Source organism: Fundulus heteroclitus, chromosome 12 (assembly GCF_011125445.2).
Source record: "Fundulus heteroclitus isolate FHET01 chromosome 12, MU-UCD_Fhet_4.1, whole genome shotgun sequence".
Classification (NCBI taxonomy): Eukaryota; Metazoa; Chordata; class Actinopteri; order Cyprinodontiformes; family Fundulidae; genus Fundulus; species Fundulus heteroclitus.
In genome coordinates, this window is record NC_046372.1 from 43,496,707 (window position 1) to 43,557,654 (window position 60,948).

Below are 60,948 nucleotides of genomic sequence, written 5' to 3' on the forward strand. Positions count from 1 at the left end.
AGTGGCAGTTGTCCAAGGAGACAGACTGGAAAGTGGCCTTTAGAGCCCAGTCGCATGATATGGTTGAGTGGAGACCTGCCATTAGGCTGTCAAGAGAGCTGTTTGAGAGTTGGACCAGTCCTGTATGGTACATCAGCCATCTCATCGCACCTAATCCTCACTCACACAACTCGTCACAACGCCTGTGCAGCTTGTTTGGAATAGCAGTCAAAAATTCAAAGGCCAAAGTTTAAATTATCTTCTCATCATGGGCCCTGACGTGCTGAACAAAATACCTACTGTCCTCCTAAGGTTCCGCCAAGGTGTCCTTGCCGCTCTAGGAGAGATAAAAAAAATATATAATTCTGCCTGGCTTGAGGACTAGTAGGTGCATCTTTACAATATTCTCTGGAGGGACGCCGAAGCAGATGATATTGGTAAATATGCAATAATAAGGGCCAATATTGGTGACAAACCCACTGGCTGCATCGCCCAAGTTGGTATGCATGAGACTGCAAGGTTGCCAAAGTTTTCTCACCTTGTGGAGGAGCGGCGTGCTGGAGGAAGACACGTATGTAGATGACATACTCACCTGTTGCAATGATGAGGATCAGCTAAAGCGTATAACAGCCAACATCAAGCAGATCATAAAGGCAGGTGGATTTCAGCTGAAGCCATGCGTCTACTCTGGCCGAAGTGGGAGGAGCCCTGAAGGCCCCAAGAGGGCTCGTGCTGCAATCTTTGTCCTCTCAAATCAGCTACCAGATGAAGACCATAAAGCACTCGGCATGGGCTTCACCCCAGTAGAGGATGACCTCCATCTTATGGTCTCAGTAAACTTCTCAAAGAAACGGAAGAAGATGAGGTTGGGAGAGAACTTCAATCAAAGAAGGAGGTGAGACACCCGGCACCAAATCCCCTTACCCGAAGAGAGCTTCTGAACCAGGTTTCTGGGCTGTATGATTCTCTTTGGCTCACAACCCTCGATACGCAAAAAGGGACGATTCTGGTTGGGAAGGCTTTTTAAGAAACAAAGAGCAAAGGTAAGTGAGCAGAGGACACATGGGACACAGCGTTGTCTGATGGGCTTCTGGAGGATGCCATTTGCCCACTGGAGAATTTTGCTGAGTTGGTCAAACTGAGTTGTATGACGAGTCAAGTCCAAGGCTAAGTTGACTCCGCTGGACCATGAGGGAGATGCCGTCAAGGCCGAGATTTGTGGAGCAGTCTATACTACGCGTTTAAGGAAGTATTTCCAGAAAAACTGCAATGTTCCTGTGGAGAGGTGGTACCACCTGTTGGATAGCCAAACTGTCTTGGGCGCAGTCCAGCAGGAGAGTTACGGGTACCAGACCTTTTTTGCAAACAGGATTGGATAAATCCAGAGCAGTACCAGTAGCCAGGATTGCTAGTGGGTCCCAGGGACGCTAAATATAGCAGACATCACCTGCTTTAAAGTGCAACAAGACCTAATCCCTGACCTGTGTTCTTGTGTTCATGAACCTCTGAGGAACTACGTACAACCAGCTGGAAAAGACTAACACATCCAATTGATATGGTGGCTTCAGAAAGTACTGAATTTTATTCAGTGGTAGCAGCGTAAAGGGGGCTAATTACAACCACATACCTTAGTATCCCGAAGTTTCTGGTTGTAGCATAAAATGTGAAAAAGTTTGATCGCTGTTTAAGTCAAACCCTAACCTGCAAATCAGGATCATGAGCATGTCCTGGAATCTATCTGTTGTACCCAGTGACACCAGTCTGCTTCATCTCAACAAACAATAAGAAATACCTTTCTAAATATAGCACTTTTAACACAATCAGGATATAAATTGGAAATTTGTGTCCACCCACCTCATATTTTGAAACATCTATATTACATAGTATTAATTCCATGAGGCATTTACTTATTTAACTCATAGCCAAATCATAACCCTGGACCTGTTCACAAGCAACACAAGTGGCCACGGTGCAGCCCCAATGTTTTCCCGTTGGACAGTGTCTGCCACGGCTACCTTCTCCAGCAGATCCTCAGCCTGCTGCTCCAGGTCGTTCAGTTTGCCGGATCTCTCGTCAGCTTTTTTCATGTTGTCGAGCATTATCCCCTTCACCTCCTCCACCTCCTCCTGCTTCTGTTGCAGGCGGCTCTTCCTGTCCTCCTGTAACACATCGCCACCAGAGACACATGGGAATTTATTCTGTCATTCAGAACACTCAGTTTTTTAAGCGAGCAACCATGATGTGTTTTTGGTAGTAATGAGCTCATAGACATGTTGTGACACTCCATAGGTTTTGGAGTAAACAAAGGATCTGGCACCTTCAGTGCCGTCAAAACATTCCCTTTTTGTTTTCTGGGCATTCAGTGCTGTCAGTATTTTTTGGGTTAGGCTTGATACCATCCAGTCTGAGAGTGCTGTCAAACCATCGCACTCTGGTTTGTGTGCTCAGAAAGTTTGGTTCGTTTGGGGAGGTGTGAATGCACAATCAAACTCTGGTGTGGACCAAAGAAGTGAACTTGGGTCTGCCTCAAAACCTAGGTCTTGGCTCGGTTGAACTAAACTCTAGAGCGGTTTGAATACATATGGGAATGCCAAGCGAACCAGAGGCCACTCCAAAAGCAAGCAGGAAGTGGAATACAGCGCAGGGCATTCTGTGTAAGCACTGCACAACCAACACAAACGTGAGTGGCCAGTGGTAATAGTACAGTAATAACGCTAATGAAGCTACTCACATCTTGTAAATATCTTTCTAGACATCTCTATAAAGTGACACATTGGTGCATAGAAGTTGTATGCACCGATACTCCCATGCCACCACCTCATACAGAGCCATCTCACCAGGCTTGTGTAAAATATAACTATTTCCATGGTCCTCTGCCTTGTCTTCCGCTCATGTTGAGACCTCTGTTGAATCGTCCTTTTCTGGCACTCTTGCCAAAGACACCATAGCAATCACACGGGTAAAATCTGTTGCCATTCTGTTTTGTTTACATTTCATTGAAAATGAAGTTGTGCTGTGTTGCTGACCACCCTCTTTACTTCTGTGGTTCCCGGTACAGCATCACTACAGTGCCACTATCAGGGGGTTGAACAGGTTGGTCAATACAAAGCATGAAAGCAAACTGCACCAGCTGAAAATGGTTACAATGTTCCAAGTTTGCTCCCCAGACAAACAAAGTCTATTGGAATATCAGGTGTGAAAACGACCTTAGAGGTCTACAGACACCTATTTTGACTTCATTATTTGGTTTCTGTTTTGATTATGCACTGCCTGCACTGAATGCATCACAAGTGGCCCCTAATCAAGATGCAGGAGTTTGGAACCACCAGGACCCTATCTAGAGCTACCCTTCTAACCTAATAGAGAAAACAGACCTTCTGACCCTTCAGACCACATAATGCTCATTAAGGTAGCTCCATTTAATGTGTCTTAGACTGGGGAAGATGCAGAAGGTCAACTATTGCTCATGCACTCCACCAATCAAGTCTTCATTGTGGAGTGAAGCCGCTCCTCACTAAAAGCCACATGACAACCTGATAGTATTTTGCTAAACGGTTAAAGGTCGTCTGATCAGGACTAAACTAAATACTCAAATTTCTTTTGGCCTGAACTCTCCTCCAGACCTTGCTCTTCACTGAGTTAACATTATTCTTACTCTGAAGCACGTTGATGGCAGCATCATGCTGCAGGGATGGTATTCTGTGGCAGGAACTGGATGACTAGTTTGCATAGGGAGTAGGATGACAATCTACTCCAGAGGGCTCATTGAGGCAAGAATTCACCTTTGAACATGATAATAGCACAAATCTCACAGACAAGATAATAAATAAGTGACTTCAAGACGAGTCTGTGAACATCCCTGAATAACCCGTCCTGGACCCAGACTTTCTATGGCTCTGATACTTATGAACACCTCAGTTCTATTTTACAGATCTATAACAGATCTATAACAGTGCGTAATGTAGAACTTTTTACACAAGTGTCCAGGAACCGGGCTTCTCGTCGTCTGAGTCTTGCCTCGCCCATGTCGGATCTGGTCGCCTGCTGGTTACTGGACCTTTTGCTACGCCCTGACTTTGCTCCCGGATTGTGTTCTGGACATTTCCTGCACATCTAATCGCCTGGCTTGACCCTGGACTGGTTATTTGGTTTACGGACTCTGATTCTGCCTTCAGGCTTCCTGCCTGCTCCTGTCAGCCCGGGGTTTTGAACCACTGCCTGCCTTTAAATAACTTTCTAAAGACGTTATCTGCTTGTCTGGCTGAATTCTGGGTCCTTCGTCTCTGATCGTTACACTTATCAATAGCTTCTAGCTCCTGTTCCTTGACCTTTCACAGGGTCAACAATGGGAGCTTTGGACTGAAGGAGCTTTGGACTGATGTACTGATTTCAGACAGCCTTTAATTCCGACGTCATTATGTGACGGAAACGCACATGAATGATGTGAGTCAAACCCGCGTCTACAGCCTTCTGAAAATGAACTACAAAGTGGGCACTCTCTTCTCTCTGGACATTTTTGTCGATTTCTGTGTGTGTTTTTTTTTTTTTTTGATGATCTCATCTCACAAAGGATTGTGGGATACCTTAAGGCTGCTTAGCGCCAGTAGGGGACATTGCAAGGTTCCTAGGCAAAACTAGCCGTGGGAGGGAGCATACATGTTTCTTTTCCTACCTCCTTCCTTACTGACCACACTGTTTGGACATCCATTATCATGGCAACTGCTGACACACTTCCGCTTTGGCTGAAGAGTCCTTAATCTATAGGGGTATTTGGATTGAGACTTAGCATCTCAGTGGATCATTAAGGTTCACATTTTATGTAACAATAACATTTGGCGAATGAATCTAGTTAAACAGAACTAGTGTGCTTTTCATCAACATCTGCTGCGGAGTGAGGCATGCTCACAATTCAATTCAATTCAATTTTATTTATATAGCGCCAAATCATGAAACATGTCATCTCAAGGCACTTTACAAAGTCAAGTTCAATCATATTATACAGATTGGGTCAGATTATACAGACTGGTCAAAAATGTCCTATATAAGGAAACCAGTTGATTGCATCAAAGTCCCGACAAGCAGCATTCGCTCCTGGAGAAGCGTAGAGCCACAGGAAGAGTCATCTGCATTGTACATGGCTTTGCTGCAATCCCTCATACTGAGCAAGCATGAAGCGACAGTGGGAAGAAAAACCACCCATTAACGGGAAGGAAAAACCTCCGGCAGAACCGGGCTCAGTATGAACGGTCATCTGCCTCGACCGACTGGGGTTAGAGAAGACAGAACAGAGACACAACAAGAGAAACAAAAAAGCACAGAAGCACGCATTGATCTAGTAATCTGTTCTACATTAGATGGTAGTAGCGGGTGAGCCGTCTTCTCTGGATGATGTCACAGCTAACAGAACGCCAGACCAGGTGTACCTACTAGAAACTTCCTATCTCAGTCTGGGCACAGCACAAAGCTGCCAAACAATAATGCATGTTTAACGCTCAACTGGTGGTATCTTATTAAAGGAATTGCTGCCCAGTTGAGTTTCCATTCCTTCCTTCCTTCCCTCACTCCCTCTCTCATGTCTTATAACTGGTATGGCCAGTTTTCGCTTTGTATTTTAAGGATGGAATTATAGCTGTGAGACAGGACAGGCTTAGTAACTAAAGACTTAAACATATAAGCAGACTTCAGTTTCAATTTCTCAGTGACTTCGGATGAAGCCCTCAGTGGGTTGATCATTTTCGTTTTCATCAAATGATTTAGTGTCCTTTTGTTCACAACACATTACCCATTCCATATCAGTGTTGATATCCAGCAGGATTCCTTTCCAATTGAGATCTGAGGTGTTTTTAAAGAGTGCTTTTAATTTTTTTAAACAGTGTAAGTTTATTTTTATTTCTGAAACTTGGTGGGGTTTTTTTTGCAAAAAAAAAAAAAACAAACAAACAAAAAAACTCTTCTGCTGAACATGTAGCTACAGCATTTGAAAGTAAAACAAAATGCAGAGGACTGTATTGTTATTAGGTAGTATTGCTAGCCTAAGCTAACTTGGTCACTGAGCTTATCTGGTAGCAAATTACATTTTCTATTGAACTGAAAAGTTTCCAGGGAATTGGATTCTTCTCAGACCCACATTTTGATTAAGCAAAAATCACTATGCTCGAATGTTTGATATTTTAGACCTCTGCTGCTCTACGTCATGATTATGTTTTTGGCTTGATAAGTTGTTTCAGCTTCGGCTCTGACATCTGGTAGATGAGACTCCCATCTCTGGAACATTCAGGTTGTTTCCATCGACCAGTTCAAAACCACAGCGCCAATTCTTAACAGACTTTGTATATCATTGGCTCCGAATTGTGGAGGAATCACGGAGGAATCAAGAGGTTCCATGGTCGTCCTTCGGCCAGTTGATCTTCTTACTTCTGTCTTGGGTCTTCTTTCTTCTGCTCCGTGTAACATCTCTTCTGTGATGAGAACTGAGCACCCAAATCATCTCACTTTTATGTATTTTGAGAACCGTTAGGAGTTTGCAAAACTCCAAAAAGTCCTCATTCATCTGGCAACAGAGAGCGGTCAGCACAGTCAACATGTCCCTTCCTCTTTTTTCAGCATTATTTGTGACAAAAAACAGGCTACTTTCTCTTTTTTCGGGCAACTACGTGACAACCAGCAGGTTTCCTCCTCTTCAGGTTATCCTTTCCCCCTTCTTTCAACTTTCACTGGTCAAACCCAAGACTGCCACACAGCCTTCACTGAACACTTCTCCTTTCCAGACTAACACATCTACTTTCATTAATTCTGTACATAAGTGCTTGAACCTTTAATAAAATGAAAACAATCAATCAAATCATAGAGTTACAGAGCTTTTATGTTATCTGTTTTTCTTAGTACTTTTAATGTCGAAATGATCTATTAATTTGTGATTTGTGGCAACTTGACAAAAGGTCGCCAACCACTGGCACTTGTACCATTGTTTGTGAACTATGGCTGCAGAATCTATATAAATTTCTATACAAGGGACAATTGTGTTTACTGATTCCAGGTTATCAGTTTAATTCCTGTGCCACTTCTGACATCATCAACTCAAACCCAGGTCCAGGGTCCATGAAACTTTCCAATGGAATTCCATCCTTCATTGGCCAGCCTGTTTTTAGTGTTAGTGCGTTTGTTAGTGAAGCACACTACATGATAGTAGTTTTAAATGAATGGCATTTTATTATTATGAATATTGGTCCTATTAAAAAAAAATCAAATCTATATGTGTTTCATATAAGTTGCAGTTTACCCCTGTAACAAATCAGGTTATGGCATTTAATTAGATAATTGATAAAGTTTACCTAAGCTTGCTCAGGTCTAACAGGTAAGTAGATCTACTCAGCCCACAGACTGTAAAGACTTTGCCCACAGCACAGGAAGAGTTGGAGGACATCCTAAAAAGCATTTAATTAAAACAAACTTTCCTCCCAGTCTTATCTCCTTGGTAAATCCAAGCAGTTTACCCTTTAGCTAAGAAGTCAAACCCCCGGAGGTACTGGCAGGTATTCACTTACCATGTCTGCAGAGTCTCCGGCTGTGTTGTAGACTGAGCTGTCACTGAGTCCTGAGCAACTGAGGTCAACTTTCTAAAAGCAGAATACAAGTTATACTCGCCCTGCGGTTTGAAACTAGCTTAACATATGAAAAAAGTAAGAGAAACACCCTGAAGCCTGGTTTTCATTTGCTTTCCACAAAGAGCGACTTTCGCTTTTGAGCTCGCGCAGTTGCTCTCTGCTGTCTAGCCTTGAGGCGTTCATGGTACACAAAGCGGAATTTAGTTGAACTAAATTCCCCTAAGTGGCAAGTTCTTAGCTTTTCAATTTAAGGAATGAGAAATTATTAAAGGTGCCTAGCCACGTTATTTGACTTTTTTAAAAAACGTGTAAGTCAGTAGCTCACTCTAGTTGCACAAAAAGTTTTTATGAAAGATTATTACATCCTGCTGGCATACTAGTTGTTATTTTTGTGTTTCATGCTTTGTTTATGCTCAATTTGTTAGTAAATAAAGCCCTTCATGTATATGTGTAATAACAACGGAAGTACGACACTGCGCATATGTAGCAGGTGATAAAACAAGGAAGCGGCTAACGGCTATTAGCATCTCCCAGCGAAAAAATGAAGCATGGTCCGAGATCCAGTGAAAAAAAATTAATCCAATAGGGAAAAGACTGGAATGTCGCTGGGAACACAGTATGAACGTTGTTGTTGGTCTTCGATCACGGCGAGCTGCTACTTTACTGTGAGGCATTGCAGTCCTGATCAGTCCAGCATTATTTACAAGTCATTTATTAATGAAGCAAACGGGCAGTATGACAGTTCTGCGATACGGCCGGTAGATGGGGCCATGTCTGTTTATATCTGGTCATTGAGCCCGTGCTAGATTCTATCTAGCCTGACAGTGAACTTAGCAAAAAAAAAAAAAAGAAGAAAAAGTTTAATGTAGGCTATAATTAAAAAACACTAACACAGATTTTTATGTTAATAGAGTGGATTTAAAGCATTATTAACACTGTAATGTAATTATGTTCACTTTGACCAGTTGTTAATTAATTGATCGGGCAGCCGTCACCCTTTGTTCTTTTTCTGAATAATGTGGTGTTTCTATAGTGGACTTCTGTAATAATAAAAAAACTCTTGAAACAGAAACTATATTTTAACATATTTAATCCAAAAGGCAGAGGGATGTTTACAGCTTCAGTACTGGACTCTCATACACAAACAATGCGACGGGTGGATTTCCGGAGAACCCCGTTCATTACTTTTACACCCGTCTCAACTAAGGTGGTACTAAATTGCTTGTTTCTTTAATAAATTGTTGCACTGAATTCACCAAAAGAGGCGTTTCCAGTCTAAACAAGTATTATTTTCAACTAGATTTGGTCTAAACGACAAAACCAGTCCAACTCGTCAAAAAATGCCCAATTAACCCTTTAATTTAAAGGTACATGTTCAGCTATTGCAACTTTACTTACAATGCTTATACTGAGCTCACCATAGGAGCAGTCCTTGACTGACAGGACAATATAAGTACAAGTACATAGTCACACAAACCCCGTTTGGTGCAATTAATTAATGAATTAATGAATTAACTTCCTTCCTTCCTTCCTTCCTTCCTTCCTTCCTTCCTTCCTTCCTTCCTTCCTTCCTTCCTTCCTTCCTTCCTTCCTTCCTTCCTTCCTTCCTTCCTTCCTTCCTTCCTTCCTTCCTTCCTTCCTTCCTTCCTTCCTTCCTTCCTTCCCATTTCTTTTTTGTTTTGTTTCCTTTCCTTTGCCACATGATGCCTCCATGTGATGTGCTAAAAAAACGGCCACTGGCTGCATGTCAAACACGATACTTGACTCTCTTGATCCCAGGGCTGGCGACAAAATGAATCACTGCACAATTTGATAATTTAATTTTCTTTTCAGAAACTAGCAATAAGACAACACAAATCTTTATTGGTATTGTACCGACAGAAATGTTTAGTAGCACAACTAACTATCTGACCCATGGAAGGTGCACAGAGAAAAGCTAGAACAAAAACTGTTTACAAAAACAGTGCATAAATGCTATGGCCAAAAAAACAACAACAAAAAAAAAAACAGAAAATTAAAAGTGCTCTTGTGTATTGCACATGGCTCACCTTAAAGAAGTGAGATACTGATTAGTTATAGTACTATTGTTAAACTTTCCCTTAGCCTGTGTGACTGCAGCACTCTGTACCTGCCTCCCAAGGGCAGCAGCTGAAAAAGCTTCTGATACCTCTTGCTACAAGCTTGTCAAACCCGTCGAGCAGCCATAGAGTGGGACCCAAAGAAACAGCAAAAATACAAAACATTACATTATTCACAAACTAATACCAACTAATAATACCTTAATCAACCAATTGTTATTGTAAGGTCTCCATAAAAGATCCCTTCTTGCTAAAACCACCCCTTCCTTAATCAATTTCTTATATTGCACTGTCCCAGAACTATAATATATTGTGCTGCCAGATTCCTGAAAGCCATCTGGTGAGTAGACCACCCAGCTTTCCATGTTTGCCTGCCTCTTATTGACCAGTTTAAGCTCTGTGGCCTTCTGCTTGTTTGCCTTGTCCCTGTTGGACTCTCTAGTTGGCCTCTAATTCTGCACACCAAAAACCTAAACCGCCTTTGTAACCAAGCCTCTCTGTCTTTGCCCTTCAGATACCTCAGCCTGTCATTTGTCTTATTGTGCATGACCCAAGCCTGGAGTTCAGAATCCCCTTCTGCCACTGCCCCACAGTCTGCCTCCCTTAGGCGGATCAGTCACTCAGTGAAACTGCTTATTCAGACAGAATACGTTTTTAACCTTCTATCAGAACCAGTGCAACCTCCCAATTCTGAGAAAGTTAGTGGCTTTTATTCAGTGTTCGCTACATCTAAATGAGTTGGTCTTGGCTACTAACCTTTCTTTCGTCCTTACAGTGCCTGCATGCAAACTTCTATGTGTGAAAGAAAGCTAAGACTGTACGTCCTGCATGAACAGACCACTTCCTTGGTAAAGCATGGTGGTGGCAGCATCATGTTGTGGGAACACTTGGGTCAGTAAGGTTTAGGAAAATAATTAAAAGTTGCTGGGGAGATGAATGGAGCTGAATACAGGACTATCTTGGAAGAAACCCTGTTAGAGGCTGCTAAGACATGAGACTGAGGCAGAGATTCACCTTCCAGCAGGAAAAAGACCCCAAACATACAGCCAGAACTACAGTGACATGGTTTAGATTCAAGTATCCATATGTTAGAATGGCACTCTCCATACCTAAATCTACATCAAAATCTGAGGCAGGACTTAAATGGCTGTTTACACCAGGGCTTTGAACCGGTTCAAGGAACGAAAACAAAAACCGGGAACTTTTTGTATTTTACAGGGAACAGAAACGAAACCGGAAACGTTATTATTTTTTATGTTCTGGAACTGGAACACTTATTTTAAAATAATGGTAACCGGTTAATACCGGTTTTATTTCGTTCCTCAAAGTTTTCGTTGCCTAATTAACTAAAAAAGAAAAAGTAATTATTTTCCTGCACACGTTTAACCTGACTCCGCCAGCTGTATGTCGCTCCGCCTAGCTTTACTCACATACATCTGGGACATCGCCCATAGAAAGTGATTTCTCCAACCAATTTTATTGTCTGGCCAATCAGGACGCAGGGCTGGAGTTTCATAGATGTTACGTAGTGGAGATGCGACCATGACGTGGGACTGTTTTGATAGCAATGGCGGCTCGTTGAGGAAGCAAGCGTTAACATTGATGCTGCTATTTCTTCCGTGTTGTCCAATCTACCTAATATTGTTTCATTAAAAGAACATCAGAGAACGCCTCTGAAGGCTTTTGTTGGTGGAAACAATGTTTTCGCCCTTCTCCCGACCGGATTTGGCAAGTTTTGTTTTCCGGGGCGCGTCCGCAGCGGACATCTTGTCGGTTAGCGCGAACCATGTTAGGAGGCCATGTTGTAAATGCGGTCGGCCCGGGATCGACTCCGACCTGCGGCACTTTGCCGCCTGTCTTCCCCCCTCTTCCTGTCAGCTCACTGTCAATAAAATGCGTGCCACTAGAGAAGCAAACACCCGTGACGCTCTCACAGTGTCACGGGTTAGCTTCGGTGTGAGTGGTTGAAATAGCACGTCGATAAAGATGACAGACAAGTGGCTTATCCAATCATATGCAAGGATTTTTGATAAGGCCCAGCCTTCAATAAACGCAATTCCTATGGCGGTGTCCCAGATGTATGTGAGTGAAGCTAGGCGGAGCGACATAACGCTGGCGGAGTCAGGTTAGCGCACGTTACCATGACGGCTGAGGTTCACTTCCTGTGTGACATCACATCACACATTCGCTGACTGAATGGAGAGAGCGGTGTCTCCACTAGAGCTACACATCTTAAATAAGAGGTAAATTACGATCCATCGTTAAGTAAAACGCTCATTCCAAACACAATATCAATAGCTATATTTGTCAAACGAAAGGAACGAAATTAACCGTTCCGGTAACAGTATTTTTTTGTTCTAACCGGTTCGGGAACGTCAATTTATTGGTGGAACTCATAACCGGAAACGTTATAATTCCATTTCTGTTCGGAACGAACCGATTGGGAAAAAAAATCGGTTCAAAGCCCTGGTTTACACACACTCTCATTCCAATCTAACGGTGCGTCTAGATGTGCAAAGCTGGTAGTAATATGCCCGAAAAGACTTACATCTTTAAGTGTGTTGGTATCTGCAGGAGTGACTAGCAATATGGTGATCTTGATCATATGAAGGGAGTTTTTTTCCCATGGATTTTCCAAAACCCCGAAGGATTGCAGAGAACTGACCGTGTTGGATTCAAGCTTGTATACAGGAAGACTTTACTGTGGAATCTCAACAAAGTAAGGAGCCAACATTTCAATATCCATACCTGAAACGAGTGTGCAGGTCAGATACGTTTATTTGCCTTTTTCTCAGCGGCTTTGAAACTTCATACGATCCATGAGGGGTGTTCATGTTCATTTTTACAAGCAGTAAAAGTCACAGTGTGTAGAAATATCAGCTAAATGCGGGCATTTGTGATGATTAGAAGCAGCGTGTGGTGGTTTTCATGCTGGTCTTTCACTTCTTTTCATTGATCAAGTCAATTGTTTCTCTCACAGTAATCTTGTTTGAGTGTGTGTGTGTGTGTGTGTGTGTGTGTGTGTGTGTGTGTGTGTGTGCGCGCGCGCGATCGAGACGGGTTCTGAATGTCTGATTACACCTCTGTTTGCTTGTCATTTAAGGTTAAAATGTTTAAAAGCCATCCACGCTTTAATGTCTTCAAGACACAATAGTAGGGGCTTGATCGAAAAGGCTCCTTTTTTTAGTTGAGTGTATATCTGACTGTTGTCAAAATAAAAATGATAGGAGATCTCATGTGTTCTGAGTATTGAACGTCATGTTCAATACTCAGTGTCATACTTTCACAGGAAGGAAGGGATTAAACTTTAGCATAGGATCTTTTATCAGACTATCGGAGAGCTTTCCCCACTTAGTTGCATGTTGATGTTCCCACTGCCATTCACCTTTGTCATCCAGAAGTGCTTTTGTGTTTGCTCACAGGTTTGGAATAAATATTCTCACATAAGTCACTAAACACAGTGATCTCTGCACTCAGCTTTGCGGTGGCAGATCTGTCATTGCTCTTATTTTTCACTCACTATAAATTTGACACTTCTGTCTTTTTAACTTCAGCCCAGACTCTTTGTTGTGCTTTTGGTATCACTTTCCTCAGCCTGTCATCATGCTCCTTCATTCTAGTTCCCCACACTACAACATCATCCAGAACCAATTCAACTGCCTCTCTCCCATTTAACAGTTGTTGCACGGTTCTGTGAAAAACCTCAGAAGCAGATGTGGTACCAAAGGGCAGGCGGAGAAAACAGTGTCTGCCAAAAAAGTGTATTGAATGCACTCGGCTTTCCATGTTCTTCATCCAGTTTTGTTTGGTAAAAACCTGAAAGGAGCATCCAGATTTGAAAAAAGACAAACATCTGGTTCCAGTTTGAGAAGCACTCTTTTGATCTGTTTAGATCTTTAGCTTCTCAAACCTCTCGTTTTCTTTTCAAACAACTGAGTTGACCCATTCTGTAGATTCTTTCCTCACCTTTCCTTTCTGAGAGAGTTCAGTTATTTTTCAGGTCTAACTTTCAGGGCTACAGGCACTTCTCTTGCTGCATGAATAACTGGACCATCATTCTCTTTAAACTCCGTTTTATTTATGTGGTAGACATCCTACACCTTGAAACTCATTTGTCATGATTTGTGTTGATTGTTTTGATTTTAATCCTTTGTTTTTCTGTGTTGCCTCTAGATGTCACCAGAGCGCTGTTGATAACATTGACACATTTAGTTAAGTCCTAGCCTTGCTCTTGCTTTTAGTAATCCTTGAGCCAGGTCTCAGCTAAAAAGTAAGTTAAACCCAGGGTTGATTCAATAAACTATGTTAATGAGCGGACTTGGTTCGCAGGGTGTGTTGCACCTGGATTTTTTAAACTGTATACCCGGGGTATGCAGATACTTATCAGAGAACTCACTTGGCCTTTTCACAAACTCTGGTTAGTGAAACAGACCCTGGTGTCTTAATCGCCTCCTCTATGGCTTCAGTTCATCAGCAGGTGTTTCCTAAAAAGAAGAGGAGAGCACCAGTACTCATGGACTGAGAGGTGGGAAAAGGTCAGGCAGGCTCCAGGGCCAGAGTGCGACAATCTTCTCCTAGGCCTTCCACCCAGCCATGAGTGGTTCCACCACTGGCTGCTGTCGTTCTCCTGGACCACTATTGTTGTTGTCCTTGTCCCCTTCCCCAAGAGGGGAGAGGGTTTTTTTCTTCTTTTTTTGGTCATCATCCCTTTTAAGTGTCTTTCCTCGCCACCAATCATTGTTTTTTTTTGTCAACCTGCTGACTCCTTGGTTTCTCAAGTCGCCAGATGTCCTGATAATCAATATAAGTACAGGTACATAGTCGCACAAATATTATATAATAATGTGTAGAGAAAAAGAAAAAACCTAAATTTCAAATGACACATGTATCCTCTCTGTTTTTACATGACTTGTTAATATTTTGGCTTGTAACATATTTTAGTTGAGGCCACATGATGGAGCAGTTGGTAGCACTGCTGCTCTGCAGCAAAAAGGTCCTGGGTTTGAATTCTGGCCTGGGGTCTTTCTGAAAGGAGTTAGCATGTTCTTCCCTATGCTATGAGGCTTCCTCCCATGGTCCCAAAGCATCCATGGATAATTGTCCAGGGTGAATCTCAACTCCCTTCCAATGACTGCAAGAGACAGGGAACAGCCTTTATCATCTGCACACATTCAAGGTTTGTCCCAGAACCAGTAAAACAGAAAATAAAATATTGCCAGCTTTGGTCACTGGAACGTTGAGCTCCGATGAGATGGTCTGGTAGCCTTTACCATAGATATACGTAACGTTCTTTCTGAGCTTCCTCTGGTTCATGTTCAGTGTTGAACACTACTAAACTACCCAGCAACATGTTTGTTATCTTTAAATAAACTGGACAGCAACATGACTACAAAGAACTAATGGTCTCAACTAATCTGTTCATAATGTTTCACTTCTCTGTGAAATAAACGACATCGGTTATTTTCATCTTTTTATTTGTTCATTACATGAGGCCATGTAGGAATACATTAAACACATTTGATTGAATGACTTTATAGGAGAAATCCGGTGAGCTGGAAGAGTCCCAGCCAATCTGTCCACATCTGTACCATTCAGTCTGTTGCTGTGTGTTCAGGGCTTAGAGGTAGACGTGACTACAGGACCAACAGGTGCACCGGTCGGAATGACTCCAGTGGCCAGCAGGACAATAATAACGACCACGATGAGGACGATCACGACGACAGCTACTATCAGCTTGGCGTTCTTCCACCAGTAGGAGCGAGCCACATTGTCCGATGTGCGTTTGAAGTTTTCAGCCTGAGCAGAGGAACCAAGAAAAAGGCTGATTAACGTGTTTGTTGAGCATTAATGAGGATGAGTCAGTTAGGAATCGGCATCTGGATTTGCAGTAGATACTTTACCCCTTTTAATTAGTTTTTTTCACACTTAAATATTTCAGATCATCGAACAAACTTTAATATCACACAAGGATGACTGGACGCAAATAGAGAAATCAGTTTTGCTGATCAGTGGACCCCCATCTTTACTTAGATCTTTACTTACCGGACAAACAGGAGAGGTGGGGGGGGGGGGGCTCCCTCCTCTCGCCTCTATTCTTACATCGTTTTTGTAAATCAACGGCTTTTTCCTTCTTTTTTCAACTTGAACATTTCCCTTTTAAACAGGCCTTATTAATTATTAATTGCAGTTTTTCTCTCCTTCTGATAGGTATTCATCGTCTGCCTTACAGCTTAACTTAAAAATGAGCTTCTTATCTATTGTGTTTTTTGCATTTTTGAGGGTCTTCTCCAGGAATGCTCATTTTTTATTTTTCTATGGGCGTTTTTGATTTGCGGCTGTGTGATATATGTGAATTCTGAGCCTGTCTCTCACCAGAATTTCATTATTGCAACATAATGACAATAAAGACTCTTGATTCTTATTGCCAGGTACATTAAGAGTTATAGCTAAAGCCTGATGGCAGTTGTTGCTGTCTTGGGTGCCACAACCAGTTATTAGGTTTAGTAGCAATTACATTTCCACATGGGATCAGGTAGGTCTGTATACGGTGACTTTCTTTCCCTTTAGTAAATTAAATCTCCAATTGAAATCTGCATTTTGTGTTTTCTCGGGTTATCCTTATCTGATATGGTTGCTAATCTGAAATCTCTATGTGTGACAAAGCAGCAAAAACAGAAGAAATCTGTAAGGCAGCAAAAGTTCTGTTTTCATTACAGACACGACGTGATCAATGAAAGGCAATCCCATATAGCTTTTGTTATTGTCCAGGTGTAAATGGTTGGGACCCTGCATAGAGGCTATCCTCTGTCCTCCTGGTCCTGCAACGAGGAATTTGAAGAGGGAACCACTTCTGATTGTTTTACAGATATTTTCTACGGTGTGGTACAGACACGCATCAATAAAGCCCATGCAGCCTTTCTTGCACTCAGTGTTATTATATTTTTTTTATAGTAACATCAGAGGTGTGTTAAGCTGCTGAACAAAGCTGGTACCAAGCAGCGTAAACTTTAGCTGAAACCTTATGGAGACCTTTCCTCTTCTCTATCACCACATGCTCGTTCAGGAGCAGCGACTGCATCAAAGTCAGTGACTCCATGCTGTCAGCGTGATTTCTTGAGACAGAACTTCCACTGACTGGCACAGCAAACTGAGCTGGACTGCAATGTTTATAATTGGTATCAAATTGGAGCGCCTATAACTGACTTTGTATCGTTGTCTATGACTGAATTGACTAAATATTTCTCTATAGAAGTCAGACTATAGACTGTTTTGTAACCTGAGACGACATTTGTTGTGAATCGGTGCTTTATGAATAGTAATAGAAGTGTACTGCATTTTTTTCTTTAATGCATGTCTGTAATTTTAGATGTAATGTTGTAATTTACAATCACTTTGAGTGCATAGAAAGATCCCAGCTGTAGGCTATAAATCTGAATATGACTGGTGTCCATTAACCTCTGTTAAATTAGGACTCATGATTATAATTAGTGGTCTGATAGCTACAGCGAACGGATCTTGTTAAAACCAGTTGGGTGTTGACGATCATTGTAATCACAGCTTGCCATTTTTTAAAAAATAAATAATTTTATTCACACTAATGGAAGCAAGAGTTCCAGTCGCCACCCACTTTCAGGAAAATCTAAATGTGACTGAAAACACATACCTTGTCTTTCAGATACGCAGACACTTCCTGGAGGTGTTCAATCCCTTCTTCTCGATCCAGGATCTTCTCCAAATTTCTCTTCATGATTTCCTTCACTTCTTCCACCTGATCAGACACTTCCTTGGTCTTGTTTTTCAGCTGTCCACTCTCTTTATCCTCCATATCCTCCATATCCTGTGACGGGTGACAGAGAGATCACAGACAGATGAACTACATGTCGACACCAAAGTGTAGGTTATGTCCATGAAACATTTGTGCTGTTCAAGTATAAAGCAGCAAACTGTGGTCCAGACTAAGAATCAGTTGAGGGAGACCTCACAGGCTGACCTTCAGGGGATTGTACAGCTGTTGTGTTTTTGGCTCTCTGAATCCCAGTTGCATCACAGTGCAAGGTGCTGCAGCCAGCAAGGTCCACTTCCTACCCGTTGCACTGCTCATGTCTTCATTTTATTTCACTGATATTAAAAGCAGTTGCATAATTCTGGAATACAGAGTCATAGTTCTGCGTCCCACTCATAGTTCGTACCTTCATGGTCAGTTTGAAGATAAAGCTTTAACTCTGTTTAGTTTTGTTTCATATCAAATTCATTTCATGACCAGAAACAGGCAAGTGTGACAAAAAGCAAGATATTTCTAAGGTACCGTGTGTTGCTTTGGATGAAAGGTCAAAAATGTGACATGACATTAGTGTCTAGCTTTATATAAATATGTTCCTTGTTTTTTTTCTGTCAACTAATGATCTGGGGAAGAAATGAAACGTTCAATGATCTATGTGCGCACCTAAGTGAGCAAATAATTATTGTTTGCCGTAGTTGCTGTTATTTGGAGCCACTTCAAATATTTGCCGTTCCGAGGTAAGTGAATCTCACTTGGTGAAGCATGAGATCGCATGATGTTGTCGTTGGCTTTTTTCCTGCCACCTTTTTTTGCGGCAATAAATGCAATTCTGCAGCACTGTCACACATATGTGCCACGGCCCGACCTGGCAGCAGATCAAAGTGTGGAGGATGGAGGATGGAGGATACGCATTAGTGCAATGAGGGTAAATGGCAGCCAAAGACAGCATGTCTATGCCCCGCGTCTAACAACCATTGTGGCACCAGACATGACAAAAGCTGTTAATTCTTTCTTTATGGAGTCTCAAAGGAGAAACTCAGTGGTAAGAAAAAAAAAGTAGAGCACACCATAAAATGTTGCACCACCCTACACCAACAACCTGCATCATACCTAGAATAACAGCAGGAACCATATCTTCTGTTCAAATGTTAGTTTTGATCTCTCTCTCTCTCTCTCTCTCTCTCTCTCTCTCTCTCTCTCTCTCTCTCTCTCTCTCTCTCTCTCTCTCTCTCTCTCTCTCTCTCTCTCTCTCTCTCTCTCTCTCTCTCTCTCTCTCTCCCCCAGCTGTCAGTGTGGGGATTTTTAACATTTCTAGCCAGCCGCTTGGAGGCAGCAGTGCCCATCAATTTGCTCAGGGGAAGATCAGGCGTTTAAAGACAAGCCTGGGACACGCCGTGATGTGTTTATTCTGTGAGTGTGCCGTAAGAGGTCACCCTTTGCACTATGGGATGAAATGAGAATGAGAATGAAATGAGACGACCCACAAACAATGATAATAAACACTTCCCACAATAACGTGGCAGATTTGAACCCACCTTTTAAGCAAACAATGAGCAACTCATGCTTAAAAGTGACCCCGTGTAAGAGGAGGTTTTTCATCACGCCAGCGTGGCTCTCTGATGGACAAAAAGCTCTAGGTCATCGAGACCTTGTCTGGGTCAGTTAGCATTTTCTAAGGTTGAAGCAATAGGAGGAGGTTATTTTTCTCCTGGAGTGGATATCCAGACTTTGAAGAAATAAATCAATTCATCATAAAACGCTGATTATGGTTCTTGTCTCTTCCCTTCAGACTCAGATTTTATGGAGTGATTTGGATGGGAACTGTCCTTTTTGGGGTAGGACAGAATTATGGCCTGCCATAAACAGCAATAAAAACAAGAGCACGTTGAAAATCACATGTTAACTAGGAGAAAATGAGGACAGTGGAAATAAATATTGAGACGTGCTGGGTGCAAAAATGTTTCAGGAAGTGCTGCAGGCAGTCGTCAGGTGAAAGTGGTCATTGTTGGATTCATTAATCCTTTACTAATTTTATACTTATAGTCTTGCAGCTCTCTGCTTGTGGACATGTTTGTGTGGAGATAAAATGCACACATTTGACACACACGGGGAGAGGAAGTGGCTCATGACTGCTTCTTCCACAAAGGAGCATCATGTGCTAGTCAGAAAAGGTTGATTGATCATGATGGAAGACAATGGGGACGGAAGCCCAGATAAGGTGTTGACTGTCTCTTATCTCAAATGCAATGTCTTGAAACAATGTAACCGCATCCTGCCCTCATGGAATAAAAAGGCCTGCAAGGAGACGCGCCGATGGAGTTGAGCAGAGAAACCTTGGAGAGACACCTTGGTGTTCTGTTAGATTTCTAACTCTCTCTCTCTCCACTTTTGCAAAAGCCTGTAAACTTCCACTGTTGGTTTGGTCTTTCTCTTTATAGGTTAAGAGATTAAAATAAACCTATCTGTCATTTTCCATTATTATTATTATTATTTTTTAAGTGAGGTCCTCTTAAAAGGATATAATTAATAGGAGTTAATAGGAGTAGCTGTTCCCCGTGGCAGAGCGTCCAATGAACGCTACATGGTTAAGCTTTAAGTCGTCATCATGTTTGTATTAATGCAGAAGCTGATGATTATTTACATGAGGAATACAGATTGGAGGCAATGTACCAGCAATGCGCTTACTGTGTGAAACACACACCAAGAACGGGACTAGTAGTGTTTCTGTCTAAAGAAAAACTAAAAGCGCTGCCACATAATCAACCAGTAAAAATAGAAAGGTTCTTTGTTGTCCCACAGCGGGGACATTTAGGTGTACCGTGAGCGAAGATAAAGGCAAATGGAAGCAAGCATTTTCCACACAGGGCGAACTATGGTAACAAAAATAAGAAATAAGAGGCTGTTGAGACAGATTTACAGCAAAGAAAGAAAAGTCTACTCAGACCCCAAGAGGCTAATAGTACTACTGTTTGGAAGTTTACAAAATAACCTTTCTATAAACCGTAGGACATTTCTGGGATTGAGCTGAAGTCCAGCATCATCCTCTGGGACATAATCTGCTGCATTTATACTAACTGGAGATGTGTTATCTACAGCAGAGGAGGTATTGACCACTGTTAACCTTTTACCAGAGCATCTCTTCAATAATCCTGTTTTGTTATCGACAGATTTTTTTCTAGAGCCTGAGCAACATTTCATGGAATAAAACCCCTAGCCTTCATCACCAGGCCGAAAAGTTCACTTTAAATTTGATTCTGTTTGCCAAACCCACTCAATCTTTTCTAAATGCCAACATGAGATGGATGTTTGTTAAAGTTATAAAATGCCGCTAATCCTCCACCTGTAAGCAGTGACACTGTGAGCATTAGCATGTTGTTGTTAAATTATACTGTCATAAAGCTAAGACACTCAATGATGGTGACTGCACAGGAAAATTGTGAAAATGTTCCTAAACCTTTAAACAACCCCCCCCCCCCCCCCAAAAAAAAAAAAAAGATTTCCCAGAATAAAAACTATTTTACCACTGAGCCAATAAGGTTTAGTCTAAAGCAGCACTCTAATTTCACCAACCAACCGTGTCACCTCAATACTTTGTATTAGCCTATCAGAGTCTGTGCAATACACACTGTAGCTTTAGTGGAAGGAAGCAGCTGAAAGTCACATAGTTTCACAAATAATCTGTTATGCTGGAGAGTTTAGCTGCATTACATGCATGCCAGGCTGCACAGTGACGCAGTGGGTAGCACTGTTGCTATGCAGCAAGAAGGTCCTGGGTTTAAGTCCTACCCTTGCCCTGGGTCTTTCTGCATGGAGTTTGCATGTTCTCCCTGTGCATAAGTGGGTTCTCTCTGGGTACTCTGGTTTCCTCCCACAGACTGTTATGTTAATGGGTCTCTCTAAATTGTCCTTAGGTTTAAGTATGGTTGTTTGTCTCTGTGTTGCCCTGCAATAGACTGGAGCCCTCCAGGGTGTACACTGCCTGCTGACAGCTGGAGATAGGCCCCAGCACCCCTCGCGACCCCACAGGGGATAGATGTGGTAGAAAATGGATGGATGGACATTCATGTCACCTAAACTTTATTAGTCAATTAATAATATAGAATAATAACAATGTCCATCTCTACAATCATTCCGCTAAATTACCATTTCAAAGACTAAAAAGGCGGTCCAATAAATGCGTCCTTACGTTCAGTAGTGACCAACTCAATGAAAATGTCAAACATCGCTAATAACAATGAATATTTCGTAGAAAGAGTAAAGTGTCCAGTAGCTTTCACCATTTATTTAAGTTAAACCACCATTAAGTTAATAATACATGCGTCTCATTTAGGCATTCATGCAGTGTGTGCTGGCAGGTGCTGCTGCCAGCCTTGTACTATGTAGTCAGACGGGTTATTCCGGCACATGAGCAACGTTTACGGTAAAATCTGTTTCCCCTTCAGAAAACAGTTACACCCAAATTAAGGAAAAAGAAAATAGCATGGCATTGGCAGGCTGATGAGGACCTTGGAGTGGGATATCACAGTAGTTGGACTTTAAACTTCATTTTCTATGGATCCTTAGACATGAGAGCAAAGCAATGTTTAAAGGGACTAAAAGATAAAAAACAACATAAGCTCAGCTTGTTTACTCCCTTTTTTAAAAGGCTGAAACCATACTGAATTAGTCATTGTCAGCTAGCGGCAACTAGCATCGCTCTTTGCGTTTTTCTTTTAGAACTAGATCTCCGATTTGAAATGATGGCTCACACACCCAAAACACATTTAGAGTAACCAATATATAAAATAAAATTACAAGTCAACAAAAATGATCAGAAAATAAAACATGAATGTACTAACAAACATGAACTGTAATAAATACAGTTATTTAAATATTTCTATTTTAAAAAAATCTGACTGAAAGTGCAATAAAACTACAGATACAGTTTCTTTAGGAGTCAGTTAGAAAGAAATAGGAGTAATTCATTGGTAAATGTCAGTTAAATAAGGAACCAAAAACATCAGTCTTAAGTTTTCTTCGAAACACTAGTCTGAAAAACAATCAATCAATAATCTATCATCACATTTGATTGCATCTCTGATCCTAATGTTTCTATGTAACATTCACATGATTTCTATGTAGCATATCTTAAATTCCAGTTTGTAAAATAATCGTTGAAGTATTGATCAATTAATTGAAACTGACACACAATGTTGGATTTTTGTCATCAAGTAAGAATCCCTTATCCCCGCTCAGAAAATCCAAAAAGCTTTATGGCGAGGATAATGCCCTGGTTTGGAGACATTTTCTTGTAGAAACAGATAGCAAATAATAAATACATTTTTAAAAACCACTCCGCTCATTGCTTTAAAAAGATTGACATATTTAATACTCACTATAGCTGTCATTGTCTCTGGTTTGGTTAGGGTTGTACTAAGTCAAGTCTCTGCAGGAGTTTCTGTAAATCTTCAGCTTCCCAGAAAGCTTTTTTTTTTTTTTTTTTTGGTTATGTCATTCGTCATTCATTTGGGCATGCCAAAAAATGACTCAGAGGCAGATTTAGAAAAACAAATAAGTCTTTAGGGAGGAGGAATATAAAATATATAGACAATATATAGCTAAGAAACATAAAAGCGGTACAAAAGTTTAGCAGTTACGGTGTGTGTGTGTCCTTGCTCTCGCAGCTGAGCGAGAATTTTTTTTTTTGCTAATTCCACTTTTTTTGGTCCTCACTTATTTCTGGGTAAGGGGTTATGTTTAGCACAAGGCTGCCAATTAGGTTTAGGTTAAACTTAGGCTATAGAAAGGGTTGAAAATGAATGGAAGTCAAGCCACAGTCCCCACTTTGTACTTTCCATCTCAGGGCGTCACAGCTTTCTTGAAATTCTTTGTAGCGTTGATTTTATTTTATTATTTTTTAATCATATATCATTTTAGCAAAGCAGTCACACCGTTTCTGCACTTTCAAAAAAGTGTTTTTCTGTATCTAACTAACTTTTTATTCAGGATCCCCTTACTCAGATGAGAGGAATATAACCAGCTTTTATAACTCCTGATTGAATTACCCAGAATCAGCAGCATGCACGCCTTGACTGATTGGTGTGGTGGTTTTCTAGTACTCTGCTACACTTTCTAGTGATTTGTTGCTTGCCGTGTCTGCCACTACCAGAGGTGGATCTGGGTCGAGATCTAACTGTTTTCTGGACACCAATGTTGATATGCTGCTGTCACTTAGAACCACTTTTATTGTTCTACAGCATATTTTATCATATTTCCATTAATTTTTTTTAAATTTAACCCTTTACTCTTTTATACGTTCTCCTCTGTTTAACTACAAAGACAAAAATAAATATAGTACAACCAAATTATAAACAGAACATTAATGGAACTTTTTTTTTATTTGATGGTCGTTCTTTATAGTAAGCTTGTATTTCAAAGGACATACTAGAAAATCTAATTACACTCAATTTATTATTGCATTATACAGCAAATGGCATACATCATAATCAGACGGTGAAGTCTATAAGACATTACTGTGAGAAAAAGCATCTAAGAGCACACACATATAAAGCCAGTGCTGACTCAAAAGTTACATGATGTTAACAGCATGTTGGTATTTGAGCAGCTTAAGGCAGAAAGGTGAGTAGTGCTCTGATGGTTCTGCTTTCGGTGTTGTGGGTCTGCTTTCCTGTTGGCAGCAGTTCAGAGCTCATGGAAATCTTCAGAGCCACGTTGGTGCAGCGCCTCAGAAACAGACCTGGGACAGAGAACCTGGGTCACCCTTCAGCTCCCCTCACTGTCTGTGCAGCGCCCTCTGCTGGTGTAATATCTGGTGGTTTGAGCTCAGAGGAGCACAATCTAAGGCAGGGGTGTCAAGCTCCGGTCCTCGAGGGCCGGTGTCCTGAAACTTTTAGAGGTTCCCTGGTACCACACACCTGAATCAAATGGCACAATTAGCTCCTCAGTATGCAGTCAGGTTCTTCAGAGTTCTGCTAATTACCTGATTATTTGACTCAGGCGTGTCAGACCAGGGAGACATCTAAAAGTTGCAGGACACTGGCCCTTAAGGACTGGACTTTGACACCTGTGATCTAAGGTGAGCAGCACCAGACGCTAGTTTGCTGCACTTTAACGTACAGTGCCTTGTGTGGAATATTAGCGGTCATTTCCATTTCAGACCTCACTTTACATTGTTACTTGTGCAGTTGATCTGCTTTAATTTGTTAATGATCAGCTAAAATTCGCATATGACCTTTCATTTCGACTTGTCCTGTTTTTCCTTCAGCCAGTCTGTTATAGATGTGCTGATCTGCTTGCAGTTGTTGCCCACTTTGAACAGATGGCTGCTAGGATACTCTGGTATACAGAAGGGGACGTGGCTGAGGAACTACATGATGTCTATTGAACACAGAGCATCACCCCTCCTTGTGATGATATCTGACCTTGGGTCTCATTTGTTCAAAAATCATTTCCCCAAAATAGTCATTTACACCTTTGAAAATCTAACTCACGCTGCCATATTGTTTTGACAATAGGCACTGTATTTCTGGCAACCTTTAAAAAAACAATAGTCCCCCACACACACAATTTTTCATGCTAGGATGTTCATCTGTCTGGGCTGTGTTTCCTCAGTAGCATCAAATGTTTCCACGAATAATTTTGCCTCTTGTTTGGAAATGGTCGAAGGACTTAGATTAATGAGAAAAGGCTGCTCTAAAACCATTGCTGATGACTTTCCATCCATAGCATTATAATGATAATAATCATTTTTATTGTCATTGCAACATACATCCCAATGAAATTTGTTCTCTGCATTTAACCCATCCCCTTGGGGAGCAGTGGGCTGCCACTGTGCTGCACCCGGGGAACAAGCTGGGGTTAAGGGTCTTGCTCAGGGACCCAGTGTGTGGGAGTTGAACCCAGAACCTCCGGGACACAAGTGTAACGCTCTAACCACTCCCTTTGAGTTGAGTTAACAACAGTACCTGAAGCATACCAACAAATCATCTTCTGATATTAGACAAGCTTGTTTAAAAAGATTAGCACCTGGCTGATAGCCTTTTGGTCAGTTTTCACACGCTGCTTTTACGATCTGCTTGTTAAACAACAGCATGGTATAATATGACATGTTGTTCATTTCGAGGTAGTCTTTGATAGATGAGATTATCAGATTCTACAGTACTCTATAACCTAACCATTGAAAATGAATGTGTATACTTTATACTGCACAGCAGAGCTCACCTAAGAGACTACATACATCCTCATTTAAGTAGAACAAACCAAATGTTAACCGTACACTGCAAGTGGGACGTCCTGCTCTTCAGTAAGGGTCAGTTCCTTCATGCCGGTTCAGAAATCGGCAAGTTCCAGTGAAATAAAAAGCTGGTAAGATTTTTAGTCTAATTGTGCTGATCACAAATGTCTGTGATCAGAAAACATGAAAAGGTTCAACAATCAATGTAATGGGAAATAAATCTTTTTTTTTTTATTAGCCGGTGTGAATTTTGTTCATTGGATCCTTTTTTCACAGAATTGCACAAACTTACTTTTGTGTAATCTTTCACTGATGAAATTGCAGCCTGAATCCAATTGCTTTTGTTTTTATTGCTTCACTGAACTTTTGAAATCTGTGGCTAAAGACACGTAGACCTCTATTCTGTCGCCACCTTGAGGCCAGTCTGTGAACAACCAGGAAAAAAATAAAGGTTCCCACAAGCGCTGAGGTAAATACTATTTATTGACTTTATCAGACAGTAAAAACCATTAAATACCGCTAACCCCGCAGAGATGCTGCATCATACAGTTGCTCTGCAGCAGTCTGCCATCAGGGCCGTCTCAAACATCACCGATCAGGCTAGCATCAGTCAAAACAGGCCAAGAGAACAGAGGCTACTGCATCCCAGAATCACACACAACAAAAACACAGAATTTGATCCAACACATTCTGCCTTTTACACCAGCAACTCGTCACCGATTAACAGCAACAAACCCAACCGTACCATTTTATTATTAATCAGTAAAGATCATCTATTTATACACAAATATATAGGAATCATTCTGGATTATAAAGCATCAAATAATTTAGTTCTAAAGGTTAACGACTTTTAATAAGACACTTGTTACTAATTGTAGTAAATATACAAATTGGGGAGGATGTTGACTATATACAGTTCAGAAATGGATTAATCTTGACCTCTTTAAAGCTAAACAGATGTGGGAGTATTGCTCGTGTGTGTGTGTGTGTGTGTGTGTGTGTGTGTGTGTGTGTGTGTGTGTGTGTGTGTGTGTGTGGGGGGGGGGGGGTGTTTGGGGTTAGGGCTTGAATGTTTCAGCACCGATTCAGCCTCACAGCCCCTGCATGGACAGGGTTCGGTCTCTCCCAGCTGGTGGGCTGAGGGAACCGGATCCTCTCCCAGCAGCCGTGTTGCAGCAGTCTGACAGTAGTGGTGCGTTCACTGCGCTGGGCAGCAAACAGCTTTGTTTTTAACACACCACAGCCCTTTTCTGGAACACGTATGTGTGTGTAAACCGCCTGTCTGCGCCAACATCAGAACAGAAGAGCCGACTGTTTGTTGCATGCACCTTCCTTTACAGCGTCGGTAAAAATGAATGTAAAAAAAAAAAGCTGATTCTCTTTCAACGAAATGGGGGGTAACAACGAAAATCTGATATGTGACAGCAGGCTGCGTACATTTCTCCTGGTGTGGACTTCACAAGCAGACCTTTTTGGAAACAACAGAGGAGGAACGATGGGACGTAAAAATAAAAGAGGGCTCAATCCTCGCTACCCTCTAGAAACCTTCAAGGGAGCACCCCCATGGTTACAGATGGAGATGGACATTGGGGTGCTTCCAGTAAAAGAATAAAAATAGAAAATACTCACCAGAACTACCTGGTTTTACTTAACTTTTATAGAGTGTGTGTGTCATTAAAGTGCCTGTAACAAAAGCATGAAAGTAACCTGAAGAAAGCTTCAATATTTACCAGAAAGAAGAAGTAATTTGCTAGGGACAATATATTACTCAGTATACTGTGTCTAAGACCTCTTGGGGTCTCTTTGTACATCTTGTGTGCGTTCGCTCCTCGGGTGTTCAGGGTTTGGGTTTGGTGGTGGGAGTGACTACAGGACCCACAGGCGCGCTGACAGGAATGACGCCGGTGGCCAGCAGGATGATGATGAGGATGATGATGAGCACGACCACGATGATGACCACCACCAGCTTGACGTTCTTCCACCAGTAGGAACGGGCCACTTTGTGAGACGTCTGCTTGAAGTTCTGAGCCTGTGCGGGAGAGACGGCAGATTATCACTCTGTTAAAAAAAGGTCAGTCACATCACTCCTGACTGCAGGATGAGATGCTGCTGCAGGCCAGCGCTCTCAAACTGTCTGGGAACGTGCCAGAAGGCAAAAAGATCAAGAAACCGTTCCCACTGATTAAATTAAATGCTGTGTTCACCTTCACACGCTTGAAAAGATTTTTATTTATTACTGAACGAGAACACATAAAAAAAAGGTTAAGTTCCAGGACATTAATTAGCTTATTTAATAAAAGTTCTTCTCATTGGATTATCAATCATCTGTTTCTGCCTTTTAATAAAAGGGAAAAAAAAAAGAAAGAAAAAAAGGACCTCTTTGTTCATAATCTTCATTTGATGGAGGGTTTGGATCGGTTCCTGCTGGGTTCTCTGAACACGATCCCTAACCAGGAGAGTTGTTGGATTGAAACGAGTGCAGAGGAAAACGTTTATAACAGCTTCCTCTCTCTTCTCAGTGAATTGTTCATGCTTCCTGAGGGATGCTGGGTAATCTCAGCTGGCTATGTTCAAGGTCAGTCCCTGAAGGACTACCTGCTGGATGCAGGAGGTGATGGAAGCCCTTCAAAGCCTTCATGACCTTGGGTTCCCTAGACTAGAACATTGGTTGGAGCCAGCTGTCTAACTTTAGCCCTTACAGATCAAAGTTTTGCACAAAAAACAAAAACAAAACAGGTAACCACTAGTGTCCCATTATGCGTCACCTGTTATATTTTAGTCACTGTATTTAGTCAGGCAACGGGCAGAGAGAGAAGGGGGGAGACATGCAGCAGGGATCCTGGGTTGGGTTCTGGACCCTGGCCAGCTGCGCCTCAACCAAGAGGAGCCGGGCACATGCCTTTTTCTTCGGTTTTGGAGATATTGAATGTTTTGCCAAAAAAAAAAGTCCCTTTTAATGAGTATGCCTTACTCCCTACATCCAAACTCAGACTTTAGTAAACCTTTGGGATCCAAAGGAGCAGAACAGATTTCCCCCATCAATTTGCTTTCAGATTAAGATCAGAGATGTAGAAAGTTAGCTGCTAGCCAAACTGAAGCAATACCAGTTATAAACATGATTACGTTCTACAGCAAATTGGTATTTCCTTCTATTTCTATTCTTTCAGTCATAGTCACATGTCCCACTATAGTTATATCACATTTGACGACTGAATCATCTTCTAAGACGCCTCTGACATCGGCCATAACGGCTGATTGGTTTAGCTCCCTGAGAAATAGACTCAACCTTTAATGAACAGCCAAATTAAAGTGTGACACGGGCTGACGCACGCTGTGCAATGAGACATCTGCTCCTGAGATAGCGAGCTGCGGGGTTAATGAGCTCATTCTCTTTACAAGGTGCCAGACAAAGAGCCCTCCATTAAAAGTTGCCTTCCACAGAAGAAAGATACTTCAGACTTTATTTTTTTTTTTACAAACCAAACATCAAACATCTTGTTTTCAGACTCGTTCCTGATGGCGGTCGCTGTGATCCCAGCCTGGCGCCGTGGACACAAACCTACACATCGTAAGACCAACACAACAACAACAGAGAGCTGGTGGCAACACTGACCCCTGCTTGCAGATCCTCCGACTTGCCCATGAGGTCGTCCAACCTCTCGCCTCGCGCCAGGATGCGGTCCACGTTCTGCGTCATGATGCTTTTCACGCCATCCACCTGATCCTTCAGGACCTGGACCTTGTCCTTCGGCTCCGGGGCGTCCTCGATCTCTCCCCGCTCCTACGACGGCGAGCAGAGAACTGACAGTTAGCGGAGGTTCAGGCGTCGCCATCAGCATCACTCAGACTCAGAGTGGATGTTTGGTCATGGACACTGTGAGGTCATTACGCATGCCCTACATCGTTCCACTGTGTACCGTTCATACAATTAAATCCCTGATGTTTTCAAATTACTCTCACCTGTTAGCAAGCTGCTTTTACATTTTTCATTGGTCAGAATATGAGCTGAAAGATCCCAGGACATATTTAGCCACCTGGCTGAATATATGCACTGCTAAAGGTAAAACATACCGGACCAGAACATCTAAAACGCTGCAATGTTGGTGAAAGCTCGCTAAATAGTCGTGGCTACCCCAGCCCCCTCTGTTCCTGCTCTTCAGAAGGCCTGATAAAAGAAATAATAATAAAAAAATTTGAATCCAGTTGGTCTTGTATGCGTTTTCATCTGGGTAAAAATAAATCCTGTAGTACGGGCTAACACGGCGAAGCAGCAAACTGAAGAAGCACAAGGATGTGGACCTGCAGGAGAGGCTCAGACACAAGGCAAATGTCCCCCATCAACGAGTGTCTGATAAAAAAGAAATGAAGGTACAGGCCAAATTCAGGCAAGTTGGATATTATCAGGACAGAGTAAATCTGCTTCGGGAAGGTAAAGGCAGAGGGGAGAGGTTTTATGGCTGAGACGATTCATGGAGTAACTTGATTCCAGATGTTTTTACATGTCCTGTCTGGCTGTGTCGCACTCAGAATGGCTCTTAGTGCCAGACAGAGACCAACAGACTTACTTTCACAAGTGGAGCGTCGCTGCTTTCGCCCCAGCGCTGCGCTCCACTCTCGTGCGACAAACTTTACTGGACGGTATTTTGGGATTATTCCAATTTCAAATTCACTGCAACCCTTGATGACAGCTGAACGATGGAGAGAAAACATGCAGCTGGTATATTGTTGAATTTTACGACAAAGATGTCAGCAGAGATTAATGCTCCTTTTCCTCGCTCCTACCATCAAAATAACCTCAGCCTTCTCCTTGAGCTTCGGCACTTTAGCCATGAAGTCTGTTTTCAGGCGTGGGGATCAGCATCCTGGCCAGATGTTATGCTGGGTTGTAGAGCGTAACGCGCTGCACTTCCAGCGTCATACCCTGGTAAACACGGAGTCAATGTTGTCCATGGCGATTGAGATGTTGCATCTGGGACTGAATAAAATGTGAAGCTCCATCCTTGATGCTGAGAACCTGGTCTCAGCCACCAGACTACTGCTCAGTGGGTTCCTTTCGTTTCAAAGAACTTTCTTATGACAAAATATGTTTCCTCTTCAATTACAAAAGGAAAGTGTAGAAAACTCAGCACAACAGCAAAGGTTGTTAACGTTTAGGAGAGGAAATGTGAAAGTACTTTACAGTCAAATTGAATCTGTTTATCACAGAAGTGCCATAACAAACTTGAATTTCTTGATTTTCTTTCTACATCTTATCAGATTGGGGGCATTTGACCAGAAAGCAGACTGGAATCTGAAGCAGCAGTCAGGACTTTGATATCTGTGGGTTTACGCTTGTCACAACACAACATTTCAAACTTGACGCAGATACTCAACAAAACACTCTGTATCATTTCTGCTAGCGCGGCAACATTTCTTCAAGGCACAGCGTTCTTTCTGGTTAAGGGGAAAATATGATTAATTACATTATGAAAACCTTTTAACTTCCTGAATTAACATCCAAAACCAGTAAATGAAAGACAATCCAGCCCTCCATTAGGGAAATATATAAGTGTTGCATTCATGTTTGGCAGAACAGTAGAAGTGTTAATATCCTTTATGTTCACCTTTGATTCAGTTGTGCAGTTCTTTAATTTTGTAATGATAGCTCATCAGCCACTGTGTGATTCCAATTGCCTCTAAGATTACTAATGATACAAATAAAGAATGATTCTAAACTAAAATAAGTGGTTAAAAAACAAAACATGGTTCTGGTGCATCCAGAACAGATTTTTACAGCGTAAACGAGGATCTGGGCCATGCAAATATATCCAGCAGCAGCCTGGTACAATTTCTGCCTACCTGGTAATTTTGCGTGATATTTTCTATAGTGATCAACGCGAGGAGCTGGAGTTTCTGCTCTAATAGCCAGCTTCAGCCTGGCTCCAAAATAACCTTTGTTATTATTAGCCACATTAGCCTACATTGCTTTTACAACTACACTGCAAAAAGGGAACTAAAAGTAAAATGTTCTTGAAATGAGTGCACTTGTCCTTGATTTGAGCAGGTAAGTAAGATGATCTGCCAATGTAATAAAAATTTGCTCCTAAAATAGGAACAGCTCATCTTCATCATCTTATTTCAGTGCAGTATATCTAATGATATTATTTTAGGAGTAAAAATACTCAATTAGCAGATCATCTTATTTCCCTGCTCAAATAAATGACAAAAACACTTTTAGTTCCCTTTTTGCAGTGTAAATTAGTTTGTTTCAACATTTCTGAACCGACTGAGTCATCGGCTGGTTAACATTGTCCAGCGTTGATTCGGACCGCAGTGCAACAACGTGTTGCGAGGTGCAGAATTTGCTCCTGGGCAGCGCATCTTGACGGGGCAGCTCAGACCGACAGTACTCCGTCATTGGCAGGGCTCTCAACTCTCACGCAATGACCGTGTGACACGCATTTCCCTGACCACACACACACGCCACACATGGCATTCCTCACGCATCAAAATAACAAAACCCACCTGGGCTGCAGAATATCCGTTCACAGCACCGTCCGCTCAGATCTAAACCCGCCTTCTGCGGAGCTGTTTCAGCCTCTTTCGCAGCTAGTGGCCATCAGCAGTTATTATTGCTGCAGTTGGTGTTAAGAGAGCAGCAGGGAGAGCGATCAGAGTTAGTCTTAACTCTATTCAGTGATCATTTGTACATTTGATCCATTCATGTGGGTCTATCTAGAAACTAGATGTTTTACAAGAATAAAGCAGACAGCTGGAATGGACTCAGGAAGGTGGAGTTTTGGTGGCAGAAGACAGAATTTCTGGAGATGCGCGACAATCAGAGCAAATCGTCAGGAATCTGGAAACGACCACAGAGCCGTTTACTTGGTAAAAAGATGCCGTATAGAGCGTAAATGTTGTGAAAGAGTTTAAACAGAAGTTATTCTCCTGATATTAGGCAGTCTGGGTATGTTGAAACAGTAACGGGATGAACAGTTGTGTGTTTTTTCTGTTTTAACCCACTAACTGAATAATAAAGTGTCGACACTCCTCTTTCACCATAGACGTTGAGAGGTCTGTCCCTGCGTGCTCACCAGGACTACAGATAGAACAGTCCAGAGCATCTTTCCAGGCTGATTCCCAACGAGCTCTGAAAGGACATCAAGTCCTGTTGTCTAGTGTCATCCACACATCTGGGTACACTCGTATACTTCCTGCATCAAGAGCAGAATCTCTTGGCCAATGAGCTGCCTGTGGTCAAACAGACACAGCGTCTGACAGATGTTTGCAGAGGCCAAAACATATAGGCTTGTCAAAGGAAACGCTGCTGTACTGAAGCAGGCCAGAGCCCTCAGTAATACCCCTCCTAGTGGCTGTGGGCCCTGTGTAGTAAACTGTAAGTAGCACCTAAGCATAGCCAATATGTTTGTAGGGTTATAGGGGTAGATTAAACGTTTCATAGAAGTCACCCTGTTTAAAAAGGTAAGAAAAATGTTCCGATTCTGAGAGCTCAACATTGATGAGACATTGGTGATTCAAAAGAGTCAGTAGAAAAAACGTTGTGGCTGGATTTTATAGAGAGCGCTAGGTGATGCATGTCTGGTGCTGGTTTGACAGATGGGGTAATCTGGAGAGATAAACATGTTGCAAATATAACGGTTAAAAAAAAAAAAAGAAAAAACTGGCAACACAGTTCCTCAAACTGGCATCTACATAAAAAGCAAGTCATGTTAAAAGACCCAAACCTAGAGAAGAAATACATTTGATCATAACGTTATACAGCCTGTTCTCTGGCAGAATCTCCATCCAGCTGTTCATAGGGGATTTGTCTGATTTCCTCAACTATAAAGAAGTTATATCTCTAGACATAAACAGCAGCATCTGACTGGTTGACGTGTTACTATGTCAGCAGATGTGTTCAGTGGGAAGACCGTTGATTCAGACTCCTCCCTGAAAGCCAAGACCCCAGACCTGGCTGTAAAAACCCAACATGTTGCTGGCCAGACATTTGGATTATTTGGATTTTTTTTTTATAAACACTGACTGCTGAAGGTGCGGCCTAAAGCCACCCTCAGAGGCGTTCACCAACCCTCTGGACTTAGCGGGTCTGTGGGAAAACCAGCAGGAGTACCGTGGAGCAGACACAGGGTGGGGCGTGTAGAGTGGTGTGGGGTAGACATCGCCGATGGAAAACGGAGAAGCGAGAAGATGTCGGCTGTAGATACCGGCTGGTATCGGTTTCTGGTGGTTTGGTAATAGTTAGTGTTGCGCCGATGCCATTTTTTGGCCCCGATACCGATACCCGATACCTGGCTATGCAGTATTGGCCGATACCGATACCATCTGTTTGAAATTAATGTGTGTGTGTGTGTATATATGAAGAACTGCATACTACTTGGATGTAAAATAATTGCCACCATGGCTTTGTCAAGCTGCTACCTTATTAAAGCAGGAAAAAGACTAATACAAAGTGAATCCAGTAAAACTAGTGAGTGTCGGGAGAGAGAAGGCTGCGTTCAAGTGACATACAAACATCAGAATGGTATCTGTGCCCTATTTGTTGGTACTTGCCGATACTGATACCACCATTTCAGTGCTGGATCGGGGCGCCGTCCCATACTGGTATCAGTGCAACACTAGTAATAATCTCGACTAAATCCATTAATCCAACATAGTTCCAGACTATTTATACACATGTTTGAAACTATAACTTGTTACATGATCTAACCGCTTTGATACAAAACTAATTAATTCCTAGTGGTTTTACAATAATACAATACAGTCTGTTATTTTATTTAAACACAGCCTTGAGCAGAAATACTGATTTACTGCACGGTTCTTGCTGTTGTGTTCTTTCTACAGCAGCACTAGGAGGCTACAAAGAGCCAGCAGTCGGCTCCTTAACAATCCCGCCCACTTGAAAAGAGCACAACTGCTTAATTTCTCTTTCTTGTAAGCAAGAAAAAAAGTTAAAAGGTAAAACAACCCAAAAAACAAAACAACAACAGAAGGGCTATACTTGGATATTGCTGTATGAAGTCTGACGACCGCAGGCAGTCTAATTTCAGACGGTGAGCAGTAGTAACAGAATTACTCGGTACAGCTGGAGAAAACTCCAGAACCGGAGCTTTTGAAAACCTTGGTGTCCCGTCATGCTGGCTGCAGATTTATAGATATATCTTTCTACCAGAACTAAATTGTTTTAAAAGCATCACTGTAGTTTGGCCTAAACCAGGGGTCTGCAACCTGTGGCTCTGGAGCCGCAAGTGGCTCTTTGGACCTTCCACAGTGTCTCTTAATAACTTTGGCAACAAATTATATTTTTATAATGGTATTTAAATGTAATAATGATAATAAATGCAGGTTTTAGCATTTTTTTCTTGGAATAATTGCTTCTAATTTTCACAACAGAATGAGGTTAAAAGTGCCAGTAATATTTAACTTTAAACCAATATTTTTTCACTAAGATCTTTTTTACATCATTTTCCACAAATAACATCCCACCCATCCTCTTTTTTTAAACCTCAAAATACACATAAAAGGGCATTTCTTTAACGATGACAACATATCTCCTACAGTAGATCACAAATTATAACAATATTTTTTTCATAAGGCCAGGCAACGTTTGCGGCTCTGAACGAGTTTAATTCAAGTGACTGTAGGCAGAACGGCTCTTCAGACTGAAGGATGCAGGTCCCTGGTCTTAACCATATTAAGTCACCAGAAGCATGAAGTGCTTCAATTTGTTCCCAACTAGAAAACATAAAGCCCAGAAAGTCTGGAGTGATTCTGAAATAAAGCTTTAAATCTCCTCATGAATCCTAATTTGGTGTGGTCTTAATTGTTCAATGAGTCAGCTTATCCAGCTTCTTAGCTTTCAGCAAACATCTGTATGTTTTGCAGCGCTTTGCTGCGTGGCGAACTGAACCTTCTTTTTAGACATCATGAAACCTGACTTTGGGAACCACTACAAAACGTTTGAACCCCAAGCTGCTTGAACTCCACGCTGAAGGATCCTTTTAATCCTTGGCCAAAGGTGAATACAACCTTCAAAAGGGACATTTAGACAACACAGGCATTCCCCTAAGCACTGCCAGATAACCGATTAAAAACCCCTGGCTGTTTCTTCCACACCCTGCTGCTGAACACTAAGGTTTCTGCCGCGTCTTTTCAAACCGAATGCAAAGTAAACTGACATCTCACAGCGCTGTAGGTGTGAATTCAGAGCTGAAGTGGCAGCAGGCGGCAGAGCGAGCTCAGCGACGCCTCCCTGTCCCAGAAGACGGCCTCTAAACAAAGTGGTATCTAGGAAACAGAGCAGGTTTTTCCTGCGTCATCTGCTCCCCGCTGCCTCGTCTCATCCCGTCCTCTCCACCTTCTTTACACTTTTTTTTTTATTCTAAACAGCTGCATTTGACATTGGCCAGCTGTTCAGACCAACTATACCTTTGATTCTGTTGAATCCTACGTCCATCCAGGAGAAACATCCGGTCTGTTGAACTTTTAGTCACCTGCCACACAAACCAAGCCCAGTCTCTTCTTAAACCTCTTCATACCGACGACTCCTTCAGGTCCCGCCGCATGGCTGACGGCTATCCAGTATCACGCCTCACATAAAGAGGGCCGTTTGTCTGAGTCCCTCACAGCCGGATGAAGAGTCTTGCATTCGTACGAGTCATGAAAAGTGACCTCGCTGTTCCACTGAGACTCCATAACTCATACAAAGGCCTGTTAGATAACGAGTGCCGCTATTTAGCCGAGGCGTAATGGATAAAGTTGTTCAAAAGATGAAGAAAAGAAAAGAAACGCTCTCTTAACTACAACAGCAAAGATTGTGCGTTTAACCGCTGCTGTAAATGCAAAGTGGCTCATTTTACTCGCCACTCCAGAATCCTAACCGTCCGCTCATTTTCTAGGCAAACGAAATGTTCCAAATCAGAACGAAACGGAGCCAGGAGATGAATGAGCGAGCACTGAGATTGGCTCTTATGCTTTAATCGGTGACTGGTTCTGTTTGGAAAGATAATAACGGTCGTTTCTGAGTTAGGCCATCGCTTTGAATGGAAGGCTTTTGTTCTATAAACTGTTTAGAGAGAAAAAAAAGTGATGTGATGTAAGGGTAATATGCAAAGATGAAGAAGTGCAAGTCAGAAAAACTGTTGGATTTACTGATCGATGTATTCAATAAAACTAGATAGATAGATAGATAGATAGATAGATAGATAGATAGATAACTTAGATAGATAGATAGATCACTTTCCCACTGAGAGCTTAAAATTTCTACTATTTTACCAAAATAATTCAGTTCACGAATACAAACTTTTTTTTAAATGCCAAAACAACACAAACCAAATATAGCCCCTGTCCTGTTGCAACGTTTTAAAAATCTTGTCGAAGCTTTGCATTTGCTGAGGTGGCGTTGTATAAATGTCCAAAAGTATCAGAGAACTAATCCAACTCCTGTTTGATCCCGACAGTAAAACATCTAAATCATAAGGCCTTTAACGGAAGTGATCATGGTATAAAACGTGGTGAATCACTGCAGGTGGGACAAAATAAAAGGCAGTAATAATATTCTTGTATTTTTAAAGCTTAATCCTTTGGGATCTGCGACTTTAGAGTCTAATACCAAACTAATTTGTCCAACATGGCATTGGGCTGGTTAACAGAATCGCATAGCAGGGTTCTGCTACCTGTCCAACACAAAGAGGCAAATTTTACCCCCATTCAGCCTCATTGAAACTTTAGAATATATGACACGAACGCTTGAAAACAGACAAGTTTGAATTTCTGAGAAAGACCTTACACAGGAAAGGTGACATTTTAAAGAACTGTTTCCAGTTTTTGTCATGTCTGTTTTAACTATTGTATGTTTTAAAATAAATGAGATAGGTTGTTTTTTTTTCCAAGGGGATGTTGTCATTTGTGGAAAAACTATGCAAAGAAAATTCATACAATTCTGTTGTGAAAATCAAATGCAAATATTCTATAAAAACTGCAGCAACTTGTGTTTGTTTTTATACCCGTTTTATATTTTGGCCAATATTATTAAGAGCCGCCGTTGAAGGTCTAAGGAGCCACTTGTGGCTCTGGAGGCCCAGGTTGCAGACATCTGAGCTGAAAGAAAGCTTCTTCATGGCTTCTAATCCGAAAAATTATACATTTGTCTATGAATTACTTCCACTTGTGGGGGAAAAAAAGACAACAGTCCTGGTTCGGAAGCTAAAGGACAGACAGCTACCATCACTGCCCTGTTTCAGAAAAAAGTTACTGGTATAACTACAACATATTACGTGAAGCGGATACAAAGTTTAATGACTTTTTTTTGGCTGAACTAAAGTAGAAATCCTTCCACCGCGCAGTTTTCTGTTCAGAGATGGCCGGTGGGTCGTGTTTTAGCTCGGCTACGCAGGAACTCCCTTCCTGGAGGCAGAAAAGTAAACCAGGCCGCCGGTTTTCGTCCTCTCCCTTCCACAGAGCTCCCCTTCCTCAGTAAATACACCTGCTGCCTGTATGGCGACTCGGGACAAACAAAGCTTTTTCAGCCATTATTCTCATCACCTACCGGATCATAGTCCATCTTGTTTGGAAGCAAAAGTCCTCTGGCTCGTAAATTGCTGGCCTAAGTTGTAGTTTAGCTGGTTGCTTTTACTTAAAACCTATAAAACCTCGGTTTAAAACATTAAAGTTAAATACTTTCTAGTTCCGACTACGTTTCCTCTTCGACTTAACTTCCTGGTAGATGTTTTTTTTTCCTACTCTGAATTCCTCCGCGCCGCCGCTGTCAAGTGGACCACATCACAGCCTGCTGCTTCCTCTGTCATATTAAAACACGGAACCCCGCGACGACGCGCGGCTGCTTTATCTGCAAGCAAACACTAAAATAACTACATGATTTATATTGTTTTTTATTGCGTTTAGACCATTGTCAACATTTTCAGGCCGCCATCCACACTGTAAAGGGGGAAAAAAACGCTTTTGTTTTGAAAATTCACCTGTACCTCTCTGGTTATTACGTAACACAACCGAACCACTCCTGTCGTGACGTCACACCCGGCAGGCACATCCTAATTATGAGTTTACTTATTACCGTGTCATAATTGTGTTTTTCTCAGAACCTCAGGGCTGTGTACTTGGGCACCTTTTGTTTTTCTGACCAAACCAGAGAACTAAGCGAAGCCCTGTAGAAAAATGGCAGAAACCTCCTTCAACGAGAGCTTAAAAGACACAATTTTTAATTTGTTAAATCAAAAGGCACACCAGTGTTTATTTTTAAGGATACTACCATTTTAATATATAGACTGGGCCAAAAATGACCCTCATTTATTATGCTTTATCACATCTGGTTACAATCGGTGTCATGTTTTGGTCTAACTTTGAAAGAGAAAGATTCCCTCCAGCAGGTGACATCTGTCATCCAGACTGATTGGACAGCCCCAACAATCAGCCTCATCTCTGCACAGCAGGCAGGGCACAAAGGAGTGCTTCGTTTTCAGCTACTCCCATAACCTTAACAGTTTCTGCTCCTTCCCTCTAGATAGCGATCTAGTCCTAAAATGTAGGACGTTTTAAAAACAGCTGTTAAATGACAGGCACTCTCAATGGGCCGCTTATTTATCTTCATTATAAAGATTTGCCGCCCTCCTTTGATCTGAGGAGTTGTGCTCTGCTACCTTTTAAGGTTGGTTGTGCTGAGAAAAGTTTAGTTTAGTGGACGTCTTGGCTGCTGCTCTGATATATGCTCTCCTTGCTGTAACATACATCTTTCGATGGTGGATCAAACAGTTCTTTATAGTTGAGGTGTAAGTCTCTGATGTCGTTCTATAACCCAAAAAACACTTTTAACACCTCCAAAACGGTTTTTGTGATGCCTTACAGAACAGATGTATTTATGTTGAGATTGAATTACACATAGGTGGAATCTGTTTATAAAAAAAAAAAAAGGCGACTAATGAAGGCAGTGGTTTGTGCTCGATGCTATTTCAGCATCTCAGAGTAAAGGTTAAATTCAAATGTGGACAACCCTATCCCAACATGTATTAGACAAGATTTTGAAAGCAATGTATCATTTTCTTCAATTTCCTTCATGTTGGTCATTCACATAAAATTAACATGTGTGGTTGCAATGTGACAAAATGTGAAAAGGCTTTGCGTAGAAATACTTTTATAAGGTATTAATGAGGAATAACATTTCAGGTTTGAATGTTTTGATGAAACCTTCTCAGGCTTTCAAATGAAAGATCTACTTTTCCACATTTGAATCTTGAATCTAGCTCATTGAAATGACGACCAGATTGAGATGTCCTTAAATCTTTTTTCCTTGTAGAATTGCTTGCTCTACTCTCATTCGCTCACTTTTGAAGTTATTCCTGACATAAAGATCTGCTACTAATCAGACTTTTATTTTTAAGAGTTGTTAAGCTCTTTTCCCTTTGCTTAAAAAAAAAAAAAAAAAAAAAAATAGATTAACCTTCTCCAAGAATGATGCCTCTACTGATTTTGTGAGCAGCTGTAGGAAAGATGAGATCTTGGCCTATTGTATAGATGTGCTTTAGTTCTTATTAAATTGTTTCCTTAATATTCCTGTTTTGATTAAAAGTTGGTTTTAGGTTGCATCATTAATTTAAAATGACCAAAAAACAAACAAACATCAAATCCAACCATTCCTACATTTAATATCCCGTGTGAAAATGGTTTAACCGGTTTTGCTCGGCCCTCATCGCAGTTCCTCCCCCAGCAGCTCCTCCTCGTTGACCTGATGTCACGGCTCGTCCCACCCAGCCAGCAGCATTCCTCGGCCGACCGGTTTCACCAGCAGCACCAAAGGAGGTGATGCATGTTGTTCCTTTCCTGCTTGTAGGACCAACAACAGCTGCATGCCGTCTGAAGCGCCCACATATAATTTTAACTTCTTGTCATGAAATAATTAGCAAATTAGACCATTTACGTATATAATATCTTTGGGTTTAAGAATGACTCAACATTTAAAAAAAACACATTTATTTTGACAACGAATATTTGCGCTGTGGTTAAGAAGTTATATTATCTACATAGAAAGAGGTGAAAAATATCTGCAACATGTAAAATAAAAGGAAGCTTCAGGAAGAACATCAGGCAGAAGGCAGAAGAAAGGAAATGTGAATCTTCATTAAAGTCCCTTGATCCGTTCAGCTCACTGGCCTTGTCTGATGATGATGTCTGACATGTCGTCAACCTTCACCAGCTCCAGATTCTGTCAAATGAGAAACAGAAATCTTGTATTTTTCCCCAACGTAACTTAAAGATGCATTAAACAGCAAGGAGCTGTTGGCACTTGTCCTCTGAAGTCATTTTTGAAACGCATTTAAATATCTTAACATATGTCCACATGAACAACAGATTTAAAAAGAAGAAATGAGTGGAACGTACATCCAAGTCTCAACATTCATCTGTTTTTTTTTTTGTATGCCAGAGAATTTTTTTCAATATTGCAACTATGCCACAAAACACCATTTTTACATCCATCGCATCATACAGAAGCCCGAGAAAGGAAATACGGTAAAACTCTTTGACATGGATGTTGTGACTGAGGGAAGAAGACAAAGTTAGCCATCTTCACTATTGTTGCAGGTATTAATAATGAAGCTTTTAGAAGCTTCTAGAAAGAAAACTTTTTTCTACGACAGCATTTTGGCTGTAGGCTGTCCCAACAGGAAGTTTGAGGCTGCATCCGAAATGTTCTAATTACAGGTCCCAGCTCGTCTTCATTGACCTTTCATGAGGTCAACAGGAAGAACTGTATCATGGGAAAGAATGAATATATATATATATATATATATATATATATATATATATATATATATATATATATATATATATACACATTATATTTCAACTAGGGCTGGGCAAGTTAACGCGTTAATTTCGCGTTAATTCATTAGACTATTAACGGCGATATTTATTTTATCGCGCATTAACGCATGTTGCTCACATCATGCTTTCAGTCAGTGTCAGTCAGCAGGCGCGCTGACTGCAGCGCGCTGTCACGGCAGCACTCTCTCGCTCCCCCTCCCCTCTCGTACATGGCTCAGCGGCGTCAGCCAATCAGCACGCAGGCTCAGCCTGGCCCGCGCACTCAGCTCTCACACAAACTTAATACACAAACAGCTGAGAGAGAACGCAGCAGCGAAAAAACATGAACAGAGGAAGTAGCACCGTTCGGCTTTATTTTAATACCGTAAATGAAATCAAGCTGTATGTTTTGTAAAAAGCCGGTTCATTTCAGTGGAAACACAACAAATTTATCTAAGCACGTGAAAAAACATGAAAACGTCGAGCCCCAGAAACGGAGAGAGGAGACGAAACTTCTGTCATTGCCCCGACAGACCCACAGACTGTCGTCTCTGACTGAGGCGTTTCAGTCCTCCAGGGAACATCCAGGTAGATCAGTGGATGGATGGATGGATGGATGGATGTTACTGGAGCCCACACATAACATGTAATTAAGACCTTGAAAGAACCCAGTACATATATTAAAAAGTGTTATTTAAGATAAGATAACATTAGCTAATCCTTTTGTTATCCCACGACAGGGAAATTTATAGGATTAAAGCAACAGGCAGGTGCACACAACACAGACAAAATTACATAAGGATTGAAATATATAAGAGGTGGATTAGCGAAAAAACACTGAACATAACATTATTATTATTATTATTATTATTAAATTGTAATAATAAAATAAAAACCACAAAACCCAAAAGGTCAACAGTTTCATGATACATCAAGCTTAGGGACTGGCTAATATACAGCAGGTCAAAAAAGGCCATATTTTGGCTGCAGTGCTTGTTCTCTTATGAAGAAAAGATCAACTAGTGCACTAAATTCAATAGATGGGTTGAAAATATATATATACATACATACACACACACACACACATTATATTTCAACACATCACAGGTAGTGATTTTATTGCTTCCTTTGATTTAAGACCTCTTCTCTCTGGACATTTTGGTTTAACATCCACGAGGTGGGCTGTGCTTATACGTCATGTCACACAATAATTGTGGGATTCCTTTCGACTCCTTGCAGCAATAAGAGACATCGAGAGCTCCCTGGAAAAGAGCCGTGAGAGGAAGCATACAGGCTCCTTTTCCTACCTCCTTCCTTACTGATTGCACTATTCAGACAGCACTTATGGCGAATTACCAATTAGACCCTTTCAGATGCATCCCTGGACATTTTATGGCCTCCGGGCCACATCTAGCCCGCTGACTTGACTCCGATCAAATAGCAGTGCGAGAATAAATTCTAATCAATAAAACCTATACTATACAGATAGTACAGTTTAGGTGTACGTGTAGCAGTATTGTGACAGCGTGCACACCCAACCCAGCCTTTGTGGATTCAATCCTTAAAGCCCATCTTCATTCTCCACGACTAACCAGTAGAACTGGCCTTGTAAATTAACAGCGTTACTTCCTAATAAGCATCCAGGCATTGTGTTTGAGTGACGCTCACCTTCTCATTAGCGAGATGCAGCAGGGCAACAAAGGCCAGTGGTACCGACAGGTTCTGAGCCATAGTGTTTGGTAATCTGGACCAACACAAAAGGAGAGAAACGGTAAAACAAAGACGCCTTCTAAAAAAAAAATACTTTTCATTAATTGGAAGTCAAAATTGTTATCTGAGAAATTGAAGTGGTAGTAATTAAAGAACACCAGGGATTATTTTCATGCTGAATGAACTTGTATTCAATATTCTCATGCAGCGTGAGTGCGTCTCTGATTAATATTCTTCACTAGCTTTATGTCATCGCAGGCAGGTCAGCAGGTTGGCCCGTACCTTTGAAGCAGAGTCTTTGTGGTCTGACTGAAGGCTTTCTCTCCACACACTGGAGCCGCTGCAGTCTCCTCCACCTGCTGGGAACATCAAGGTAAAAGCCAATAAAACAGACCTGAACACACAGAATTTAACAAATCCAGCTAAAGCCAACTGGCTCCCTACTTTGCTCACCTCACGCAAACTCTGATTGAATGAAAGTTGTCAAAAAAAAAAAACATGGTCTACCTGTTTTGGTTTTTCTGGGCTTTCAGTCAAAAGAGTCCACATGCTGTTCTTCAGCTTCTTCATGTCCATATTCTTCGCTGTCTTGGCATAGTTGATTTCAATTTTGTTCACCTTTATAGAAAAGTAACAGAGAAATTACCAAACAGTAACACTTCCAATTTGCAAAGGAAATAGGTGAATTCACACATGAAGCTACAAAATAAATAGTGCCATGCAAAAGTTTTCATGCCTGTAAAGCCATTTTCACATTTTGTTCAGTTAACCACAAACTTCAATGTAATAAATTAAAATTGTATGCAACAGGTCGACACAAAGCAGTCCATAGTTGATAAATGGAAGAAAAACAATACATGGTCTTTGACAAGTTTTACATAAAACAAAATCAGAAAAGTGCAGAATGGATTTCTATTTTGATATACTAAAAACAAAAAACTCCTGGGTTCCATTTTTAAATTCAATAATCTTCCAGACTAAATTATTTTTTCTGAGTCTTTGTACCCTATGAAGCTGGCGTCTGTGTTGTGGTGATGAATACCTGCCTTTATGGGACATAGTACACTGAAGACAGCCAACAGGCTTAAAGCTGGGGCAACCAGACTGTAGCTCAGTTTTTCTGAACATGCTTTGTCCTCCCGGTGCAGCACAGGACGGCTAACAGCTCTGGGTAAGATGCAGCAGCCCACTTGCACCCCAAGAGCAAAGGACGCACTTTTGACAATGATTTTGTACAGAGAGAACAGATGGTTTAAAGGAGGGGAGAAAGAAGCCATCTTTGTCAAAAGAGAAAAGCCAACACTGACCAGAGAGGGAGGATTGTGCTTTCTACTCCCCAGTGTTTACAGCTTGGTCCTCCAACATAGGGCTGGGCGATATGGACTAAAAATATCTCGATATTCATCACGATTCAGGTGACTAAGTACTCCACTTACACCAAGCAATAGCTTCTAACGACCCAGGACTGTGGCGGGTGGGTCACTGCCTCGCATCTGACTGAGAAATGCTGGGAGGATGGTCCTCCATGTCTTTAAAAACAGCAGTGCACCAACTACAGGTTGCTCAGTGCGATCTGCCAGAATCGACAAAGACTCCGGGATAGGTGTTGAAATGTTAAAAAAAAAAAAAAAGGTCCAAGTTGCCTCCAATTTAAGCCTGTGCGATGACCCGGATAACTGACAATTTGTACACTGAAATTGATTTAGTACACCGAAATTAAACAAGCTGCTCGTTCAAGGCAAACTTAAAAAAACTTATCTGGAATAGAATTAAATCAGGTTGAAAAGCAGCGGATGTTTCCATTTTTGGACAATCCTGTTTAGTCATTGATAGCAACTATGTTACTGAACAGAGCTAAAGAAAATAATACATCAGCTTTGCCCTAAAAGCACCAACATGGGCAGCTTTGAGTACCAACCCCACTGGTTTAGAGGACTCTGCCACATACCAGCAGGAATCTATTATTATTATTATTGGTTTGGACGCTTGAAAATAAGTTATTAATCCATTATATCTTCATTTCACAAAAATCTAAAATTACAGACGTTTGTGGTTATAACATGAAAGTTCAAGTGTTTTAAGGCACTGCATACTGGTAGAAAAAAAAGAACTTTTATACTGTCAAAAAGCATAAAACAATTTAGCTGTCTATTATCCAGCGTACCCTGTACGGCTCAGGTACGAGATCTTCCTCCCCGTATATGGACACCTCCTCGTGATCCTGTGAAGGCGGAGGCATACCGTCACCTGACGGCTGCGTGTCATCTGAACCAGCAAATCCTTCCACATCATCATCGCTGTCACCGCCCTGCAAAAGGAGTGGACAGTTTCATGCCTGAAACCGGCTGCTGTTACTAGTTCAGTCAACGAGTAGCTTCAGTAAAACTAAAGTTGGCCTTATAAGCCCATTTGGACATTATAATCAGGAAGGCTTGTATCTGGTCTGTTCTGGTAACATATACCACAAAGTCAGCAGGTTTATGCAGACACAACAATGGTTTCCAGACCTGAAGACCTGGGCAGAAGTTCGCTGTATCGTTGGGGTTGTTGTAGTCATAATCACCGATGCCTTCTCCAAGCTCTCCAGACAGCCTCTTCTGGGCCTCTCCACCCAACTATGCAGTGAAGAAAACATGTTTTATGTTGGAAAATCTGGTTAACATTCAGGTTAAAAGACAGAGCAAAAGAATGACACTGTACCATTGTTGCTTGCTGGATATTTTTCAGATACGAAGGTCAGTTGTGAACTTAAATATACCAACTAAGGTCATCAAAATAATCAACATCTCAGAATAACTGATACTAAATAAAGTATCACTCAAAGATACTCATTTAGGTCAAAGTCAACCTAAACTGACTCATTCTCTTTTGCCCAAATTGTGTCACTTCGTCCAGCTGCAGCGCTGTAATAGCCCCCCCGCTCCCTGCAGCTTCACCTGAGCCAGGCTGACCAGACAATGATGTGCTGCTGGAAGTTTAACCTCTGCTAACATGTCGAGGACAGCCTGAGGAAAACACGCAACCCTCTTTAGGCCACACGTCAAACACAAAAGCGCTGTTTGGAGGAATGTTCCGCATGAGGCCGACGGAAAGGAAAAAACTAAAATAGCTATGCTAATGCTACGACACTGACGTTTGAGAGCAAGGTCAGGATAATGAAGTAGTAAATCTACCAGACAACAAAGGCCAACGCTATCTGTTTAAAGATTAGCGTAATGGACACAGACCCAATGATGGAGTTCTGGCGGTCTGACACAGATTATGGTAAAGTCTGGCTGGAGCTGACAATTAGAGCAGAAAAACAGAAGAAAACATAGCAGCTCTAGTTGATCACTAAAGGAAATAAGTAAAAAGGGGGAAATTGTACCGGGCTAAATATATTTGCATCGACCAGATCCTTGTTTACGCTGTAAAAATATGTTCTGCATGCGCTAGATTTGTTTGTTTTGAACCATAAATGATCTAAGTTTAGAATATTCCTTTATTTGTACCTCAGTGGTAAAATTTATCAAGTATCAACATCAAAATTACAGGCAAAGGGATAGGCACAGTGACACACTAAAGATAATTATAATAAAATGATTGCACAACTGTATGAAAGGGGAACACTTCCATAAAAGATATTAACACTTATACTGTTATCTTGGTTACTATTTTACCAAACAGGAAAGTGACACTTTCTAAATGAAGGCCAAATTGTCTCCCACTCACTGGTTTTTCCCTAAGTTACCATTATTTCATATTCTAAGTAATCATATATTTTGCTCGTAATCGGAAATAACCCTGTGCCTTCTGCAGCATCGAAAATTTATTCTTCTTGGTATCAAGTTTGAAATGTTAACACCGTGACAACCCTGGTATCAATTATTTCTTAGTATAGGGTTCCCATTCATTACCAGATTCCAATTTCCATATTCTTACTATGCTTTAAAACATACATAGTATTTAACCATAAGTGCAAACAACAGTGGTCAAGATTTAAATATAGAACCTAAAAAAAAAAGAAGGCAGGAAGGACAACCAGATAGACCAATGGTTGGATGTTTGATGGACATCAGAACAAATGGATTGTGGACAAATAGCAAATAGAAAGAGGGAATATTGACTGTAGGACTAATGGACGGATGGTTGGGATGGCCAAAAGATTGATGGATAGATAGATTCAGGGATGGATGACTGGATCAAGAACAAACAGATGGAAGGAAGAATGGATGGACAACTATTAGATAATAAGATTGGAAATAAAGATGGAAACACATCTTTAATCTCTTTTCTCACTCTTATCCAAACTTTAAATCAAATTCTGTGCTTTTCATAACATGCGTTGGAACCTTGTTATTATGTTTGAAGAACAAGATATTTTTACGCTCTCAGTGCCCAACCTCTCAGTCACTTCAAAAAGGCAACACAGTACAATGTGACTCAAAGTGAAGACTTAGGGAAGCTCTGTGACACAATTTCTTCTAAACAATTGTGTTTGTGCTGCATCAATGTGTGACACCAGTTTATAAGAAACCTCTGAGTCCTTTGATCACCGTATAATCATCAGGAAAAGCAGATAAACAATATCCCGCAGGCGCAAATGCTGACACTACAACAATGTCTCTACAACTTGTGCTTTTCAAAACTCTGTTGGTCAGGCTTGCTTTCCTAAAAGATTATTTTAATAAAAACAACTGACTGTTAAGAAAACATTACACGCTCTCCTGCACACCTTTAAATGTAGTGAGGTTAGTCAGATTCCCACCCAAGCATAGAACTGTTCATTATAATGTCCAAAAAAAGTCATTACTACTGCTGTTTTTTGGAGTTAGAGCCAAATCTTACCGAGTTGGAGGGTTTCAGGCTGAGCTGGGAGAGCGTCTCTGGGGCAAACTTGAAATTTACGGGCAGGGTCGTCTTCTTGTTGCTGGCACTGAGGGCGGACTTGTTGTTGTTGGTGGCAGCCTGTAACGATGGAGAAGGGAACAGGAGATTCAACACAGTCCACATCTCATCTGCATCATTTGAGACTAGATGCTGAGGAGGCATCAGAAATCCTGTGTTTCAGCAAAGTGCATGAGGTTGTTGAAGCTAAAGCGCCTCTCATATGTATGTATGTAGTCATGTTACATCCACAATCTTTAACACAAACTTATTGGGATTCTGTAGTATAGGCTATTACATAGGAATACTTAATTGAAAAAAAAGAAAAAAAGAAATGATACAAAGTTTTCAAAATGTTTAAAAATCTAAATCTGAAAAGTGTGGGGGTTCTATGGAAGAACCAGCTTCACTGCAGTTACTGCACCAACTCTTTTTGGGTATGTCTGTCAGCTTTGCGCATTTAAAGACAGAATTATTCACCTTCTTTGCCAGTTAGCTGAAGCTAGGCCCGACTGGATGGAAACATCAGTTTTCAACGTTGCTGCCACCAGCACGTCTCACCATGTTCAGCTAATCAGAGCAGTTTCTTCCACATTTGCTGTGTGCCCTGCATGCCTTCTGGCTGACAGCAAATGACACTTCTGGGTTTCTTCCTACTGTTCTTCCATAAAGGCCAGCTTTGTTAGCCTCGTGAGACCATCCTGATCTCGCGAGCTTTCAAGGTTTCACTCGCAGATCAGTCTGGCTACCCTCCGTTGAAGAAAATTTGGAGCCGTTCACCAAACGAACGTCCAATCAGCGTTGGCTTCATAAAGGCCAGCTTTGTGGCGTGCATTAGTAATTGTTGTGTCAATAGATTGTCCCAATCTATTGATCAGTGGCTCTCTGAAGCTACTCCAGAGTTACCATGGGCCTCTTGGCTGACCCAGCTTAATGTTCTTCTGACCCAACCCGTCATTTTACACGGGCAGTCATGTCTTGGTAGGTTTGCAGTTGGTTCAAACTCTTTCCAGTTCAGTTTCAGATGATGTACTGAACAGCTGAGATGTTCTAAGCTCAAGATATTGTTTTATAACCTTCACCCTTCCACAGCTTTGTCCCCGACATGTCCGCTGTGTGCCTTGATCCATACTTTTCAGTTTACTGACCTGTTGTCACTGCATTAACCTCCAGACCACTCAGGTCTTCTGGCTCCAGCCTACTCTACATACCCAGAACCAGAACCAGAACCAGACATGGAGAAGGAGCATTTAGTTTTTCTGCTCCACTTATCTGGAACAAACTCCCAAAGGACTGTAAAACTGCTGAAACCATGAGTTCCTTTAAATCAAGATTAAAAATCAATTGTTTAGAATTGCCTTTAAATGTTAATGTTTTAGTTTGTAGTCAAACTTATCTAATATTTTAACCTGCTGCTATTGTTCTACTGCAATGTGCTTTCCTCTGTAATGTGTTTTTTAGTTCATGTAAAGCACTTTAAATTGTCTTGTTACTGAAATGTGCTTTATAAACAAACTTGCCTTTCATATTTGTGAAAAAAATACTTTAGAGGTCATGGTTGTAACTTTATAAAGATTCAGGGGTTGTTACCCATTCTCTACAGGACAGCATGTCCAGTACTACAGTGTATCAAGGCCTATGCTAACTCATTTATGGGGCTTTCAAACAGTGAGAAAACATTTTCAGAAAGATGCTCACTGCTTTTGTCGAATTTCAAAACAGTTGACTAAAGCAAAACTATTGCAAAGTCATTTATAATAAAGCAATATTATAAATGATTTTACAATAGTTTCATTTCTTGTGAAGAAAACAAATGGTAAACTTTAGATGATCGGAAGCAACGCCTTGAACTTTATACTTTAACAGATGCTCACTGAAATGCAGCAGTGGCAATAAAAGAAAAGCCCTGGATGCTGAAGGCTAATTAAAACACAGCAGAGGAAGAATGTATCAGTGGTGTTTAATAAATTAAAAAATGCCCACCACAATCTGTCAAGAGGCTAAAGAGAAAAAAAAATTCTGTGTCATCTCAAATAATCGTGTTCAGATGAGTACACAGAGGAACATTTGACATTTTTGAACATTTGAATAAATGTGCGGCGTTTTGAGTGACAGGTTGAAAGGTGGTTTACCCTTGTGGTGTGGAAGTACAAGTCAAAGTTGACATCATCACTGAAGTCTATTTCAAAGGTCTTTTTGGGTTTCCTTTTACGCGTCTCTTTGTCAGGAACATGATCCACTGGAACAGAAAGAAAAACAATCGGTTTTCTGAAGACGTGCGCCACAAAGATCATTAATGAATGAGAGAGCATCATTTGCTCCCACTCAAAGCACAAGACAACCTTCGTGTGTGTTAGTATAACCAATATCTGCATAATATCTCTTCCTTCCCCAAAAACAATAAACCGAATAGTGCTTATAAGGTTTTAATTTACCAAGCTGTCCTGTCTAACACTGTTGTATGGTTTGAATTTAATTATGCACCGTTTCTCCACTAGGCCTAACGTAACAAATGTATATTTAGCATTTAATGTCTTCTTTTTTAGGATATTCAATTCAAATATGCAAAGAAACAGTTATAAATGGATGTATTTTAAAATCTAAATATGGGATATGGGTTTATGTTGAAAGAAAACTTGCACATATATCTCCATGTAAAGTCAAATTTCTAATTAACTTTATTTTGACAAATTCCAAGTGCCTTCATATTGGCGTTAACTAGCCTGGCCGGCCAGACTGATTACACCACGTGTATTCAATACACAGATTGTCAGTTTTCTCTGTCTAAAACGTACCGGACCAATCAGAATGTGGCAGACGGGAATTGACGATCCGTCACTCTTAGTGCCAGAAAGACTCATTATGCAGAAGCGCTTTTCTGTAACCATAACAGCGAAGGTGGCGGGCGCCACGGGACAAAGATTTAATGATGTCCTTCATTATGTCCTGAACAGGCTGGGCAAAAACAGAACGTTTTGCTTGCTGTTGGTCAGTGGTCGGCCTGTTTAGGTCCAACCTGCTTCTGCTGACCCTGTTAGTCCCGCCTTTGAAACCGAGCTCTACACGCTGCTTTCCACACTGATACGGCATGTTTACACCTTAAGTCGGTCTGGCTAGCCAGGCTAGACGTGAACACCTATTAATCTCAGCGTTCAAAGTTTCCACACCTTTACTTACATCTTACTCTGAGTCAGAGCTTTCGCAACGTTAATTAGGAAATCCTGGTTTACACTTGCATTATAAACCTTCGTTGTCAGTAAACATGTAACAAGGCTAGCTATGACTCGTAAAATAAAGAGCGTGGCACAATATAGCGAATGATAAGGAAAAGTCTGTCGAATTTCAGATTGAGCTGATCATGTGGTAATTATCAAGATGCAACAACAGGAACATATGATATAAACCACATCAGCAGCCCACGGTCTGCAAATGTCCCTTAGAAACAAATCGAACACACCCTTTAAAAGAAGAATTTGCTCATCACCTCCCTGAGAGGTCATCTATAGGTTACTGGTATGCTTGAAGTTTGAAGTGCTCGTCTTTGGAAGTGTAATGAAAAAATATAATAGAAAAAGAAAATATAATCCTTTTCGCTTACACTTGTGTTTTGGTTTGAACTGCCAGTATCCAGGGCCGGCCCAGGCGGCCATGGTCCTGGGGCTGAAGTAGGAATATTCTCTGGGATGAGAGGAAAGCTGCAAACACATGGTGGCGATGTCCCCTTCTCCAATGGGAATCACGTCCCTTTATGAGCAACAGAGGAATCATTTAAAAGCAAAACATGCAGAAAAAGTAAACTTAGAAAGGAAGAGGAATGAATATTGTTTGGTTAGATATTCGCTCTAACTATCCTACTTTTGTTAACTCTGCAAAATAGTGTTACATTTCACTGTTCATTATAATGTGGTCAATAAATAAAGTTTGATAAATAAAGTTTGATAGGAAATGGTATGAACCCCCTGAAGTTTTAAGGTGACACCACTGTGGTCTGGTCTGCTGGTCCAATGGTGGGGGTCAAGACCCGGAGCTTAAACCGCTCATGGCGGTGAAGATGACGGTTGACTTCCGGAGAACACCCCCCACACACCGTCTCCCCTCTTCATGCTCAACAACACTGTTCTGGATCACTTCCTGTTCCTAGGAACCGCACAGTCTCAGGACCCACGATGGTCCTCACACAAGGACACTGTGTGGAAGAAGGCCCAGAGACTACGCCGTGCAGCAACTCAAGAAGTAAAACCTTCCACAGGAGCTGCTGCTTATCTTCTACACTGCCATCATTCAGTCTGTATTGTGCACATTCATCAGCGTGCTTTGACTCATCTACAAAACGTCGTCCGCTACAACAGCAGCTTCCTCTTTATTATTCTCTGGAGGAAGAATCACATTCATAAAAATTAAGTGTCCTAAAGGCATGGATTTTTACTGAGCAAATCATTCTTAAAAAATGTATTTTCTCAATTAATGTTTTATGTCAGAATTTGCATTTTGAATCAGTTGAATAACATATCAAATGTTCTAAATTAGTTAAGATATTTGATCTCATTCCACTTTTTTTAAGATGAACTTTAATTCTCTAACTTGGATCGGCAGTGAACCAGGATTCATTGAATCATTCTGATGCTTTTCAACCATTTTATTTCGTCCTTTTATTTTGAAGCTAGTTCCTTAGCTTCTTTTTTTTTATCTTAATTTTGCCTAGTAGTTTAGTTAAGTTTCACTAGCCTAGTAAAGAGGATTTGTTGATTGATATATAGTGTTAAGATAAACAGCATTCTATAGTGGTCTTCTCTGATGTTCATTTATTTCTGTTAATAAATTCTTATAAATACTCGAAGCAAAGTTGTCACTCATTTATTCTATATGTGCAGAGTTTGCTTTTAAAAGAACACCAGTGCTCGAATCATTCCTTTCAACTATTGTCCTAATATCAGCTGTTTGGGCTGATATTCACTAGACAACACCTAACGGACAGAGTTATTTATTAATCATTAAATAACTTCAAACCATGCGTAATGGCACAACATAGAAAATGTGGGAGAACTGATCAACAACATCGAGAAAGTTGCTTAAAATGGATAAATGACATGACAGGTAGGCTGAAAAATGGTCATAATTGAAACATTTAGTGCTCGACACATAAAAAAGGCCCTCTTTGTGCTCTAAAAACTGTAACCACATATACTTCTAAAGGTTGGACTGACAGTGTCAGTGATCGTACCTTGTTTTGCCAGAACCCGAGGACACCCAGCCCTCCTTGTGCTCCTTCAGTCCTTCCTCACAGTCAGCCAACCCCTCCTCGTGATCAGCATCAAAATCAGGGCAGTCGTCTTCTTCTGCTTCCGGCTCAGCATTCACGTCGAACACGTGCTCACCCTGCTTCATCTTCTCCAGCAGCTGATTAATGGTCTGAAGGCAGATCACACAAGATACGTTTGCCTCGTCAGGTTGAATCTTAAGTTTGCTCCGGCTCTCTTTATACCCAAACTAGTATTTATAACATCTATAGAAATTACCACTGGGTTATCGGTTTTGCCTGTCCAGTACATTCTGATGACCTGGGGAAATTATCTTTTAAATAGTTTTAAACTGTCTCTTAAATTTAGAGTCTTATTGTCACAGCAATTTGACATGTCATCGTAACTGAACTAGAAAATGGGGAAAAGAGTAGTTAAGCACCAATCAAGTAACCCGTGATTAGAATCAAACAATTTTCAAATAATCAACTTAAAACAATGATTTCCAGGTCAAATACTGAAAAACGGTAATTTATCACGTTTCGGAGTGGAGCTTTGCATGCCGTGATGCAGCGCTGCACAGCTCAAAGGGGGCGTTTGAGTTTAGATACTCAAATCTGTATCTTTGAATAATTTGCTTTCTTGTATTGAATATATCAAGACATTGATTATCTTGACAACCCTGCTACATACCATCGTTGGTATAATTGTTACTGATAAACAAACGAGGCTTAGTCTGTGGAACCCTCCTCCACCGTAAATAACTACACTGTTTTTATTTTCCACTCTACATATTCATGATGGCTCACAATCTTTAGCTTAAAATCTTAATTATCTTTTAGATTTATTCTCATTAATAAGTCAAATGTTCAAAGTAATTTTATACTGCTATGGAAATATACCACTGAATAAAATGTATTGCTGACATACGATTTGTGTTATTTTTTAATAAAACTTTTAATAACTTAAAAACTAAACATAACTTTCTGTGCAGTGTACATCAATTCATTAGTCACGAATAATAATGAATTAACCAAACATTGACATTAGATATTTGACCAAATTATTTCTGCTTTTAACCCGTTGGGAGAATCCAGCAGGAGTTTAAAGCAATGTGCCGGGAGGCAAGAGTTCTCTCTCACCACAGCGAGCCTCGACCGCCCGCACAGCTGAAAGCTGGCAAGGCGAGCTTTGAGATGACACACTATAGTTCAGAAAATGTAAGATTGTCTAAGAGCGTAAATCTTTATTTTCAAGTGTAAGTTTAAGAACCGGCGGAACTCGTTTAATTAATCACGGTGGTATATTATCAATCGGTTCTCCAAAAAGGTCTCATTAACAACATGGATAACATTGTGATTCATTCATTTTATTTTGGATTCAAAGCTACTAGCTCTAGCGGAAACACATGTGGCACATCTCCATTCGTGTTATTCTCCTTATAATAAACGGTTAGTCAGGAACACCTGGTAGGTCAGCCTTCAGAGAAAACAGGAAATCACCCTGGGAAAAACGGATAGTTCTTACTTTAAAAAAAAAAAAAAAAAAAAAGATTGGCACTCATTCTAAGATTTAGCTTTGCTTTAGCGCAAATCACTTTAAGTTAACACTACTTAGGATTTTGTGCAAACTGTTTTTAACCACTGGCCGTACTTGTGAGTATGTTGTAGCTGACTGCAGCACATCAAATAGAAATAATACTCGCAAAATGCATTAAAAAATACCTTTAAGCCTGAAATCAGACCTAAAAGCAAAGAGCTCAATGATCTACCAAAGCCCATATTTGTGGAAGAGGTTTATCGTCCTTTTTGTATGGAAATCTATACAATTAACAGGTAACTTTAGATGTATTGTGATATAATTTGAGAAGAACATTTTTAAATTTTAAGTTAGATGGTTCCTCTGACCTGCTCAGGGTTCCAGCTTGTAAAGGAGAAGTCTTGCAGCGAGGGGCAGATGCAGCTTTTCTCCTGGGAACGCTGGAGTCCGGCTGCCAGAAGCAGAGCACACAAAGCGGGGGCTTAGCATTCCTTGTAGAAAACAGCTCCAAAAAGCAGCTCAAATATTCAACCAATGTCACTAAAAGTCATTTCCTTTTGCATGTGCTACTGTGTTTTTACCCTTGAACGGTGATGCAGAGACTCTCTGTGGAGCTGGAGGCGAGTAGGAGGGTCTGGACTGCAGGGGGATCATGTGAGAGGCAAAGAGCAGCTCGCAGCGACTGTTCTCACTGCACAGAACAGACAGAAAGACTCCCGCTGTGCTGCTCTCATCAAAGGATGAGGCCATCCGCTGAAACATGGGGTCCACCTGCATGTGTGATGGGGGCCGTTAGTCTTTTTAAAGAAATATACGCATAGGACCAAAAAGAAGAACTGATACAAAGTAAAGCTGGCAAAGTAATCAAAGGGCCCATTCCTTTAAGTTGATGGATCAACCAAAGACAGGCAGCTATAATGAAGAAGGGATTAAACAGTGACCCCGGTCTGCCTACTAACCTTAATCTAGTTAGAATGTATCTATAATTGGTACTGTGTTGAACAGCTTTACCATAGAGTCAGCCGTGTTACCTCACATCTCCTCTCAGACTCTGCACTGTTGATGTTGCTCAGGTTCTGCTCCACGGTCTTTTTAGGCGGCCTCTTTTTCTTTGGCTGCTTTGCAATCATGTCTCCTCCAGCTCCCTCGTCATCGTCCCCCTCCGCGCCCGCCTGATCGTGATCTGCATAACCTCAAAGAGTACAAATGAATTACGAATAAAAAAGGAAATGCAGAACATATTGCTTGGGCCGACAGTTAAAAATAACTATGAAGAAATAGTGCTAGGTGTGGAGTAACCAGGGGACATGACACAGTAGCTGATGCTCCTGTTCAATGTTGAACTGCTTATTGTAAAGTAGATCTTCATGTGTTGCTAAGAGCTTGTTAAATAGAAACAACTCTGTGATTCAAGTATATTTCATTCTTCCTCTTATAAAAAAGGGGTTTTAAAAACATTAAACCTGTTCCTGTTTGTAAAGGTTTCATTAGAAGAATCTTTATCATAAGAAATGTAAAATGTGGTATAAAGTACAACTTTTCTACTTTCTTAATGAAATGTCACATTTTGAAGAGATAGAACACCCTCTTGCTTTATTGTTAAGACACTAACATAACATTTTGCATGTGCTGGTGGAGTTCTGTGCTGCTTTTAACACAGTCAACATTGCACATCATCCTAAATATACCATCTCCACAATGAAAGATGGGAGAGGACGAGCCTAGATACAGCACACACCTAAAATAAAACCTGTTAGAGGCAGGACAATGAAGAGAAAGTTCCCCTTCCTTCAGCAACAACACTTAAACAGGCAGAGCACCTGGGTCTGTGTTTGTGATTGGTTGGAAGGATGTAATGAATGCAATGTTAACCTACGTGATAGGCTAGAATGCAAAAGGATGAAACACTGTTATTCAAACGAACTTTTTATTTGCTCTTTTTTTCTATCGATCAGTATATATTGTTATTGAATTATCGTCCAGCCCTAGCTCAAAACATTAAAGGAAAAGTCCAGGCAAATTCAGAATTCAAACTGCTGAAAGTACTTTAAATATAAAACTATTACATACTGTTCATTAAATGATACATTTTTTAAATTAGGAGTAATTTTCATTGGATCATGTTTATGTGGTGGCGTCCATTCTGGTCAAGAATAGTACCGTCACCTCCCAGTTTGTGACGTCACATCGCGGGACCGGCTGTTGAGCAAGTCCAAAGGCTGTTGTGTGTCACTACGCGCCATTATCCAAGATGGCGACGACCAGGGCTCTATACGAAGCAGAGAGTGATGGATTAATTAGCGACAGCGATGGGAGTCATCATCATCGTCTCCTTATTTTTGTGTTATTCTTCTCAGTTTGTTCTTCTTGCCGATGGAATATCTCAATTAAATATCAATTAAAATTAGTGCTGTCAGTTTTAACGCGTTGCGTTAACGCGTTAACTTTGTTTGACCATAACGGCGCCTTTTTAACGCGCGTTAACAGCATTATTGTTTTTTTCCCCTCACCACGCCGTCTGGATTGTGTTTGTTTTTTTCCCCCTCGGCTTACGTTGTTCCAAAATTGCTAGAGATTTGCATAACAGACCCGTGCTCACTGTTGCAAAGTCCACTTATTCTATGCGACTTTGGTCTTCTTTTTTCTAAAGTCGCTTGTTATTTTCACGAGTTGCGGGTTGCAGTTTTGGGCTTGTTTGAGAAAGTGAAGTGGATTGTTTCGGATCCGAACTAAGTGACACTGCCGCACTTCAGACACCAGCGGAAATATCCCTCCGCCTCATAATGCACTGAAGCTCATCCTGCCATAGGAGCAGAGTTGAAATAACTTATTTTTCCACTTTTACCCAATGTATTGCAACATCCAACTGCCATGCACGTGGGCATTGTTGCTTCAACAATAGCTCTCGTGAATTTCAATGGTGAAGTCCTCTGGAAATCCGAAATAATTGTTGTTGATCGCAGCTGTGTAGAACGGTTCCTATTGAGTTTGCTTGTAAAGCGCGGAGAACTGCCCTAGGCTCACCGCAATGCTACGTCACAGGATGTGATGTCAGGCAGCCGTTTTTGCCCATATTTAGGCAATAATGGCCGCCCCCAGTATCAGTGATTGCGAGGACAATTTATGTTTTTATTTCTTTACTGATTAACGCTAAATTCATTAAATCACCACAAACGTATTAGTTTTAGTTATAGCTAATGATCCACTGATTTTAACTTTTTGACCAGACTTCCACTTTAATGTCCATTAGAACGGTCCAATAAAAGTCCAGAGCTGAATCGGAGGAGACCACTCAGAGCTGACTACATCCATATACAGCACTGCTTCTCAAATAGCGGGGTGCGCCCCCTAAGGGGTGTATGTGAGGAGGTATTACAAGGGGATTTAGGACAATTATTGAAACGGCACACAATGTTGGATTCTCACCCTCTCCAGGTTTAGTCTCAGCACCAAGACCACCCAACACTCGGTAGGCATCAGCATGAACAGCATCCACTCTCACCGCGTAGATCTTTGTACTCGCATCCAAAGTACCAGCGGCCACCTGGAGGACATAAACGGAACAAACATTATATTTATTAAATTTAAAACCCTTGGGACCTCTGTGTGAGTCGCCCTAAATCTTCTGTAACCTTTAAAATAGAGATAACATTTTCAGTATAGGTGACAAGATTTATTTTGTAATTCTGTCTTTTGTTGTGTTTAAGGCTTACACCAAATCCAAATGCTACTCTTGACTGAGTTCATTTCAATAGTTTTTCTTTAAAACATGAATAACATTTTTTTTTTGCAGACAGACATTTTAAATTATGTGTCTACATCTGCCATAAAACTTACGATTAAATGTACATTTTATCTTTCCTCGTTGGATATTTATTCTAACAATGGAAAAGCTTCAGAGACAAACCAGTAGCTTTCAAGAGACATACCTTGAAGTTAGTGATCTCAGAGTCCTTCTGTTTCAGAATATCAGCCATGTAATCAATCAGATGCAGACCAAAGGCATTTTTGGTGGTGATTTTCTGAAAAGAAATAAATATAAAAGTAACAACTGTCCAGCAATATATTTGGAACATGCAAAACAACGAGGGAGGGAGGAAAGAAAAAAAAACAGATGCATGGATACAGTTTTTTCACAGAGGGATGAATAAAATCTGGAAATACAAAGTGTTCTTCTGTACGTTATTTTCTTTTTCCACAGTTTCTAATTTTTCTTGACATTTTAGACAGAGATGTGTAGCTTTTAAGTGTTAATTTCCTTTAAATGCAGTGTAGTCTGTCCAGATAAACTTACATTCTCGGTGGAAAGTTTTATGCAGGTGGAGTAATGCTCTGAGATCTGAGCATTCGACAGCTTGGGCACAGAAGCGGGAGTCCCCACAGCACTGTACAGAAGCACAAAACCATTAAGCCATCGAGACACAGGGAAACAGGCCAAACCCATACTACATGTGGCAAGTACTGTTCTTAACGTTGATCCCCACAGCTCACCTGTGAGAAGTAGAGTCTGCAAAGGAAGAATCGTTGGCAGCTTGAAGGTCGATGACTCTTGATCTCCTGCGCTGACGACGTTCCTGCTCGTCATCGTTGCCAGGGAAGGCTGCCAGCAGCGGGGTGCTGCAGGCTCCCGGAGACAGACCTTTGTTCTTGTTCAAAGAAGACAAATTCCATCCCGGACGCACCCGGGACACAGGTGTGCAGGTCGCACTCATTTTTATCTGGGTGCAAAGAAAAATAATTTCCCCCCCATCAACAAGAATAAGTGAATTAAAGGGTGAAGATGCAAAGCCTAAATACATCAACGTTACATGCTTGCACATACTTATTTATTTTGGGTGTGGAACATGTTGATCATAGCCAACAATTAAAAACAGAATTCTGGTTCAATCATATTTTGCTTAGATTTGCTGAATTTCCACTCAAACCATGGACTGAAAAGCTAATTCGCTGTCTGGTGGACAAGTTTACAGTTAGACAAAACAAAGCATGCAAACCTGAAATAAAAAAAAAGCTTTCAATAATATGTCTAAAATTTCTCTGCTGGAAATCAGTAGCCAGCTTCCTGCACATTTTTAATGTTTATATAATCAAATGATCAGAGATGTTGCTCCAGTTTAGCTTGGTTCACTACAGAATATCTATCAACCCTAGATTTTAAATAGAAGATCTGTATAAAAATAAAAAAAACAGAGCTGACCAGTGGCTGGCTGGCTGGACGCATGGATGGACAACCAGTAGGACTTAGAGACTGGTAGACACATTTACCTACTCACGGATGATCATATAGAGGCTCATTCAGACCTGGCAGCAGGTATGAGAACCCTAGTGCTCTCAAACAAGAAAAATAAACGGGTCGAGAAGATCGTAACTACAAGAATGGCAGGTGACTGACTGTTTTGATCAATTTAAATATTCCTTCGAGGGAATACATTTTTCTAATCCCTTTTGTTTGCTTTCTCATGCCGAGCTTACTCACGACTCGGGTGATCTCCCATCAACAACACATAGTTTGTGCTATTTATTAAATCCATGCTTATGCAGTGAACTTTTTTCGATCATTATTAGCAAAACTATTATTAAAATGCTAAGAAAATTAGATAACATAATCATCATTTTTGTTTTACAGAAAACTCAATCCCGCAACATGGGAGATCGAACTCGCCTTGCTAGCGGTGCGCTAACTCAACACGAGCATAACAACCCGATCTTTTATCTGACTACCACCTCATTGTTTGTTCAGCTCAGATAAAAACTTCTAAACACAACATACCTTATGTTTTCAGAGTTCCGACGTAGCCCTCCTCCTCTTATGGGTATTTGTATTTAATAGTCAACAAAACGGGACAGAGCCGCGCTACCGTCTTCCTGATCAGTTTGAATTTTGCGCCGGACGGTTTACGTATTGCAACAAAACGTCATTACGTATAGCCGTCCCCGGAAGTAGGGAGCTTTTTCTTAATAAAGCAAACGAAAAAGTAAACTTTCGTACAAAATGGTATAATTAGGATTAACGATTAGGATAGAGTGCAAAAAGGGGAGTAAGCTAAAAGAAAATGCAATACAAATAAAAAGACAGCATAAGGGGCTAGGGTTCACATTTCAAATCCTATTC

At 41.0% G+C, this 60,948-nt stretch overlaps 4 protein-coding genes across 5 annotated transcripts in view; all 4 read right to left on the reverse strand.

Annotated features, from left to right (window-relative positions):
* The window catches only part of LOC110369202 (vesicle-associated membrane protein 5), a 5,709-nt gene extending 1,704 nt beyond the window's left edge, over positions 1-4,005 (reverse strand). The window contains exons 1-2 of the mRNA XM_036144727.1: positions 3,997-4,005; positions 1,995-2,138 (exon numbers count right to left, since the gene is read on the reverse strand). Coding sequence (XP_036000620.1) covers positions 1,995-2,138; positions 3,997-4,005 — 153 coding nt within the window. The remainder of the gene's footprint in view (positions 1-1,994; positions 2,139-3,996) is intronic.
* An 11,147-nt stretch (positions 4,006-15,152) lies between these two features.
* LOC105933269 (vesicle-associated membrane protein 8) lies at positions 15,153-22,900 on the reverse strand. Its single transcript, XM_012872766.3, has 3 exons — positions 22,817-22,900; positions 17,325-17,498; positions 15,153-15,457 (listed from the first exon to the last, which is right to left on the reverse strand). Exons 1-3 carry the CDS (start codon positions 22,826-22,828, stop codon positions 15,272-15,274), a joined length of 372 nt encoding a protein of 123 aa, XP_012728220.2. The 5' UTR covers positions 22,829-22,900; the 3' UTR covers positions 15,153-15,271.
* A 3,239-nt stretch (positions 22,901-26,139) lies between these two features.
* LOC105915268 (vesicle-associated membrane protein 8) lies at positions 26,140-38,450 on the reverse strand. The gene is made up of 3 exons (XM_012849321.3): positions 38,219-38,450; positions 29,288-29,455; positions 26,140-27,703 (listed from the first exon to the last, which is right to left on the reverse strand). The coding sequence occupies exons 1-3, from the start codon at positions 38,231-38,233 to the stop codon at positions 27,512-27,514; spliced, it is 375 nt and encodes a 124-aa protein (XP_012704775.1). The 5' UTR covers positions 38,234-38,450; the 3' UTR covers positions 26,140-27,511.
* A 2,186-nt stretch (positions 38,451-40,636) lies between these two features.
* Positions 40,637-60,730, reverse strand: ncaph (non-SMC condensin I complex, subunit H). Of its 2 annotated transcripts, none has more exons than XM_021308923.2 (18): positions 60,607-60,730; positions 59,328-59,554; positions 59,131-59,221; positions 58,766-58,858; positions 58,263-58,380; positions 55,868-56,019; positions 55,418-55,607; positions 55,205-55,287; positions 53,282-53,469; positions 51,659-51,804; positions 50,193-50,299; positions 48,022-48,141; positions 45,702-45,809; positions 45,359-45,502; positions 43,702-43,812; positions 43,477-43,553; positions 43,153-43,228; positions 40,637-40,885 (listed from the first exon to the last, which is right to left on the reverse strand). In XM_021308923.2, exons 2-18 carry the CDS (start codon positions 59,546-59,548, stop codon positions 40,826-40,828), a joined length of 2,085 nt encoding a protein of 694 aa, XP_021164598.2. In that variant the 5' UTR covers positions 59,549-59,554; positions 60,607-60,730; the 3' UTR covers positions 40,637-40,825. The 2 variants fall into 2 exon arrangements, with proteins under 2 accessions (XP_021164598.2, XP_021164596.2); XM_021308921.2 differs by having other exon boundaries at positions 55,868-56,028.
* Between the last annotated feature and the right edge of the window lie 218 nt (positions 60,731-60,948).

Excerpts from the sequence above, each read along its gene's own strand:
- ncaph (XM_021308921.2), bottom strand. The coding sequence starts at position 59,548 with ATGAGTGCGACCTGCACACCTGTGTCCCGGGTGCGTCCGGGATGGAAT. Across the intron at positions 48,142-50,192 it reads TGTACTTCCACACCACAAGG|GCTGCCACCAACAACAACAA; the intron begins GTAAACCACCTT and ends CCATCGTTACAG. Across the intron at positions 45,503-45,701 it reads ACTTCTGCCCAGGTCTTCAG|GGCGGTGACAGCGATGATGA; the intron begins GTCTGGAAACCA and ends CTCCTTTTGCAG.
- LOC105933269 (XM_012872766.3), bottom strand. Across the intron at positions 15,458-17,324 it reads CTGCGTATCTGAAAGACAAG|GCTGAAAACTTCAAACGCAC; the intron begins GTATGTGTTTTC and ends TCCTCTGCTCAG.
- LOC105915268 (XM_012849321.3), bottom strand. Across the intron at positions 27,704-29,287 it reads CGGAGGATCTGCAAGCAGGG|GCTCAGAACTTCAAGCAGAC; the intron begins GTCAGTGTTGCC and ends TCTCCCGCACAG.